Here is a 72,089-nt window from a genome sequence, read left to right on the forward strand (position 1 = left end):
AAAGGGAGTTTGAAAACCAAATCTCTCTTCTCTTCTCCTTTCTTCTCTTCTCTCCTCTCCTCCCCTCTCCTCCTCTCCTCTCCTCTCCTCTCCTCCTCTCCTCCTCTCCTCTCCTCTCCTCCTCTCCTCTCCTCCTCTCCTCTCCTCTCCCCCCCTCCTCTCCTCTCCCCTCTTCTCTCCTCTCCTCCTCTCCTCTCCTCCTCTCCTCTCCTCTCCTCTCCTCCTCTCCTCTCGTCTCCTCCTCTCCTCTCCTCCTCTCCTCTCCTCTCCTCCTCTCCTCTCCTCTCCTCCTCTCCTCTCCTTTCCTCTCCTCTCCTCTCCTCTCTCCTACTCTCCTCACCTCCTCTCCTCTCCTCTTCTCCTCTCTTCTCTTCTCAAATGACACCATCTGTGCCACGTTAACAATGTCCTCATCACACAGATTTTTGTTAGCAGCGCTGTTGTTTGTTTACAATCACTGCGCCTGCATGACAATGGGCTGGATTCCATCACATGTCAGGGTGCGGGTGGTCCTCCGGTATCTGGGCGGACTACAAAGAGGCCAGTCAAAGTGAATTATGTGCCTGATTCATTGGGAAGCGAATGAAGATAATGTATTTTTAGTAGCCTGAAGTGAGACCTGACACGCAGCAGTCTGAATGAACCGGAAAGAAACGGTGGGCAATTCGATTTGGAAGCAGAGAGCTCCTGCTTAATTGCATTTGTTTCAATCCTCCTGGAGACAGATTCGATGTCATAGTGTATTTCCTACTGTAGATGTTAAGGTTGATAGTGTATTTCTTACTGTAGTGGTTCTACTAAGGTGCTAGATGTTAAAGTCGAGCTGAACCCAAAAATGACTTTTCTTTTCTTTTAGTTCAAATACCTGGGTATGCAGAGCACCTATTTAATAATGTATGCAAAAAAAATCACAAAAATCTAATTTCTTTAGTTTTTCACACTTTTTCACATCAAAAGTTCATTTTTCAAGATTTCATTGATAACAGTAATGTACAGTTTGCTGACGTCACCTAGTACTATCAGATTTCTACCCCATTTCAACCAATCATATCACGACATGCAGCTGTCAAACAAATCTTCATTTCAGGATAATTTTCTCTTCCAAATTAAGTAGAAAATGGCGCCTAGTGCCTGTCATCTGGCAGAATTCCTATCCCATAAATGAACTACTAACTTGGCCAATTGTTAGAAACATGAACAAAAAACAATAACTATAATGTCTAAGAATGCAAAGAAATGTAACTGGCTCGTTAAAACACGCATTCCAGGAATATTATTTACATTTATAACGATAATGGCCGCCCACTTCTGGCCGAAACCACACCCACTTCCGGTTAAGGCCCCAGGGTCAGAGTCAGTATACCCTCTGAAAAAAGGTAGACTACACCACTGGTTATATGAATGTTTCACTGGTATTGCCCAGTGGTTTATCCTGGCCTACTGTATACTGGTGCATATTGTCAGCCTCACAACAATACCAACTGCACATACATTAGGTCCTAATGTATGTAATTTTATGGGCTCTCGATGTCCGAATGATGAGGACATCAAAAGCCCACTGAGATTTACAGAGATGAGAAGTCTTGCTAATTGTACGTGTGTCTCTAATTGGAAGCTTTCACGATGCTCTGCCACACAGGCCTCCTCAGAGGAAATGTTGTGGCTGTGCTGTGGCCGGGTCGATGAGACGACCGGGGCACTCCAAATCCACAGACGGACCTCCAGCATCTCAATTAGAACAATTAATGGGCTGATAATGGGCCATGCACGCTCTTTCCCAAACTCAATTGATTTTTTTGCTTGTTTTTCTTGTTTGCGCTGCGGCTGTCTCTCTATTATCACTCCCCGCTATAGCTGACGCCCCGTCATTATCTCAGTTATACTGATCCAGAATTGTCGTGTCTGACAAGCAATATTTGTGTCTGTTATTTAACAGTTTGCAGCTGTTATGCATCATTGCTGAAGTAAAAGGTGAAACAAATCAAGTACGACTGTTTGTTTAGAGCAGAACATTCCGTGATCTGCCCTTCGTCCTAACTGGACACTGTAAATCTCACCTAAAAGCCAAAGGTATGTGATGTTGGATGTCGGATTGGTTTTGTAATCGCAGATGTATTGCCAAAAGATATGCTTTAATAAACAGAAAGTACTCAACAGATATGTATCCAGTTAAAGAGGACATCTCAACATTTCTACCTTTTCAGCAGAAACAAGACACTTTTCTTTTTTCTTTAATATTTTTTCCCCAATTTTATATCCCATTTTTATCCCCCATTAGTGCTAATTTAATTTATTTATCCTGGTTGCTACTCCACCCTCTGCCGATCTGGGGAGAGCTGAAACTGGCTCCATGCTTCCTCCGAGACATGGGCAGTTAGCCAGCCGCTTCTTTTCACCTGACAGCAGAAGCTTCACCGGTAAGACATAGCACGTGGGAGGTTCACGCTATTCCAACCAGTTCCCCTCCCTCCGAACAGGTGCCCTTAACGACCAGAGGAGGAACCACATTAGCAACCAGGATATTGCATGTTTTGGTGAAGGGGTCTATATGAAGGAAACCCCCGGGAGGCACGGGGAGAACATGCAAACTCCACACAGAAAGGCCCTTTTGACGACCCCACCCGGGCGGTGGGCACTCAAGGACATGCGGACGGGCACGCATTCCTTCAGCGTTCACAGCGTCCCAGGTGGGAATCGAACCCAGGACCTTTGAGCTGTGAGGCGACAGCACTTACCACCACTGCACCACCGTACCCCCACAAGACACTTCTCTGCTGTAAACTGTCTAATAAAACAAATATGAATGAGAAGAAAAGATAGTTCAGCCTTTAAAGAAGAAGTAACAACATCACACACATTGACCTTAGGAGGATGGGTTTTGTAGGCTACTGCTGCCGGGCCGAGCTGCAAGTCAACTCACACAGAAGACGATGCTTTAGTTTGCGTTTAATTGCCACACTAGTTATGCCATGTCTGAGTATGTGGATCTGCATACCTGCAAGTGCACACATGTATTTTCCCATGTGTGAGTCATGAAACAGAGACACCTTCATCTTTGGCTTAATCTTGGCTGACAGCAGCAAAGATTATACAAACAAAATCATGCAGGAAATAAAGTGTTGAAATGACCAACTGACCTAGTATTGCATCATTATAGCAAAGCTCAAGCTGGTTTGACTCCAGCTGCAGCTGCAACCATATCTGATTCATTCATACAGATGTTGCTCATTTAGTTTGGCAGTACATGCTGTATTCGTATAGAAGACCGGATGTGGGCGTGGTTTATAATACGGGAAGCCACGTTAACTCAGGCAAATGCATTTTCTAACTTTCTATTCATTGGCAATGCAATTGTACCGTCAAAGCATCAAATTGATTTAATAATATCTTGGACTATTTTCAATAATGAAGACTACTTGGCAGCTAACGCCCAGTTCAGGTCATATCACAGTGCACGCCCATTCATTGTTGGGCTCGCCCTCTTTTCATTGATGTTGTCTCCTCATCCATTCACAGTTTACCACGCTGCATGAGGCAATAACCAATCAGCCCAAGCTATTCCTTTCCAGCTGATCTCAATCACCTAATCAGCGTAGTATATCAGGGTCCATGTTTGCTATGTGCTGTGTATGTGCCATGTGTCATTCTCAGTTGCTGATCATCATCGCTGAAGCAGTTCTTTTCGCCCCACCTCCTCCCCTGACCACCACAATCATCATGACTCCTGAATAATTCCCTATGGGGGGATTTCCTATCCTATTCTTCACTCTCATCTTCTCAGGAGAGCGTTATCATATCATGGAGTCATACGCCAAAATTAATTTGTTGTATCATTAAAGCTTGTTAAACTTTCTACTAGTCTTTCATGATTGAAGTATTGGCATCATTTCCACATCCTTATAGGCTACTTTTCATCTATCTCTCTCTTTTTCTAAACTCCGCTTTAAGTGGAGGACATCTGTGTTAGTATACGTTAAGTCGTTTGTTTGAAAAAAATTCACTAATACATTTTCTTTATTGCAAGTTGGCAGTGTGCGGGACTCTTTTCACTATTTTAGTTAACGCTAAGTCAAAATTCCATGAAACCTATGGCTGATACATTCAGCATGTTTCATTTTAAACGGATGAATATTGACTGAAATACAAGGTAAAATGTATTATTCATTTATTTGTTATTTATTGATTTACTTATTTATTTATTCCTTTATTTATCTATCAATATTTTGACAGAGTTTTTTAAATGGAGGAAATTAACAAAGGGCGACAGCTAAAAACTACAGCTGCTATGCTATGCGTCTTTCAGTGACAGAGTGAAGAGAGAGTGAGAGCAGTGCTCAGCAGAGGGAGGGGGGCTGTGTGTGTCCAGAGCTTCAGGAGAAAGCGAGGAGCTAAAACATATGGGATAATAATAATAATAATAATAATAATAATAATAATAATAACAACAATAACAATAAATAATAAAGCAACATTGGATAGAATAAAGATGTGCTTTCATCACATTATTTGTGCCTTCCTGAATAACAGATTTGGATTGGGGTACATAGCCTACAGTAGACAGATAGTTCCCCTCCAGTAGCGGAGCGTACACCGGGGCAGAGGGTGCGTTGTCCCGGGCCCACCCCATCCCAAAAATTTTTTTTTGCATGCCAGGCCAGGCCAGGCCTGAGTGTGAGAGCAATTCAATCAATAGACAATAACATTGGTGTGTTTAAAATGAGATATTCCACTAAATATGGCTAAAACAGATTCAAACATGCAAAAAAGGCAAATTTTTCTTCGCCGCCGGCCTTAATTAAAAAAAAAAAAAAAAAAAAAAGGGGATGGGGGGGGGGGGGGGCTCCTAAGAGCTTTGCCCCCCCTGGGCTGATAGGGTAGCTCCGCCCCTGTTCCCCTCCCTTGATAGAAATTGACCCTAATGTGTGGGTCAGGCCACTCTCAACCCAGGATCCTCCATGTGGTTTGTCCCTCGCTCACCACTGCGTAATAGGATCAAATCCCTGCGGCCCCACTGTGGTAAGCTGTCTTACGGGTCATCTGTCGACATAGTGGACAGCTTTAAATTCCTGGCCACACACATCACAAACACACTCACACACACACACCACACACTCACACACACACACATCACAAACACACTCACACACACACACCACACACTCACACACACACATCACAAACACACTCACATGGTCTCTCAACACCAAGTGCATCCTCAAGAAAGCACAGCAGCGACTGTACTTTCTGAGGCGCCTCAAGAAATTTGGCTTGAGCACCAAAGGCCTTGTGAATTTCTATCGCTGTACCATAGAAAGTGTTCTGACAGGGTGTATCACAGTGTGGTACGGCAACCTGACCGCCCAGGACTGCAGACTGCTGCAGAGGACTGTGAAGACAGCAGCTAAAATCATCGGCACAGAACTACCAAACCTCCATAACATCTTCACCACTCGCTGTAAAATGAAAGCAGAGAACATTATCAAAGACACCAGCCTCCCCGCTCATACCCTGTTCTCACTCCTCCCTTCCAAAAAACGCTACCGGAGCATCAAATCACACACCACCCGTCTCAGTAACAGCTTTTTCCCTCAGGCAGTCAGGCTGCTGAACAGTTGACTCACACACACTGCAACGCACTGTCACTTTGTTGTGCACCATTATTGTATTGTACTGTATCGTGGTTTGTGTTATGTCTACACGCACTGTGTACAGACATGTCTGTATTCACGTGTACCCTACATAGTTATGTAGGTCTACACCATTTTTCTGTCGGTCTTTGTGACCATGTCCTGTGTATGTAAGGCTGAGGGTGCTCAGAGCATAAAGAATTTCATTGTATTATACATTGTATTATACATTGTATTATACATAGTATTATACATAGTATTATACATTGTATTATACATATGACAATAAACTACTTGAACTTGAACTTGAACTTGAACTTAATGATGATGATGATGATGTCTACACACTATTCACCGTATGTAGCCACGCCCATTTGACCCGGTTGTGTGGCCGTATCAAAACTTCAGGCTAAAAATAAAATAAAATAAAATGGCTGGCTTCTCCAATATCATCTAACTCTGAATTAACTAATAATTTAGCCAATTGTATGTAACATACCAAATAAAAGCAAACGGCAATGTCTAAGAATGCAACGCCATGTAACTGGCTCGTTAAGTCTCGCATTCCAGGGAATTACGTTAACGTCTGCGGGTCTTATTGACGTTAGTGGCTCGAGCGCAACTCGGAGGAGAGAAAACCATCTGAAGCTTTCTTTGTTGGAGTCCAGGTATGTTTTACAAGAAAGTGCTCGTCATTGTCGACGATAACGTTATCTGACCTGGCTAACGGTGGATACTCGCTTGCTTGCTGTGTACCGAGCTCAAAGTAGTAGGCTACGTTCTTTAAGGTCTGAACATAAGGTGAATAGAGTACGGCAGGAATGAGTTGGAAGTAGCACATTTTCACCATACTGGTTCGTAAGGGGAAAAGGCTATGGGATTTTAGAATGGGGATTTCATTCTAGCCCCTAGATTTTTTAAGGTTCATAGAGTACTCTTCTACTCTGGCCTAAAATATTACACGGATTGAATAAAAATACTCCTGATGGTGGCGCTCTAACAGCCCTCTTCACGTTTTGGTCCATCACTTTTAAACTGTAAGCAATCTAAATTCTTCCGCCCCTGCTACTCACATAGGCACGCCCATAACAACTTAGTCCCCCTAGCTGCATGGGCAGGGACCTTGCAAGGCAGGCGGTGCATGGCGAGGACAGCAAGCACAATTACATTTTCGGTAGCAAATGTAGACATTCTAGTTTGATTTGTTTTTTGTGTTGAATTGATCGTACTGGCACATTGTTTGATTCTCTTCTACATTAAGGCATCAGGTTAGCTAGTGGCTATAACATAAGCTAGGCCCAATGGCGTAGCTACGGGTGTGCCTGGGTGTGCCAGTGCCACCCACACATGTAGGCAGTTTGTTTGTCTGCAAAACACATCAGCTGTCATGCACAGGCTGTCATGCGTAAGTGTCCGACTGTGCTATGCCTCTGTGCCCCAGAGCATCATGGGAAACTAGCTAAGCTGTCCAGTAAAGTAAACGAATGCAGCCGCAGCGCCAAATCAAGAAGACATGAAACAGAGCTCGCTTTGAAGCTTTTTCCACAAAGGCAAGAAACGTCGCATTGACGAGGAAGAAGATGACTCTTCGCCCTCCCCCTCAACAAGTGCGGCTTGTAGTGCACCCGTTCCCGCACCTGTATTGGTGGTGGACAGTGGAGAGACAGACGATGATGAAGATGATGCAGCCGAAACAATGACGTTAATAACAGCGGGGGACGCTGCCAAAAACACACCGGTGGTTTGTGCAGCAGCAGAGTCAGAGGACACTAATGCTACAGATCTCTCTGCAGTAGACGAACCTGCATGCCAACCAAACTTGCGTTCTATCCCGACTAACACTCTTTGGAAAAAGTAGGTGAGACTTTTTTGAGATACCAAAGTGGTTTTACATGTTGTCAAAAGATACAATTTAATTGACTGCTTATCTGCTAATAATGAGTGCGAAAAGGAGCAAACATTGATGATTATGGTCATATGGTCCTATCTTAAAGGAACACTCCGCCCATTTTCAACCAGCTTTGTATCATTAGAACATCAGTAGTATATCAAAAAAGTGTAAACGGTTTTGAAGTCTGTCATTTAATTTGACAGTTATTGAGTGTTAAAGTGTGTGACATCACTGGTCCACACTAACTCAAATTAATAACTCATTAACTCAAATCAACTCTCAATAACTGTCAAACTGTTCATCATTCATCTAGTTTGACAGTTATTGAAAGTTGATTTGAGTTAATGAGTTATTAATTTGAGTTAGTGTGGACCACACTTTAACACTCAATAACTGTCAAATTAAATGACAGACTTCAAAACAGTTTACATTTTTCTGATATACTACTGATGTTCTAATGATACAAAGCTGGTTGAAAATGGGCGGAGTGTTCCTTTAATATTCCTCTAAATCTGGCTTGAAAAGGCCCAAATTCAATGGTTCGCCCCCTGGCGCACCCTGTCTTTCTTTGGCACACCCGACACCAGTGGCTAGGCCTACTCATTTGTATGTCACACAGATACACGGCCTATCAAGTTATTTGATCTGAAATGATGAAGTATGATCAACATGGCAGCCTTCCCAACCTTTCCCTCCAGGAAGAAAAATTTAATTATCAAAAAGGAAACACTTACCCCCTAATAGAAGTGTTAACAGCGTTCAGAGCACAGTTCACATGAGGCATAAACGCTGGTCGTTGTAATGAGATCTCGGAGGTCTCGGTTGCGTTGATGGCTGCTAGATAATGTTTTCCCATCGGATGCTTCCCGCGTGAAAAAGTGTCTTTGGCAAGCGGTCAGCTCATAAAGCTCGTGCAAGAGACGGGGGGAGGCCGCTGGGGATAGGGAACTAGGATAATGTCGAGACGTGTGTGTGTGTGTGTGTGTGTGTGTGTGTGTGCACGCGCGTGTGTGTGTGTGTGTGTGTGTGTGTGTGTGTGTGTGTGTGTGAAGGGCGGCTCCATACCTTTCAGGGTACCAATGTCAAACGCCTCACTAGCACCTACTTAGGACATCTAAGCAAACCTTAAACACACGCAAACAATTTACATATGGCGGCTGTGGCTCAGGAGCCTTTCTGCGATTCTGATTGGACTAATGAGCGGAAGACCCGCCTTTCTGCGATTCTGATTGGACTAATGAGCGGAAAACCCGCCTTTCTACTTCCCATTCCGGTTGGTGCATGATTCTCCCCCACGAAGTACAGACGGTATGGCGGAAGCATTTGAAAATTGCCGAAGCCAACTCGTCTGTTCTAAGAGACTAATGAGGAGGAGGAGTTGACTCTAACTAGCGCCTCCTCCCGACATTCATCAGACAGTCACACACACACACACACACACACACACACACACACACACACACACACACACACGCGCACACACACACACACACACACACACACACACACACACACACACACACACAGACTGTTTCTCTCTCTATCTACTTATTTTTTTCTGTCACTTGTTGCTTCTCTCTCTCCCTCTCTTTCTCTCCCTCCCTCTCTCTCTCTTTCCCTCTTTCTCTCTCTCCCTCTCTTTCTCTCCCTCCCTCTCTCTCTTTCCCTCTCCCTCTCCCTCTACCTCTCTCTCTCTCTCTCCCCTCTCTTTCTCTCCCTCCCTCTCTCTCTCTCTCTCTTTCCCTCTTTCTGTCTGACACATTTATTATTTGTATTGTTTATTTTCTGCCACAGTTTCTCTCATTTCTCTTGAGTTGTTTGTCTTTCATTCAGCTGGAGAGAGGCTGGCTGTGTTTCTGCTTTAACTTCATGGTTGTATGTAGGCTATATTGTGTATGTGTCATTATATGTTGTGTGAATAAATAAAAAATACGATTACAGTTTTTCACAATTGTTTAAACACATTTCCTGATAGCCTACCTCACTTTCTCAAAACCCTAAACACAAATCTCAAAACTCACACACTCATTGCAAAATCCTACACTTCTCTTGCAAAAGCACACTTTGCCCTCAAAACAGTGTTAACTCTTCACTAAATGGTATTTTCTTTTCAAATGACAAACACATACATCATATGAGTAGACATTTCTAAGCACCCATTGAACACTGGTGTGCAGAATGGAAAACACTATAGTATGAATGGAAAACACTATATGAATGCTTTATCAGTAGAATTATGCCTTTGCATGTTCAGTGTTACACTTTCACCTGTTGGATGTAAAATATTACCATAATGTTTTTACGTATACTCAAATAGAAAACAACATACAATAATTTAACAACAAATAATATTTTATTTGTACCCAAAATGTGCAGTCTACTGTAAATCACAGCAAACAGGATGAAAATGGGATGAAATGAAAGAGATAACAGAAAATAGGCAATAAACAAAACAACTAGGCTGCATCCTGCGTTCAGTCCCTGGCTGGCGACAGGACCTCATCACCTCTCTCTTCGATGTTGCCACCATTCATTGTTCTCCAAAAAAAACCAGGAGCTCATCTGTGACCCTTCGATAGCAAATGTATTTATTTTATTTATTTATTCGTTTATTGAACAGGGACAAATGCATTGAACATGATTTCATATGACCTACAAAACAGATGTCATGCATACTGGTTTCTATAGCCAAGGCTATTTTGCAACCCCTGTCCCTGGTTAGGCCTTTACAACAAAAGTTCAAGAGAAAAGTTAAAACAGTACCAAAACGTTAAAAACGAACCATATAAAACAGAACAAAATAAAAAACAAAAAACAAAAACACAATAAAAATTGCTGATTGCTAATTGCACAGCCGCTTTTGGAGTTTAGAAATGTGATTGGCAGTGTGTTCTGTGTGAACAACGAGAGGGAATTCAGGAAGAGTGTGCAACATATAAAGAATTGTGTGTAGTGTTGTGATAAATGTGTGGTTTGGAATGGGAATCTGAGTCTAAAGCAGAAAATGTGCTTGGAGTTTAGCAGAATTGGTTTGGCAGTTGGTAGATGAGTTTCAGGTTGTGCACATTGTGTCTGATGTTCCAATTAATGTGTTTAAACAATTGTCAAAAACTGTAAGCAAAACATGCAGTTTTCAGTAAGGTCACCTTTGGGACAATGGGATCTGTTCTCTTTAAGATGAGGGTTTGTGTGGAGCAATGTCGCCCTCTGGTGGATTAAACAGGCCACGCTACAGCATGTGTGCAGGCTGGCTGGCTTTGTTGTTTCTACTCTGAACGTAAAGGAGCGTCCTGCACGAGATGGAGTAGCTCTGTTAGCGCGCGCCCGAGAGAGAGAGAGAGAGAGAGAGAGAGAGAGAGAGAGAGAGAGAGAGAGCGAGGGGGAGAGACAGACTCGCGCGCCCGAGAGAGAGAGAGAGAGAGAGCGAGGGGGAGAGAGAGACTCGCGCGCCCGAGAGAGAGAGAGAGAGAGAGACTCTCGCGCTCTCTAGTGCGCACGTCTCTCTCTCTCTCTCGCGCTCTCTAGTGCGCGCAAGTCTCTCTCTCTCTCTCTCTCTCTAGTGCGCGCGAGTCTCTCTCTCTCTCTCCTTCAGTCTCAACCTGCTTTACTGGCTTGTTGACAAGAACATTCCTGTGTTGCCAAAGTGAACGGATGAAAAAGAGAATCAATAAAAGACAAATATATTTGAGGGAAATCAAAACAAAGAAATAGAAGATAGAAAAGGATCAAACTAGTACATCAAGTGATCATAAGATTGTCAAGACAAAGTAAATACAGTGAGTCATGTGTCATATAAATCCATACAAACAATGCAGACTACATGAACATATACATGACATCATATGAAAGCAGAGACAGAAGACAGTTTGTAATAATTCTGTGATGTAAAGTTCTACATTGTTGCTGTTATGATGTCATCAGAGACACATTTAGCTGCTAAGTGCTTCACATGAGTACTTAGTGCTTAGTAGATACTGTACATGAAGGCCAATCAGAGGCTCAGTCACATCTTCAACCAATCACACACTAATGTCAATCAACAGTTACATGTTGCTTGATTTTCATCACTCAACTGATTTAACAACAGAGCAATAATACACTGCTTTATTTAAAGACAACAATAATGACATATTCAAGTCAACAAGTTCTGTTTCAAACTATACACATCAAACATTCTTCATTTATGTTGATCATTTTCAGACTAAAATGTCTGTACTTGTTGTATGTGATGTTAAAACTCTGTCCAGTTACTGTTCTCACACACACACACGCACGCACGCACGCACGCACGCACGCACGCACGCACGCACGCACGCACGCACGCACGCACACACACACACACACACACACACACACACACACACACACACACACACACACACACACACACACACACACACACACACACACAGAGATCATGTCTGTTCACAACCACATGAGCAATGAACTTGCATGCAAACACTATTGTGACTTTAGGTGTTTGTGTTTGGTCACAGTGTGTTTCTGTCTCACTCTATCTGACACAGAGACACTGATTCACCATCAGACCAGAACCTAAACCCAGGGTAAAGTGGTTCAGTGAATTTGGACTGGAAAGTGTGGAGGTGAATCAGGTTGTCAGAGGAAACTGTGTAGAAGGACAGAGAGCCAGCAGGCCAGTCCAGATACATTGCGACTCTGTTAGAGCGAGACGAGGAGGGGAGAGGTATGACTGTGCGTCTGGCATTGTGCCAGGCAGTGTAACTGTTATCAGAGCACTCCAGACTCCAGGACTTTTCATTCCATCCAAGCCTGCTGTCATCACCCCCTCCTGTCCTGCTGATTCCTCTGTAAGTCACTCCTATATAAACCCCTCCTTTCCTCTCGACCTCCCAATAACAGCGACCAGTCAGACCATCTCTACACAGCAGCTGATAGTGGTTGTTAAATCTCTCTGGGTGATCAGGATATGGCTGCTTCTCTCTCACCCTCGTCACCTTTCTGTTGTCTTCAGACAGGAGGAGGTTTCTGTGTGCTGTGTTTGGGTCCAGTGTGAGATCACAGGCATCTGATGAGACAACAAGACTCGTTACAGCAGCAGCTTCTCATCTAATAAACATGTTTGTTTGTTTGTTTGTTGATTTATTGACAGTTCATTTCTCAGCAGTTTGATGATGTCACATGATGTCAGCCATCTTCCTGACTCACAGGATGTGAATGAATGGACGTCACAGACTGTGCTGTAGATGCACTTTCCTTCTCACTAGTTGAATGTGTTGCTTTGTTTTTATGAATCAAACTAAATAAAATACACACTTACATTTACTCACAGCTTCACAGCTTTTCAACCACTGCAGTCCAGCATGTTCCACACTGGAGGAATAAACAGGGAAGAAGTCAGACCAACAGATTCTCTTTAATGATGGAAACATGGACATTTAAGAACCTTCAATATGAAGGATTTCCACTCATATCCTCCATTAAACATGAAACATATTCCTCATCTTCTCAGTGTGACAGAGACAATGTGTGTGACTCTCAGTCTTCTAGCAGATGTTGTCTCTTCATACCTGAGAGTCTCCAGTCTCCAGGTTGGATCCTTCAGTCCAGCAGAGAAGAGCTTCACTGAGGCTTCTGGATGATTGTAGCTCAGGTCCAGCTCTCTCAGATGGGAGGGGTTGGAGCTCAGAGCTGAGGCCAGAGAAGCACAGCCTTCCTCTGTGAGCATACAGTAAGACAACCTGCGCACACACACACACACACACACACACACACACACACACACACACACACACACACACACACACACACACACACACACACACACACACACACACACACACACACACACACACTTAAATGGGGTCTGCAGCCGACAGACTGTTTCTCTCTCTCCATCTACTTCTTTTTTCTGTCACTTGTTGCTTCTCTCGCTCCCTCTCTTTCTCTCTCTCCCTCTCTTTCTGTATCTCCCTCTCTTTCTCTCTTTCCCTCTTTCTCCCCCTCTCTTTCTCTCTCCCCCTCATTCTCTCTCTCCTTTTCTTTCTCTCCATCCCTCACTTTCTCTCCTTCTCCCTCTTTCTGTCTCTCCCTCTCTTCTGTCCCTCCCTCTGTTTCTCTCCTTCTCCCTCTTTCTGTCTCTCCCTCTTTCTGTCTTTCCCTATATTTCTCTCTCTCCCTCCCTCTCCCTATCTTTCTCTCCCTCCTTCTCTTTCTCTCTCTCCCTCTCTCCCCCCTCTCTTTCTCTCTCTCCCTCTTCCCCCTCTCTTTCTCTCTCTCCCTCTCTTTCTCTGCTCCCTCTCTTTCTCTCCCTCCCTCTCTCCACCTCTTTCTGTCTCTCCCTCTCTTCTGTCCCTCCCTCTCTTTCTCTCCGTCCCCCTCTTTCTCTCTCTCTCCCTCTCTCCCCCCCTCTCATTCTCTCTCTCCCTCTCTCTGTCCTTCTCTTTCTCTCTCCCTCTCTCCCCCTCTCTTTCTCTCCCTCCCTCTCTTTCTGTCCCTCCCTTTCTCTCTCTCCCTTTCTCTCTCGCTCCCTCTCTTTCTCTCCCTCCATCTCTATCCCTCTCTTTCTCTCTCTTTCTCTCTCTCCCTCTCTTTCTGTCCCTCCCTCTCTTTCTCTGTGGGGGAGGAGAGGCTGAGGGGGCCAGTCTGCACTGTGGAGGAGGAGGAGCTGAGAGGGGCAGTCTGCACTGTGGAGGAGGAGGGGCTGAGGGGGGCAGTCTGCACTGTGGAGGAGGAGGGGCTGAGGGGGGCAGTCTGCACTGTGGAGGAGGAGGGGCTGAAGGGGGCAGTCTGCACTGTGGAGGAGGAGGAGCTGAGGGGGGCAGTCTGCACTGTGGAGGAGGAGGAGCTGAGGGGGGCAGTCTGCACTGTAGAGGAGGAGGAGCTGAGGGGGGCAGTCTGCACTGTGGAGGAGGAGGAGCTGAGGGGGGCAGTCTGCACTGTGGAGGAGGAGGAGCTGAGGGGGGCAGTCTGTACTGTGGAGGAGGAGGGGCTGAGGGGGGCAGTCTGCACTGTGGAGGAGGAGGGGCTGAGGGGGCAGTCTGCACTGTGGAGGAGGAGGAGCTGAGGGGGGCAGTCTGCACTGTGGAGGAGGAGGGGCTGAGGGGGCAGTCTGCACTGTGGAGGAGGAGGGGCTGAGGGGGGCAGTCTGCACTGTGGAGGAGGAGGGGCTGAGGGGGGCAGTCTGCACTGTGGAGGAGGAGGGGCTGAGGGGGCAGTCTGCACTGTGGAGGAGGAGGAGCTAAGGGGGGCAGTCTGCACTGTGGAGGAGGAGGGGCTAAGGGGGCAGTCTGCACTGTGGAGGAAGCGCTGCTTTTTGTACCCATGAAGTGGATACTGAGCGCTATCTTGTATTACAGTATAACTGTATATATCAACCTGCCATGTTATCATCCTGTGTGTTTCTTATGTGTATGCATTATTGTGTTTGCCGTCTGGGCACTCATGTAACTGACTGACTCCCAGCATTTCACTGCACTATTACTGTTTATGTCCTTTGCATACTTGTGTGTATACAAATGTGTGTGTGTGTGTGTGTGTGTGTGTGTGTGTGTGTGTGTGTGTGTGTGTGTGTGTGTGTGTGTGTGTGTGTGTGTGTGTGGCGAGGCATTGAGTTTGTTTGATAAGTTGACTGTTCCTTAAAGCTGAGGCTCTCAAATGTTTTTCAGTCAAGGAGCCCTTACAAGATAGAAAATATACTGGGGACCCCCTCATTCTGATTATGATTTGCATACAATATTTTCATTGAACTATGAAGTTTTTACAAACAAAAAAATATTTTTATTTTCCTGAAAACTTTTCGCGGACCCCCTGGCAAAGTGCCACGGACCCCTGGGGGTCCCCGGACCCCCATTTGAGAAACACTGCTGTTGCAGGATACCTTTTGCTCTATAGCTTTGAGGCTTTCTGGGCTCGATGGAGAGAGAAGAGGGAGTTTGACTAGCTGGTAAGGCTCATATGAGAGACTTGTGCCTGCAGTACACTGCTTTGTCCACAGCAGAGGTGAGAAGGCTGTTAAGTGGGCTGGAGAGTAGCATTATCAAGTGGAGGAGGAGCTGGTGGGTCAGGATAGACCGGGGCTGCAGCACAACCTGGCTGAGCTGCACAGGGAATTGGGTGGGTTCCTGCAGGAGTGAGCAAAGGGGGTGCTTGTGAGGGCTAGGTTCTCCATGCTCAGGGAGATGGAGGCTCCTAGCTCCTTCTTTTTTGGGCTGGAGAGGAGACAGGGCGATGACAGTCACATGTTTTCACTGTGGTTAGCCGATGGGCTAGTCCTTTACAAGTCCTTTACTTTAGGTTTCAACAACAGAGGCAGTAAAGAGAGGAGATGATGCAATATTCTACCACAGGATAGAAACTAGATGTGATAAATGTTGGTATCTCAGCTGCTTTCAAAACTCACATCAGCAGGAAAATACAGAGGTCAGGTATTTTCACTGATATTAATGTGCATGTAAAGCCACATTTAAATGGTGGTCTGTTGAACAGTATCAGTAATACTGACCTGAGAGTTTCCAGTCTACAATGTGGACTCTCCAGTCCAGCAGAGAGAAGCTTCATTCCAGAGTCCTCTAAGTCATTGTTACTCAGGTCCAGCTCTCTCAGACTGGAGGACTGGGAGCTGAGAACTGAGGCCAGAGCTTCACAGCTTCTCTCTGACAGATTACAGCCACTCAGCCTTAATGGATATGAAGAGATAAGGAAATGTGATTTTATCATTTCAGTCACACAGCTCACACAAACAGATTAATAATGAATGCAAATATAGATACAGAGTTCAGTATGGCATCTAGGCTCTGATGATGTCACTCCCTGTAGCACTGGTTCAAATCCTAGTTGCTCTATTCTGAAGCAGCTGGAGATGTGACAGTGAACTATAGCTGCTCTGGTTTGTGTTTTCATTTCAGTTCTGGACTCAATGTGTGACAGAATGTGATAAATCCTTTACTTTAGGTTTCAACAACAGAGGCAGTAAAGAGAGGAGATGATTCTACCACAGGATAGAAACTAGATGTGATAAATGTTGGTATCTCAGCTGCTTTCAAAACTCACATCAGCAGGAAAATACAGAGGTCAGGTATTTTCACTAGGCCTGCATGATAGGAGGAAAATCTGCGATGTGCGATAACATTGTTCAATATAGCGATGACGATACGACTTGCGATAAATAAACACATATATTAGCTATACAGTTCCTATGTCTTTCTGCTTTAATAATGCTTTAATAATGCTAACATAGACGACAAACATAGCCTATGCCCACTGAATAAAGAAATGAAATACACACTGACTCTAGCTGAAATTACACACAGCGTGTTTGGGCTTTGGCAGAGGGGCGGAGCGCACTGTTGCAAGGGAAAGGTGTACGCTGGATTTACAACACAAGACAAAATGATCAGATGCTGAGTGGGAATGCATGACGCATGTAAATAAAACCACTTTTGTTTCAGGCAGTCTTTGCGATGTGTTTATTGCGCATGTTCATATTGCATGGACGATGAAAACACGATTAATTGTGCAGCCCTAATCTTCACTGATATTAATGTGCATGTAAAGCCACATTTAAATGGTGGTCTGTTGAACAGTATCAGTAATACTGACCTGAGAGTTTCCAGTCTACAGTGTGGACTCTCTAGTCCAGCAGAGAGAAGCTTCATTCCAGAGTCCTTTACGTCATTCTTACTCAGGTCCAGCTCTCTCAGACTGGAGGACTGGGAGCTGAGAACTGAGCTGATAACTGAGGCCAGAGCTTCACAGCTTATCTCTAACAGCATACAGCCACTCAGCCTTAATGGATATGAAAAGATAAGAAAATATTATTATTTGATCATTTCAGTCACACAACTTATGTAAACAGATTATTAATGAATGCAAATATAGAGAGGTGCAGCAATCTAAATAAGATATCAAAGCATGAGGTTTGAGACAGGAATAGAGAGAGGTGCATCAATCTAAATAAGATATCAAAGCATGAGGTTTGAGACAGGAATAGAGAGAGGTGCAGCAATCTAAATAAGATATCAAAGCATGAGGTTTGAGACAGTAATAGAGAGAGGTGCATCAATCTAAATTAGATATCAAAGCATGAGGTTTGAGACAGGAATAGAGAGAGGTGCAGCAATCTAAATAAGACATCAAAGCATGAGGTTTGAGACAGTAATAGAGAGAGGTGCAGCAATCTAAATAAGATATCAAAGCATGAGGTTTGAGACAGTAATAGAGAGAGGTGCAGCAATCTAAATAAGATATCAAAGCATGAGGTTTGAGACAGGAATAGAGAGAGGTGCAGCAATCTAAATAAGATATCAAAGCATGAGGTTTGAGACAGGAATAGAGAGAGGTGCAGCAATCTAAATAAGATATCAAAGCGTGAGGTTTGAGACAGGAATAGAGAGAGGTGCAGCAATTTAAATAAGACATCAAAGCATGAGGTTTGAGACAGGAATAGAGAGAGGTGCAGCAATCTAAATAAGATATCAAAGCATGAGGTTTGAGACAGTAATAGAGAGAGGTGCAGCAATCTAAATAAGATATCAAAGCATGAGGTTTGAGACAGGAATAGAGAGAGGTGCAGCAATCTAAATAAGATATCAAAGCATGAGGTTTGAGACAGGAATAGAGAGAGGTGCAGCAATCTAAATAAGATATCAAAGCGTGAGGTTTGAGACAGGAATAGAGAGAGGTGCAGCAATTTAAATAAGATATCAAAGCATGAGGTTTGAGACAGGAATAGAGAGAGGTGCAGCAATCTAAATAAGATATCAAAGCATGAGGTCTGAGACAGTAATATAGAGAGGTGCATCAATCTAAATAAGATATCAAAGCATGAGGTTTGAGACAGGAATAGAGAGAGGTGCAGCAATCTAAATAAGATATCAAAGCATGAGGTTTGAGACAGTAATAGAGAGAGGTGCAGCAATCTAAATAAGATATCAAAGCATGAGGTTTGAGACAGGAATATAGAGAGGTGCAGCAATCTAAATAAGATATCAAAGCATGAGGTTTGAGACAGGAATAGAGAGAGGTGCAGCAATCTAAATAAGATATCAAAGCATGAGGTTTGAGACAGGAATAGAGAAAGGTGCAGCAATCTAAATAAGATATCAAAGCATGAGGTTTGAGACAGGAATAGAGAGAGGTGCAGCAATTTAAATAAGATATCAAAGCATGAGGTTTGAGACAGGAATAGAGAGAGGTGCAGCAATCTAAATAAGATATCAAAGCATGAGGTTTGAGACAGGAATAGAGAGAGGTGCATCAATCTAAATAAGATATCAAAGCATGAGGTTTGAGACAGGAATAGAGAGAGGTGCAGCAATCTAAATAAGATATCAAAGCATGAGGTTTGAGACAGGAATAGAGAGAGGTGCATCAATCTAAATAAGATATCAAAGCATGAGGTCTGAGACAGTAATAGAGAGAGGTGCAGCAATCTAAATAAGATATCAAAGCATGAGGTTTGAGACAGTAATAGAGAGAGGTGCAGCAATCTAAATTAGATATCAAAGCATGAGGTTTGAGACAGGAATAGAGAGAGGTGCAGCAATCTAAATAAGATATCAAAGCATGAGGTTTGAGACAGTAATAGAGAGAGGTGCAGCAATCTAAATAAGATATCAAAGCATGAGGTTTGAGACAGGAATAGAGAGAGGTGCAGCAATCTAAATAAGACATCAATGCATGAGGTTTGAGACAGGAATAGAGAGAGGTGCAGCAATCTAAATAATATATCAAAGCATGAGGTTTGAGACAGGAATAGAGAGAGGTGCAGCAATCTAAATAAGATATCAAAGCATGAGGTTTGAGACAGGAATAGAGAGAGGTGCAGCAATCTAAATAAGATATCAGAGCATGAGGTTTGAGACAGGAATAGAGAGAGGTGCAGCAATCTAAATAAGATATCAAAGCATGAGGTTTGAGACAGGAATAGAGAGAGGTGCAGCAATCTAAATAAGATATCAAAGCATGAGGTTTGAGGCAGGAATAGAGAGAGGTGCAGCAATCTAAATAAGATATCAAAGCATGAGGTCTGAGACAGTAGAGAGAGGTGCATCAATCTAAATAAGATATCAAAGCATGAGGTTTGAGACAGTAGAGAGAGGTGCATCAATCTAAATAAGATATCAACGCATGAGGTTTGAGACAGGAATAGAGAGAGGTGCATCAATCTAAATAAGATATCAACGCATGGGGTTTGAGACAGGAATAGAGAGCGATGCAGCAATCTAGATTCAAGATTCAAGATTTTTATTGTCCTGTTTCTTTTTCTTGTTTCTTTTTGCTTTTTACTTTTGTTTTGTTATATTAGTTATTCATTTTTGAATGGCTTTATTTGTTGTTTTTGCACAATTGTTTTTATTGACATATTCGAAATAAACATGACTAAACTAAAACTAAACTAAAACTAAACTCCGTGGTACAAGTATCACGTGTGAAATTCTTGTGCTGTGGACTCCGTTTAAATAAGATATCAAAGCATGAGGTTTGAGGTTAATTGCTGTTTATAGATGAATCAGCATGTTTGTAAACAAACAGATTAGCTATATTTCCGGGTGCAACTGCCATTCATTTTAAACAGCAGTTCATGGTGAAACCACGCCCTCTTTGAACTCTACCTACTCCTTCATACTTTAAGATAGACACTCTATTCAAACTTTAAACAAGTCACCACATTCAGGACTCTATCACCTTAATTCAGATTTAATTTATCTTTTGTACTGTTTTAGAAATCACAGTTTAAGTTGATACTTTTCTCAACCTTTATAATGGGACCCTATGCAGTCTGCCTTGAGTGTACTTTTTACGGAATTCACACATTTTAAAACTGTGACAGTTCACACAACATACACAACTACATACATAACACTCACACTACATACATAAACATCAGACCCTTTAGGTACTTCTGCTCTCACTCACCATGTCAAACTATACAGTAGTATGTGAAGTGATGTTTATTTTATTTTTTATTTAACCTTTATTTAACCAGGTAAGTCATTGAGAACAAATTCTTATTTACAATGGTGACCTGGCAGAAGGCACAACCTTTTGAGGGAAAAAATTTATAGTTTTTGAGATATTAATGGTTGTTTGCCACAGCGTTTCAGCTTTATTTCATACTAGTTTCTGCTGCAGTGCCACCAGGAAGTACTTTGTTGTTGTTGTGATGTCACAGTGATTTTTCCTATATGACGTTTGATCAGAATAAAACTTATTCTGAAAACCTGATGTAAAACTTGCAGAGTCAGGAATACTGACCTGAGATACACTGTTTTGAGAGTACAGACCTTAGTTTGGAGAAATGTGTCAAATCAAATTAGAAAAACTGTCAATTAAAATCTTACCTGAGAGTCTCCAGTCGACAGTGTGGACTCTCCAGTCCAGCAGACAGCAGCTTCACAACGGAATCTTGCAGCTGGTTCTTACTCAGGTCGAGCTCTCTCAGATGGGAGGGGTTGGACTTCAGAGCTGAGGCCAGGACTTCATAGTGAGTCTCTGAGAGTCCACAGCCAGAAAGTCTGTGATCACAGATTTAATGTAAGATTAGTTGTATGAAAGCAGAGTTAAGCCCGCATCAAAATGTACACAGCATACTACTACTACTTCATAATAAAAGTGATAAACATGTAATATCACAAAGCAAAGCACAACAGAATGTACATGACGCAATTCTGTAAAATGTGTGTTTTTTTTTTTTATATATACAGATTTTAGCCTAAGCTTCACAGGCAGTTCATTTTAAATTCTGCTAAAACAACACAGGATTAACATGACACTCATGTATATTAACACAACAATAACACTGTCCACAGGAAAATATTGCTGTCTGTTGTGATAAAATGTAGGTTTCCAAAATGTTTTAACCACAGCCTCTTAACTCATTGAGTGCCAGCCACTTTTGGAGAACGGACGCTCCCAGTGCCAGAGTTTCAGAGCGTTTTCAGTGATTTCTCGAGGCCCACAGAATATTGTGTGATATTACTATGTAAACACCGAACACGCACAAAGAACGAGGAGACTCTATTGTATCATCAGCAAAAAAAAGTTTATTGATACCATTTTCCGTTCTTTAGTTATGAGCCGGAGAAGATAGGTTGTTTTCAGCAAAAACAGGCGTTTCAAATTAGAAGCTGAGATATTCAGCCTTTTGTGAAATTAAGCATTTCAAGCACATTCACTGACTCTGAAGCTAATATTTTCTGATGTAGTGACGTGGTGTAGTTGTGTGGTGCCCTGCGTGCCCCACCCCCCTCTCCCCCCCCTCAGCTGCAAACTCCTCCCCACACTAACACACAGCCTCACGCACCCAGCGTCTATTTTCGGAGTGCTCCGTTTTTGTGCGCCGGCTCCCAGCGCGACACGGAAAAGCCAAACTGGACTGCTGAGAATGGTTTGGCCCTTCGGCGTCGGGTGCTGCTTTTCTGGCGGCTAATCGTGTGGAGAAACTATGCAGACAGACAGACAGAGGCAGAGGGGCTCAGTTCTGGGCGCGGATTGACTGCTGTTCGCAGCCAACGTCAGCTCCAGCCAGAGCAATCTATATGGCTCTGGCTGCAGCATGCATCGGTTTCTCTTTCATCACGGGGCTTTTTCCTGCTGTTTTCCTGACCTTTCTCTAATCTGGAGAGCACTGTCGCCACCTAATGAGTCCGTAAAATAGGTTATACACCTTCAATAGCTACAATATTTGTACAGGAGATGCCTGAGGCTTTGATCCACGTCCCACCGTCAAAAAACGCATTTGACGCCGATCGACGTCATTGGCACTCAACGTTAGTATTTACTTTGACGCCGATCGACGTCATTGGCACTCAATGAGTTAAAGGACGTGGGGCCCTATCTTCCCAAAAGCGCTAATTTAGCGTTTGCGCTCGTTTAACGCCGTGTGCAATGCAAATTGGGGGCGGGCACAAGCGCATGACTGTTATAATTGTACTGGGCATAGGCGTGCCACATGCCAAAGCAGGCGTTTCAGCACTAAAATGTGGGGATAGATGGGATTATCCCTATCGTCAGCACCGCGCAATTACTTTGCGCTAAGAGCTTTGAAAAGGACCACTTACGCGCTAAATACCTCGCTGCGGTGGGAGCGCACTAATCTCCGTGCAGTGCAGCGCAGTGCAAAGTAAAATTCCTTTTGGATATGTCATTACGCACAGCCTTGCCACGCCAGGACATCAAATTATGCTGCTAAAATTGGGTATTAGCAGATAATTCAGTGAGGCAATCAACTATAACTCACTGAGAAACTTTTATCACATCGCAAAGAGGGAAATGAATTGAGAAAACTTGTTGGACAATGGACATAGGCTATTTACCTTCACAACCCGGAGGGTCGTTGGCACCACAGACGATCTGTCAATAAGCTCTCTCCATCTCTCTCTGTCCTCGCACGAGTGAGTACACTCTATGACACATGGAGAGAATTACAGTATTGCATGCCTCGCGCAAACAGCCATTGCGAGACGGGAATCTGTTTGGTTTTGATTGACGTAATGCCCAGCATTGCCTGGCCGCACCCGTGAATTTTGGGGCGCAGATGATTTTGGCACGGCTCTAATTTGCGCCTGCGACAGGTGCCGTGAACGTTTCGCATCCCCGGTGAGAATTGCATCCCCAACATATTTCGGGGCTGTTTTAACTTAGAAATCAGGGAGGTCACGTCTACCCAATTATATCACTTTTAAACAGTTACATTTCTGTATAAATCATTACAATTATGCTCCCGTGAGGTGGGGATGCTTTTTTTTATGCTGGGCGGGGGTGCAACACTCGGCAGAACACCAACAAATCCTATGAAAATAACAAAATCAACAATGCTTTACTCTCGTTACTTTCCATGTACCATTTTTAGCCATCAACGCAGAAGTAATTTGCTCTAATTAAACACATGGCTTCATTGGGCACAGGCTACATGGACGAGATTTATTGGCATAACAAAATTATCGCTGATTTTGTTATTTTCATAGAATCTTTTGATGATTAACAATGCATTGAAAACACTGGCCTTATCCTTTAATTCCTGCACTCCTTGGCTGGTTTGTATTAAGCGTTCAGCCCAGGGATCGACACTAACTTTTTTCATCATCGTCCCAGAACCGTCCCAAAATAAACCGTCCCGAATTTAAAGTCTTTGTTTTCTACATTATTATTTGTTAAAATCATTCAAAGTGACCTTTAACATAAATAAATAATTTACACCGACCCATGCCTAGATATGTCCGTCTTCAGCGGATGTACCTGCCTTATATCCGTTGGGAACTATTGGACTCTGATTGTCCTGCCTGATGGCCTGATTAGTCCAATCAGATCTCATTATTTTAACCCAAGTTTCCCTTTGTGTTTTGACCAACTTTCCTCCTGCAATAAGTAAAGATGGCTAGGTGGTGTTGTGTAATCTTTATGCCTTGAAGATCACAATGTAATAATGAAACGGAGATAGGTAGAATCCCTATTACAGGACAGGTGGGAGCATTTGCAAATTGTGGGAGCCAACGTGTCCGTTTTAAGAGACTACAGCAGGGGCACTCAATTAAAACTCATAGAGGTCCAGTTAGAAAAAATGTCCTCAAGCAAAGGTCCGGAACATTGTAACGTACAGTAGCTTGCGTTATGATTCAGTGCCATTGAACTTAGGCTACTTCAATGATTGCAGTAGCCTAATGGTACAATGTCTGTATGTAGTCAACGACTGACTGTTAAATCAAAATAAACATCAACAATGTTTATTTAGTTTTCATATTTAACTGGATTAATTATAAATAACTAGCCTACACTAATAATAAATACATGTTCTTTTCTCATTTCAAGTAAAATAATGGCTGCATTTAAAAATAACATACAACAGAGTGCTTTGGGAAAATGTGCATCTTAAAAGTGTTTTAATTTGAGAAACAAAATCTTCTTTTCTTCCCTTAACTCCACCTTTTCTCTTGAGAGAAGTGAGTTCCCTATCTATCTATCTGTCTCAGTGTCTGTCTCTATCTATCTATCTATCTATCTATCTATCTATCTATCTATCTGCGTGTCTGTCTGTCTGTCTGTCTGTCTGTCTGTCTGTCTATCGATCGTTCGCAATGCAAACGTCACATGCCGTTGGGCAGTGAATGTGTGAGTGTGCCCTCAGTCTGGATTTGAGTGTGTTTGCTCGTGTGGCGCTTTCACAGACAGGTTAGGATCGCATCGCACTTCACATGAGACATACTGCCTGGTTTTGAACTGCCCGTGAGAACAATGAATGAACATCAAAGAGTCTGCCTGCTCCGGATTAAAACAAAATCTTTGTTTTTGTTTTTTGAGCACGCCATGTGAAATGACTTGTATCTCTCGCATATCTCCGTGTCGGACAATCTCTCGCCTGCAGCACTGAACCGACTGGAACCGGCAGAATCGAATCGGATATTTGATTGGCTGAGTAGCATCACGTGTGATGATTTACAGCGCATGTATTGGTCTGTGAGCTTCCTGGCAGATTAAACCAGTACCGTAAAGGGTAGAAAAGCATGTGCCGGTTAAAAAAGAAAAGCTCGGTGAAATGTAACGATTCTCAATGATTTGTAGGTTATAGGGCTCGGTCCGGATAGGACGGCGTCTGGGTCCGGATGCGGACCGGAGTCCGGACTTTGGGGATCGCTGGACTACAGGCTCTATCTTGGTGCAGGCGATATCCCCTATTTGCGCTTGCACACCTGTTTGCGCGTGCCTTAAGGCAGGGAAGATAGCGGTCTGCCTTGCGCATTTTGTCCAGGTATTATGCCGAGTTTTGCACCCCCGCCCGGCAGCAGCTAAACGCATCCCCACCTCACGGGAGCATATTGTAATGATTTATACAGAAATGTAACTGTTTAAAAGTGATATAAATGTCTGGGTAGACGTGACCTCCCTGATTTCTAAGTTAAAACAGCCCCGAAATATGTTGGGGATGCAATTCTCAGCGGGGATACGGAAACGTTCGCGGCACGTGCCGCAGGAGCAAATTAGAGCCGTGCCAAAATGTGCCATCCAAATCTGTGCCACCAAAATGCCAGCGCAAACAGGATTTGGGCGGTTTTAAGTACCAGAATTATTCACAGGTGTGGCCAGGCAATGCCTGGGCATTACATCAAGAAAAAACAATGGGATTCCCATCTCGCAATCGCTGTTTGCGCGAGGCATGCAATATGCTGTAATTCTCTCCATGCGTCATAGAGTGTACTCACTCGTGCTGAGGACAGAGAGAGCTTATTGACAGATCGTCTGTGGTGCCAACGACCCTCCGGGTTATGAAGGTGAATAGCCTATGTCCATTGTCCAACAGGTTTTCTCAATTCATTGCCTTCTTTGCAATGTGATAAACGTTTCTCAGTGAGTTATAATTGATTGCCTCACTGAATTAACTGCTAATACCAAATTTTAGCAGCAGAATTTGATGTCCTGGCACGGCAAGGCTTCGCATAATGACATATCCAAAAGGAACTTTACTCTGCACTGCACTGCACGGAGATTATGGTGCGCTCAAGCGCAACGGGGTATTTAGCGCATAAGAGGTGATTTTAAAAGCTCTTAGCTAGGGGTGGGACAAAATATCGATACTCACGGTATCGCGATATTTCCACTTGCGATACGTTATCGATACACTGGCACCAAGTATCGATATGTTATTAAAATATGCAGGATTTTTAAATTGATTCCCCCACAGCCATTTTGATAAACAGAGTTCTAGGGTTGTCAAAAATATTGATACTTAAAGGAACACTCCGCCCATTTTCAACCAGCTTTGTATCATTAGAACATCAGTAGTATATCAGAAAACTGTAAACTGTTTTGAAGTCTGTCATTTAATTTGACAGTTATTGAGTGTTAAAGTGTGGACCAGTGACATCACTGGTCCACACTAACTCAAATTAATAACTCATTAACTCAAATCAACTCTCAATAACTGTCAAACTATTCATCATTCATCTAGTTTGACAGTTATTGAGAGTTGATTTGAGTTAATGAGTTATTAATTTGAGTTAGTATGGACCAGTGATGTCACTTATGACGTCATAAGCTCTATATAACCTTTGTACACGCGCGCAACCCGCCCTTCTCCTTTTGTCCGTTCTTTGCCCCACAGCGCTTGCTCGGTGTCTGTCTGTCTCCCTCCCACTCTGTGTGCTGTGTTCGTTCGTTCTCTCTCTCTCTCTCTCTCTCTGGACTAGTGTGTGAGAGAGAGAGAGAGAGAGAGAGAGAGAGAGGGAACGAATGAACACAGCACACAGAGTGGGAGGGAGACAGAAGCGCTGTGCACTCGAAGTGGCAGAGCAGAGATCTCTTCCTCTCAGTACGCTATGCGCGCCACGCGGAGCAACACACGCACACACACACACACACACGCACACGCACACACACACACACACACACACACATCTCTCTTTCCTTCTTTCTCTCTCTCTCCTTCTCTCCCTCTCTCTCCGAGAGAGAGTGAGAAATTTCCCTGCTGCAGACGGGACACACCCACACAGTCCGCGGGAGAAAATACACTCTAAAAACTAATTGATTCTCATGACTTTTGCATGACTGTCAAACCTAAATTTATATACTTTGCGACGTTCATCATCGTTCAAATTTGGCTGGTGGCTTATTAACATAGGGTCCTGTGATGTGATGAACTCAAAATGCTAAATAATAAAGAAATATTTCTGGTTTCCAGGGACTTTAAGTACTTACTCGATAGGCTACTAAACATTTTTAAACTGAACTCATTTTCTACAGTATCAAGTTTATCAATACCAGCAGCGCTCCCTCTGCCTCCTCCACACAGACACACACAGCACCGCAGCTGTTAGCTACATTAGCTAATCCCAGATCCCACTACTGCTGCTGTAACCACTTCACCAACACCGGGCTCAAAACGCCAGTGTGAGTGACCAAATGTTTCACTTGTTAACCAGTCGGAGTGACGCTCTTTCCAGTAACATATTGGCTTTGAAATCTGTTGATACATGGACCCGGCTTGTAGATTGCAGCTAAATTTAACGTTAAACGCATTGCCGGTGGAGGTACCCGGATGTAGCAGACAAAGAGTATTGAAGGCAAGATACGAAGCCTGTGTTGTTTTTTTACAACAGCGTTCCCGCCTTGATGTTGCAGTGGAACTGAGGGGAACAATCCAGTCGTCAGTTCTTATCGATTTAAGTTCTTTGGTGCGGTCGAAGTTGCGATTTATAACTAAATCCTGGACATGCAGAGTTGGTGTTTGGGCTGTCTTGGGCTACACTCTGAGCACTGGGGGCAGCAGCTCAGCTTGAGGGAGGCTTTGGAGGGAATTGTAGCCTACATGAAACATGAAAGCTGGAACCCCCTACTACTACTTAAGAAAACTTAAAAATATATTGTGAATATATGCCATTGTTCTCTTGTTTTAATAATATAATAAAAAAGACTCTTAATGTCTAACTTTTCCTCCGTGGTATCGAAAATTGTATGAGTGAGTGAGTGAATTCTGAGTGAGTTCATGTCAATTCTGCTAATAAATACATAATACCTGCTTCTTACTTTTTAGGGGTATTTTTTTCTCTTCAGTTACACAGATATCGTGATGTATCGTAGGTTAAATTTCTTCCAATATATCGATTATCGCAGAATCGCTGTATCATGATAATATCGTTATCGAGGGCCAAGTATCGTGACCGTATCGTATCGTGAGTTACTCCGCGATTCCCACCCCTACTCTTAGCGCAAAGTAATTACGCGCTGCTGACGATAGGATAATGCCATCTATCCCCACATTTTTGCGCTGAAACGCCTAGTTCGGCATGTGGCAGCCTATGTCCAGTACAATTATAACAGGCATGCGCTTGTCCACGCCCCCAATTTGCATTGCGCGTGGCGTTAAACGAGCGCAAACGCTAAATTAACGCTTTTGCGGAGATAGGGCCCTACATCTGGACTAACCGAGCCTCTCTGCAGTTTCTCACAGCTGGGAACAGTCTGCTTCGTCCCTCATTTGATGTGTTGTATGCGTTCGGGTCGAACACATCCAGAACCTCCTCTGACATCTGCAGCATGTACGCCAGAGCTGAGCAGTGGACCATAGAGAGTTTCTTCTTTGACTTGTTCTTTGACTTCAGGAACCTTTGCATCTCCTGTTGTTCTGAGTGTTGGTTCATCTCCATCAAACAGTGGAAGATGTTGATGCTTCTGTCAGGAGATATATTGGAATTATTTGTCTTCTTCAGGTTGCTGATGGCTTTCTGGATGCTGTCTGGACTGCGCTCTGTCTGACCCAGCAGACCTCCTAAGAGACTCTGGTTGGACTCCAGTGAGAGCCCATGAAGGAAGCGGACAAATAGGTCCAAGTGGCCATTTTTACTCTTCAGGGCTTTGACCAAGGCTTTCTTCAGGAAGACATCAAGGTTTGATGACAAGGATTGATCACATTTACGCCAGTCTTCTCCCAGGAATGTGCTCAGTACATTCTTATCCCTGTTTGTGTAACAGTGGAACATGTAGACTGCAGCGAGAAACTCCTGGATGCTCAGATGAACAAAGCAGTAGACCGTCTTCTGGAAGAGCACACACTCTCTTTTGAAGATCTCTGTGCACACACCTGAGAACACCAAAGCCTCTCTGACATCAAGACCACACTCTTCCAGGTCTTCTTGGTAGAACAGGAGGTTGCCCGTCTCCAGATTTTCAAACGCCAGCTTCCCCAGCTTCAGAAGAACTTCCCTGTCTGTCTCCATCAGCTGCTGTTGACTCATCTCATGGTTCACCTCATACTTCTGCTTCTTCCTCTCAGTCTGAACCAGCAGGAAGTGTGAGTACATCTCAGTCAGGGTCTTGGGCAGCTCTCCTCTCTGGTCTGTAGTCAACATGTGCTCCAGAACTGTACCAGTGATCCAACAGAAGACTGGGATGTGGCACATGATGTGGATGGTCCTGGATGCCTTGATGTGTGAGATGATTCTGCTGGACAGCTCCTCATCAGTGGATCTCCTCCTGAAGTACTCCTCCTTCTGGAGGTCAGTGAAGCCTCGTACCTCTGTTACCCTGTCAACACATGTAGGAGGGATCTGATTGGCTGCTGCAGGTCTGGAAGTTATCCAGAGGAGAGCCATGGGAAGCAGATTCCCCTGGATGAGGTTTGTCAACAGCACATCTACTGATGATACCTGTGTGACATCAGACACAACCTCATTGTTGTGGAAATCCAATGGAAGTCTGCTTTCATCCAGGCCATCAAAGATGAACACAACTTTACAGACAGAGAGCTTCTCTGCTGTGACCCTCTGTAAGGTTGGGTGGAAAACATGGAGCAGCATGAGAAGACTGTACCGCTCATCTCTGATCAAGTTCAGCTCCCGGAACGAAAGCAGAATCACAAGAATGACGTCTTGATTTTCCAAGCCCTCTGCCCAGTCCAGAGTGAACTTCTTCACTGAGAAGGTTTTTCCAATTCCAGCAACACCATTGGTCAGAACTACTCTGATGTGTGTCTCTTGATCAGGTAAGGGGTTAAAGATGTCGTGGCACTTGATCTGAGTGTCATGGAGAGCCTCCATCTTGGATGCTGTCTCCAGCTGCCACACCTCATGTTGGGTATTAACCTCTTCACTCTGTCCCACTGTGAGGTAGAGTGCAGTGTAGATCCTATTGAGGGAAGTTCCAATTCCTGATTCATCTGTTCCTTCTGTCACAAAGTCAAATCTCATTATCAGACTGATCTTATGAACGTCTAAAACCTCCTGCAAAACGCCGTCCGCTGGAAGAGAAGAAAGAGTAAACAAGTGTTTAACAGATATGCTGTTGTTTCCTGGTTTTAGAAATGGTGACAACAGTAGACAGAACCCCAGTCTTACATTGTGCAGTGCTGGTTTGACTGGGTGTCTGCAGTCCAGATCTTGTTCTGGACCTTTTTCCACACTGGGGACAGGCAGAGTCTCCTGATGAAACGGACTGGGCCCAGTATGAGGTGATGCACTGTCTGCAGAACCTGTGTCCACAGCTGGTAGAGACTGGACCGCTCAGGACCCAATGACACAATGCACAGCAGGACAGCTGCTGCTTCACAACACCTAGACTCCTCTTCCTCATTCTGTGAGGATAAAGGCAATTTATTATCCCTGATCAGATACAGATCTAACAAACAAACAAAATTGAACAAAAGTTTGAACAATTTTTTGTTCAAATTGTAAAACTATTAAAATATTTTGCCCAGACTATCTTTATAGATGCTCAGACAGCATGGTGCTGCCATCACATGTAAAGTTTATTTTCACATGTATCTGTTGTCATAGTTGTAGTTTAATCAGTGGAGTCAACATTGCATACCCATCATGGATAAATGTCACTGTGGCGATCATGGATGAATGCAACATTGTAACAGTTTTTCTGGTTTGTTTCATATGTAATTATCATTAATGAATGTTCAGCTCAATACAAACAACACACAGTCCTATTACATCAACACTGTAACAACACATTTGTTACAGAACACAGACAGTGTCTGGCAGTCATTAGTAAATAAATAAGTACCATTCTTGATGACCTCTGACTACAGATAGTGTTAGCAGGGCACAGAGATTGATCACAGCAGTTAGGGTAGATACGATGGCAGAGTTCCATTACATTACATCTACAGTATCAACCACTGTCTGTGTTTACATGTCAAACACAAACAGTGTCAAACACAAACACCATATGAATGAAAAGTGGCTTTTCAACAATGATGGGAGGTTTTGGTGTTTAAACCATTTCTTGTGGGCGTGTCTTATGCGTGTGGCCAGCAGTGAGCTGTTGTGGCTTTTAAGGCGGGGCTAGCAGGATGAGGGAATTTGAGCAACTCGGGGAGGAGGGCGGGACTAAGGGTCAACAACATCAGTCTGATATCAGATTTGTGAATTACGTCAGTATCGGCACGCCATTGGATCAGTCCCATCTCTAAGTCAAGGTCAAAGTCAAGGTTACTTTATGTGTACCCATAGGTAGATTTGGTTGCAGGGAGAGTCACTCAATTTTAAAAAGGCTCAGACAATAGACAGTAGACAGACATGAAAGTGCATAGTGCCATAGTTCCAAACTTCATCATATTATTTTTTAATATTTAAAAAAAGATGTAAGAAAACACTGGGGCAGATATTTGCTTCATGAACACAGTCCTCTCATAGTGTGATGCAACAGTGAAGGAAACTATCCTAAATGACACAACAGAACATTTTCCCTTCATCAAGTTTACTCACTTTACTCGCTTACTTTTATCAGGTAGGCTCCCAGTATAACAGTTCTCTTACCTTGTGTCTGAAGGTCCAGGTTCATTACTGAAGTATGGAGGTTTGTCTTTAGACCAGTCACTCTTCATAGAGAGACAGCTGGGTACTGGAGACTCTGCTCTCTGCCTGTGGTACTGACCTCTGTAAATCAAAAGAAAAGGCAACATGTTTTCAGAGGTGATCAAACACAACGACTCTGCTTTTTGGGATAATTGATGTGAAGTTTTACGCCAGTTTAGGTAGATACTTATCAATGAATCACAAAACGCAACTGTGTGCAGCAGTAACTGTGTTTAGTGAAAGACAAACACGGAGGGAATACAGACAGGCAAAATGGCCGACCAACAACTTAGACACATGGCACTGACGTTCACGTCACATGGTTGTCATAACAACCAACAACAACATTCCTGGCGCTACCCTCTTTTCTCCAAAATAAACTCCCCCTCCCCAACCCTTTAGCAAACCACACACAATGACCAGGGCAATGCAATACCGTCCCACCACCAAACATCAATCCAATAATGCACAATGTCCAACACATGTACGTCACCCCCACAAAACATCTGTCTAATAAAGTTCAAACCCCTCCAGTCTCTTCGACAACTGCCGGTGGTGCCCTGAGCGCCGAGGAGTAGCACCTGGGACAGGGGCAGGGACAAGCGAGCCGTGGGACTCTTCCCCCGGCCCAGCGGGAGGCACCGCCCCACTCGCCAGGTCCATATCAGCATAAGACGGGCTCGGCATCGGAGGCGGCTCACATATGGCTGGTGGTATGTCAGGACCATGTGGACGAGAGTCGTCCGGGTCCTCATCAGACGCAAGGCAATCGTCGAGCGGATCCGAGCCAGCAGCGGGACCCTCCACCTTGTAGCAGTCACTCAATCTGACCCTGTAGGAGGTGCGACGAAGTTGAGTACCCGTGAACTTCCGGATATTGCACCAGGCTCCCTCGACAGCAGTGACCAAGTATCTGTCACGAGCTCTTGACTTGTTCCGGTCCCCATAAAGGTACACAAGGTCACCAGGGTGGAGGTCGGGTGGCACAGCTGCGCGACCAGAGGGCACCTTTGACCTTACACTGTGTGGGTGATTAGCGACACGTTGTGAGTGCTGCCTCATTATGAGATCTTGGTCGTCAACGGGCAACTGCCTGTGGGAAAATTGGTCATGCTGATTCAGCATCTCACGGGCAGACAACCCACGTGACCTCACGCGGCTGTTCAAGCGGGCCGTGGCGACGGAGAGCAGCAGGGGGGTCACAGCTCTGCAATTCGGCTCGAGACGAAGAATCTCACTTTGCAGCTCCTGAACAGCCTTTTCAGCAACTGGGTTCTTATTGACATTTTTGGCATTCCCCACCTCGACAGCCAGCCTATGTCTCGCGAGGGCCTCATCCCCCGCCAGTGCAGCAAACCCGGGGGCTGGATCAGTCCTGATCACTGCAAACGGGCCATCGAGGGGGCACAGGCCCAGGCATAGACGGATCAAAGTGTCTCTGAGTGTCTCACGGCGCTCGTCCTCGATGAGAGAAGACAGTGTGAATGACGTAACACACTCACGAACAACCAGGATGCACTGGCGGTCCCGCCTGAACACATCAGCGGCAAAAGCGGCCCCAACCACTTCCGGCGGATCGCCCGTAGACTGGTCACTCACGAACACAGGGGCCTTCCTCAAAGCTGCACACTGATGGCAGCCATTGGTGACACGCTGAATGGCAGCATCCATGTCTAGCGCATAGAAGTAGCGCTGCACAACAGTCTTCAACTGGGTGGCAGTAGGATGGTCAAGTTTGATATGAAGGGAGGTGAGCAGGCCATCAAGGGAGAACCTAGGTACCACAATGCAGTCCGTTGAGGCTGCATTGTGGTACCTAGGTTCTCCTAGGTACCACAATGCTCGACGCACGACCAGGAGGCCGTCCCTGGCCACCGTGGTGACGTTCAGGTAACGCTTCACATCACGAATGTTAGTCAGTCTTTTGGACGGGCGAGTGCCTTGGCGGAGATGAGCACAGGTCCGCCTGAGATCAGAGCACTCTGACTGTAGAGCCAGCCACGCAGCCCTGCTAGTGAAGGGTAACTTCTGGGCCCCGGACATAACATCTGCGGCAGTAACCTGGCGTACAACTGAGTCAGCGGTGATGCGGATGAAGGTACAGACCTGGCAGGTCGGGTTGTCACACTCTGGTGCGTTGCGGCTAGCAAAGTCAGATGGCAGGATAGCCGCCCCCGCCACATGACGGATTAGCACCTGGAACCGGCTGGCTGTAGACAAGAAGGAGGTGACACGAGGGCTTGCCGAAAATTCTCCCCTGCACAGCTTCTCAAAGGCCTGGACGCAGGGCTTGCTGTCCGTCAAAACACAAGCCCTCTGAGACGATTGGATTATGTAGGGAGCAAAGTGTTTCACCGCCGCTGCTATAGACAACGCCTCGACCTCACAGGGCAGCCATGAGTTCTGGTTCTTGCGCAACTTCGCGCTGAAGTAGCTAGCCACCTTCACTGTGTCCTTGCAGGTGATGTACAGTGTTGCTCCCAAGCCAGGCTCTCTGACTGCACCATCGGTAACAATCCACAGCTGGTCCGCAGGCCGTGGCAAGGTGACAGCATGAGTTGATGACAAGGCCCTCTGAGCACAACTGAAGGCACCCAGTAGCTCGTCTGACCACTGGATCATGTCCTTCGACTCGCGCCCAGCAACCACATCGTCAAGCGGGGCAAGCATGGTAGCACAGTTCTTGAGTACACGAGCTAGCACCTTGTACGCACCGATGAATGAGCGCAGACCAGTCACAGTTTTCGGAGGGGGACATGCAGCCAGAACAGACACACGGTGAGGGCTGGCCTGGATGGTTCCTTGATGCCAGACCCAGCCCAATATAGAGGTCTGCACAGGAGCTATGGTGGTTTTTGTGGCAGAGAGGTTCAAGCTGCAGCGCTGCAGTGCAGAGAGAACCCTCCTCCAGACAGCTAGCAGCTCCTCCAGAGTGTCAGCTCCGCAGTATAGATCATCTGCTACCTTCGCCACGTGGCCCTGCTCAAGAAGATCTCCAAACACCCTGCATGTCATCTCCTCCAATGCAGTCTCGGACCCCGGCATGCCCATAGCACTCCGCACGTACACACGAACACCCTTGAAAGGCGTGACAACCCCACAGTATTTCCATGAGTCTCTGGACAGGGGTATCTGGTAAAAGGCTTTGGTGAGGTCCGTAGCGACGACATATTTCCACTGAGCTATCAAGCGCAGGGTGGAGTCGACGTCGGGCATCAGGGAGGGTTGAGGCTTACTATAACGGCCAACATCTGCAAACGCCGTGACAAGGCGGAAGCCACCTGTGGGCTTTTTTATAAGGAATGAAGGATTGACGTATTCCACTGAGATGCCTACATCCTCAGGCTTCCTGAAGACGCCCATCCCCTCCAAGATGTCAAACTGTGCCTGGAGCTCCTGTAACTGACCTCTGGAGTACTGTGGGACCCTGCCCTTGCGCTGTGGGGGTTGGACAGGCCCCATATTTACCTTGGCTTGAAATGGGCCCATAGCACCATTATAACCCTTAAACTGGGGGTCAAACACCTCATCAAACTCTCTGTGCAGGGCACGAAACTTGTCCTTGATGTCAGAGGGCATTATGTTGTCAGGGTCCAAGGTCACAAGGTCTGAGGGAAGGGCAGACTTAATTGTAGGGGCAGGCTTGGGCGGATCTGCCGACAGTGTGTCGTCAGTGTGTGTGGGGACATACGTGGCACGGACACGACACAAATGATGACTCTTCTGGACCAGTTGCGGCCCATCCGTAAGATTAGGAACACGGATCTTTCCTGCCACGCCCCGTAGCAAGGCCGGAGCAGGCCATTGGTGGGCGCCTGCCTGGTCACATAAGGCATCAACATGTGGCTCAACGGCCAGCTCACTGTCCATTTCACACAGTTCTGGTGGCAAATCCAGCTCAATGTATTCTCCCGGCCACACAATAGATTTAGTTGGTGCGCGAAGCACATGTGCACGTCGCACTGCATGTCTGTCCATAGGTGTGCAGTAGGTGCCGTAGCGGTAGACGTCTTCCCCCAAGCAGACCTGGTGTTTGGCTGGCCTGATGGAGACGTCATTCTTTTCCATAAACGGAATCCCAGCGAGAATGTCAGAATCGAGATCCTCCACGACAAGCCCCTCAAAGTAGAGCTTGTGACTATCTCTTTGAAAATATGTCCGTGTCTCTCCCAATACCTTCAACAGGGATGAGCCATCTGCCTGATGAGCCGACTGTGTGCTGCCTGTAACGGTGATACCCAGTCGGGTTGCGTATGAGGCCTTCATCATGTTCCCCGTTGCACCACTGTCAATGGTGAGCCGCACAGGAAGGTGATCGTGGAAGGCGTCGAGGTATGGGGACTGTTTAATGAGCACACGCTTAGACAACAACTTAGACACATGGCACTGACGTTCACGTCACATGGTTGTCATAACAACCAACAACAACATTCCTGGCGTTAATTGTATAATTAGTTTGTGTGCACACATTATGAATTAGGAGGAACGAAAAACTAAATATTTAGGGAATAAAATGTCTTCTGTGTGCATGAATCGAGCCAAACTGACGGCAGGTCTGACCTACATCCAGGAAGTGAAATATACTGTATATCTTGTCCTCCATAAAACGTGTTTTTTCTCCCTATGGTCACTCCTTGTCTCTGTAGTTTTCAGTGCAATCGTGTAGGTTATCAAATAACATTTCCTCATTACAGTATAACAGTCCTCTTACCTTGTGTCTGAAGGTCCAGGTTCATTACTGAAGAAGAGTGGAGGATTATCTTTAGACCAGTCACTCTTCATAGACAGACAGCTGGATACTGGAGACTCTGCTCTCTGCCTGTGGTACTGACCTCTGGAAACACAAATGTTTGATACATATCATTAGTTCTAGTGACTTTAAATTCATGTTTTGTTCTCATATTCTACTATTGTCTTCATTTGTTGATTTCTATTTTATTTGTTTCGATTATTTAGATTATTTCTTATGTTTAGATTATTATCATAGATTATGCATGTACATGTACTTTGCACGCCCACTAAGGGGGTTTGGCCAATTGCAAAAAGGCACCTACATTTCAAATGGATTCACGTAACATCACAAAACTCTGTAGAAAGGTTGGCGGAGGTATGCATTCTACAGAGTGCCCTCTAGTGTTGATGTTTTCCTTTGTTTTTATACTGTATGTATTTATAATTTCATATTGTACATACTTTTTATTCATGTTTCTTGGCCTGGTTATGTTCTAGTGGTAGAACAGGTCAGTCTGTCATCTGTTGCAGACATTTCTACACATTTTACCAGCTGGTTTTCATCATCTGTATGTGTTGATCCAAACTCACATTCACATGAGTGATGACTTGTTTGACTCAGGAGAGGCTTTCCGGTTGATTGGCCGTGTCATTTAAGTCCCCTCCCCTTTCCTAATTGACTGTTTCTCGTTATATTTATTGATCCCAAAGTTTATAACTATGATGACCTCAGTATGTAGGATTTCACCAGTAGCGGAGCGTACACCGGGGCAGAGGGTGCGGCCGCCCTGCGCCCTGGGCCCACAGGTTGCCAGGCCAGGCCAGGCCAGGCCAGGCCAGGCTAGGCTGGCAACCTGTTTTTCTTTTTCTTCTTCAGAACAAGCTTGTCTGTAAAGTGGCTTCACTGTAGGCTTTCTTGGACATAATATTACTTGGCTCAATGAGTGACAAATTGTGTTTTCGGATATGGGCTATCAGCTATTTTCCAGTTGTGACTTAAAATGACTATTTAATAAAGTCAGTGGTGTGAGTGTGAGAGGAATTCAATCAATAGACAATAACATTGGTGTGTTTAAAATGAGATATTCCACTAAATATGGCTAAAACCGATTCAAACATGCAAAAAAGGCAAATTTTTCTTCACAGCCTTCAAATTTTTTTTTTTTTTTTTTTTTTTTTTTTTTGATGGGGCCCCCCTAAGAGCTTCGCCCCCTCTGGGCTGATAGGGTCGCTCTGCCCCTGGATTTCACTCATAAATGTATCTTAACACTGTGTGAACAAAATGTGAGAGCTTAGATGAGACCAAGGAGGCATTGTTTTAAGTAACCAATAAGCTGTTTTAGGCTTTGATATTTGGTTTCATAGAGACAAACAGTTTCCAGCTTATCACACATTAAATGCTTGTTGTGTTTGCAATTGTCAGTTGTGTTATATTTAATTCCACCCACTGTAGCTTATATTTTATTTAGTTTTATATATCTTGAAATTATTTGTTGCTCAATTGATCCAAATCTACAGAGATAATTTAAACTTATCTCATTTTATTGTTATCTTATTGTTATTCTTAATGAATGAAATAATAGCCTTATTTTCTACTCAAATATCCCAGTATTCAATCATATTTTTACTACTAACTTGATTTCATGAATACAATCTCATTGAACCATATTCCATCAGGTAGGCTTATGGGATAACAGTTCTCTTACCTTGTGTCTGAAGGTCCAGGTTCATTACTGAAGAGTGGAGGATGATCTCTAGACCGGTCAGTCTTCATAGACAGACAGCTGGGTACTGGAGACTCTGCTCTCTGCCTGTGGTACTGACCTCTGTAAATCAAAAGAAAAGGCAACATGTTTTCAGAGGTGATCAAACACAATGACTCTGGTTTTTGGGATAATTGATGTGAAGTTTTAATTCTATAATTAGTTTGTGTGCACACATTATGAATTAGGAGGAACGAAAAACTAAATATTTAGGGAATAAAATGTCTTCTGTGTGCATGAATCGAGCCAAACTGACGGCAGGTCTGACCTACATCCAGGAAGTGAAATATACTGTATATCTTGTCCTCCATAAAACGTGTTTTTTCTCCCTATGGTCACTCCTTGTCTCTGTAGTTTTCAGTGCAATCGTGTAGGTTATCAAATAACATTTCCTCATTACAGTATAACAGTCCTCTTACCTTGTGTCTGGAGGTCCAGGTTCATTACTGAAGTATGGAGGTTTGTCTTTAGACCAATCACTCTTCATAGACAGACAGCTGGGTACTGGAGACTCTGCTCTCTGCCTGTGGTCCTGACCTCTGGAAACACAAATGTTTGATACATAAATTATCATTAGTTCTAGTGACTTTAAATTCATGTTTTGTTCTCATATTCTACTATTGTCTTCATTTGTTGATTTCTATTTTATTTGTTTAGATTATTTAGATTATTTCTTATGTTTAGATTATTATCATAGATTATGCATGTACATGTACTTTGCACGCCCACTGGCAAAAAGGGGGTGTGGCCAATCACAAAAAGGCACCTACATTTCAAATGGATTCACGTAACATCACAAAACTCTGTAGAAAGGTTGGTGGAGGTATGCATTCTACAGAGTGCCCTCTAGTGTTTATATGTTTTCCTTTGTTTTTATACTGTATGTATTTATAATTTCATATTGTACATACTTTTCATTCATGTTTCTTGGCCTGGTTATGTTCTAGTGGTAGAACAGGTCAGTCTGTCATCTGTTGCAGACATTTCTACACATTTTACCAGCTGGTTTTCATCATCTGTATGTGTTGATCCAAACTCACATTCACATGAGTGATGACTTGTTTGACTCAGGAGAGGCTTTCCGGTTGATTGACCGTGTCGTTTAAGTCCCCCCCCCTTTCCTAATTGACTGTTTCTCGTTATATCTATTGATCCCAAAGTTTATAACTATGATGACCTCAGTATGTAGGATTTCACTCATAAATGTATCTTAACACATTGAGTGCCAGCCCTTTTTTCAATGCTCTAGGTAGCTTGTGCCAGGCCGTTTTTTGAGGATTCTGGCTCATTTTAGAAGAGCCGAGGATTCTTTTCTGCTTGGAGTTTGTGAACACGAAGTTCACAAAAGTACTAATAGAATGTGTGCTTTCTCTGTCTAAAAGAGTTAGTTTGTAGAGTTAGTAGTTATGTAGATATTAGCCGTTGAGTACAGCATGGTTTCAGCTGTCTGAGAGTGAAAGTTGAGATAATCGCAGTTTTGTGAAATTCAATCAAACAGGCAGAACAGTCACTTTAACCATTTCTTTTTGGCATCAGTGAGAGATCAGACATCCAAACAATGTTCCGAACGCCCTCTCCTTCAACTCCTCCCTCCGTGGGCGTGTCTAGTGGCTTTCAGCCTGCGTTTGTCAGAAGCGAGTGCTCGCTGCAGCCTCGCTCCCTGGCAGGCAGCAAGTATGAGCAGCCTCCCTCCCTGGCAGCAAGTGTATGAGAATGAGGCTCGTTCGTTTCTGGGTTTTCGGAATGCGTGCGATTCTGGCCTTTCTGCGGGCGTTTCAAAGTGTGTTTTACCTATAATATATTATGCAAATTTGCAATCCCCCGTGTGCTGCTGCTGGCGCGGGCCGAGAGCGGCGAGTCTGGTGACTGATGACTGTAAAATCGGCAAGCCATTTCCTTGTGAATGGAGGAAGCACCCGCCTGAGGCGGCTGCTTTTGGTTGACTTTATCTCTGTCGGGAGGGCACTGTCCCCACTTAGCTGGTCGGTAAAATAGATTATACACATTCTCTTCCTCCAATTCTGCTATAGGAGGCGTAAAAGGGGTTGATCGATGTCCCACCGTCAAAAAAAAAAAATGTTTATGTAAGCCGAGATATCTCGTCTATGGCACTCAACGCTTGGATTATGTAAGCCGAGATATCTCGTCTATGGCACTCAACGCTTGGATTATGTAAGCCGAGATATCTCGTCTATGGCACTCAACGTGTTAACACTGTGTGGAAAAAATGTGAGAGCTAATAATGATGTGATGAGACCAAGGAGGCATTGTTTTGAGTAACCAATAAGCTGTTTTAGGCTTTGATATTTGGTTTCATAAAGACAAACAGTTTCCAGCTTATCACACATTAAATGCTTGTTGTGTTTGCAATTGTCAGTTGTGTTATATTTAATTCCACCCACTGTAGCTTATATTTTATTTAGTTTTATATATCTTGAAATTATTTGTTGCTCAATTGATCCAAATCTACAGAGATAATTTAAATGTATCTAATTTTATTGTTATCTTATTCTTATTCTTAGTGAATGAAATAATAGCCTTTTTTCTACTCAAATATCAATGAGCTTTTATTTTTCTCTTTCCAGTATTCCATCATATTTTTACTACTAACTTGATTTCATGAATACAATCTCATTGAACCATATTCCATCAGGTAGGCTTATGGGATAACAGTTCTCTTACCTTGTGTCTGAAGGTCCAGGTTCATTACTGAAGAGTGGAGGATGACCTTTAGACCGGTCAGTCTTCATAGACAGACAGCTGGGTACTGGAGACTCTGCTCTCTGCCTGTGGTACTGACCTCTGTAAATCAAAAGAAAAGGCAACATGTTTTCAGAGGTGATCAAACACAACGACTCTGGTTTTTGGGATAATTGATGTGAAGTTTTAATTCTATAATTAGTTTGTGTGCACACATTATGAATTAGGAGGAACGAAAAACTAAATATTTAGGGAATAAAATGTCTTCTGTGTGCATGAATCGAGCCAAACTGACGGCAGGTCTGACCTACATCCAGGAAGTGAAATATACTGTATATCTTGTCCTCCATAAAACGTGTTTTTTCTCCCTATGGTCACTCCTTGTCTCTGTAGTTTTCAGTGCAATCGTGTAGGTTATCAAATAACATTTCCTCATTACAGTATAACAGTCCTCTTACCTTGTGTCTGAAGGTCCAGGTTCATTACTGAAGAAGAGTGGAGGATTATCTTTAGACCAGTCACTCTTCATAGACAGACAGCTGGATACTGGAGACTCTGCTCTCTGCCTGTGGTACTGACCTCTGGAAACACAAATGTTTGATACATATCATTAGTTCTAGTGACTTTAAATTCATGTTTTGTTCTCATATTCTACTATTGTCTTCATTTGTTGATTTCTATTTTATTTGTTTCGATTATTTAGATTATTTCTTATGTTTAGATTATTATCATAGATTATGCATGTACATGTACTTTGCACGCCCACTAAGGGGGTTTGGCCAATTGCAAAAAGGCACCTACATTTCAAATGGATTCACGTAACATCACAAAACTCTGTAGAAAGGTTGGCGGAGGTATGCATTCTACAGAGTGCCCTCTAGTGTTGATGTTTTCCTTTGTTTTTATACTGTATGTATTTATAATTTCATATTGTACATACTTTTTATTCATGTTTCTTGGCCTGGTTATGTTCTAGTGGTAGAACAGGTCAGTCTGTCATCTGTTGCAGACATTTCTACACATTTTACCAGCTGGTTTTCATCATCTGTATGTGTTGATCCAAACTCACATTCACATGAGTGATGACTTGTTTGACTCAGGAGAGGCTTTCCGGTTGATTGGCCGTGTCATTTAAGTCCCCTCCCCTTTCCTAATTGACTGTTTCTCGTTATATTTATTGATCCCAAAGTTTATAACTATGATGACCTCAGTATGTAGGATTTCACCAGTAGCGGAGCGTACACCGGGGCAGAGGGTGCGGCCGCCCTGCGCCCTGGGCCCACAGGTTGCCAGGCCAGGCCAGGCCAGGCCAGGCCAGGCTAGGCTGGCAACCTGTTTTTCTTTTTCTTCTTCAGAACAAGCTTGTCTGTAAAGTGGCTTCACTGTAGGCTTTCTTGGACATAATATTACTTGGCTCAATGAGTGACAAATTGTGTTTTCGGATATGGGCTATCAGCTATTTTCCAGTTGTGACTTAAAATGACTATTTAATAAAGTCAGTGGTGTGAGTGTGAGAGGAATTCAATCAATAGACAATAACATTGGTGTGTTTAAAATGAGATATTCCACTAAATATGGCTAAAACCGATTCAAACATGCAAAAAAGGCAAATTTTTCTTCACAGCCTTCAATTTTTTTTTTTTTTTTTTTTTGATGGGGCCCCCCTAAGAGCTTCGCCCCCTCTGGGCTGATAGGGTCGCTCTGCCCCTGGATTTCACTCATAAATGTATCTTAACACTGTGTGAACAAAATGTGAGAGCTTAGATGAGACCAAGGAGGCATTGTTTTAAGTAACCAATAAGCTGTTTTAGGCTTTGATATTTGGTTTCATAGAGACAAACAGTTTCCAGCTTATCACACATTAAATGCTTGTTGTGTTTGCAATTGTCAGTTGTGTTATATTTAATTCCACCCACTGTAGCTTATATTTTATTTAGTTTTATATATCTTGAAATTATTTGTTGCTCAATTGATCCAAATCTACAGAGATAATTTAAACTTATCTCATTTTATTGTTATCTTATTGTTATTCTTAATGAATGAAATAATAGCCTTATTTTCTACTCAAATATCCCAGTATTCAATCATATTTTTACTACTAACTTGATTTCATGAATACAATCTCATTGAACCATATTCCATCAGGTAGGCTTATGGGATAACAGTTCTCTTACCTTGTGTCTGAAGGTCCAGGTTCATTACTGAAGAGTGGAGGATGATCTCTAGACCGGTCAGTCTTCATAGACAGACAGCTGGGTACTGGAGACTCTGCTCTCTGCCTGTGGTACTGACCTCTGTAAATCAAAAGAAAAGGCAACATGTTTTCAGAGGTGATCAAACACAATGACTCTGGTTTTTGGGATAATTGATGTGAAGTTTTAATTCTATAATTAGTTTGTGTGCACACATTATGAATTAGGAGGAACGAAAAACTAAATATTTAGGGAATAAAATGTCTTCTGTGTGCATGAATCGAGCCAAACTGACGGCAGGTCTGACCTACATCCAGGAAGTGAAATATACTGTATATCTTGTCCTCCATAAAACGTGTTTTTTCTCCCTATGGTCACTCCTTGTCTCTGTAGTTTTCAGTGCAATCGTGTAGGTTATCAAATAACATTTCCTCATTACAGTATAACAGTCATCTTACCTTGTGTCTGAAGGTCCAGGTTCATTACTGAAGAAGAGTGGAGGATTATCTTTAGACCAGTCACTCTTCATAGACAGACAGCTGGATACTGGAGACTCTGCTCTCTGCCTGTGGTCCTGACCTCTGGAAACACAAATGTTTGATACATAAATTATCATTAGTTCTAGTGACTTTAAATTCATGTTTTGTTCTCATATTCTACTATTGTCTTCATTTGTTGATTTCTATTTTATTTGTTTAGATTATTTCAATTATTTCTTATGTTTAGATTATTATCATAGATTATGCATGTACATGTACTTTGCACGCCCACTGGCAAAAAGGGGGTGTGGCCAATCGCAAAAAGGCACCTACATTTCAAATGGATTCACGTAACATCACAAAACTCTGTAGAAAGGTTGGCGGAGATATGCATTCTACAGAGTGCCCTCTAGTGTTTATATGTTTTCCTTTGTTTTTATACTGTATGTATTTATACTTTCATATTGTACATACTTTTCATTCATGCTTCTTGGCCTGGTTATGTTCTAGTGGTAGAACATGTCAGTCTGTCATCTGTTGCAGACATTTCTACACATTTTACCAGGCTGGTTTTCAGCATCTGTATGTGTTGATCCAAACTCACATTCACATGAGTGATGACTTGTTTGACTCAGGAGAGGCTTTCCGGTTGATTGGCCGTGTCGTTTAAGTCCCCCCCCCTTTCCTAATTGACTGTTTCTCGTTATATCTATTGATCCCAAAGTTTATAACTATGATGACCTCAGTATGTAGGATTTCACTCATAAATGTATCTTAACACTGTGTGGAAAAAATGTGAGAGCTAATAATGATGTGATGAGACCAAGGAGGTATTGTTTTAAGTACCCAATAAGCTGTTTTAGGCTTTGATATTTGGTTTCATAAAGACAAACAGTTTCCAGCTTATCACACATTAAATGCTTGTTGTGTTTGCAATTGTCAGTTGTGTTATATTTAATTCCACCCACTGTAGCTTATATTTTATTTAGTTTTATATATCTTGAAATTATTTGTTGCTCAATTGATCCAAATCTACAGAGATAATTTAAATGTATCTCATTTTATTGTTATCTTATTCTTATTCTTAGTGAATGAAATAATAGCCTTTTTTTCTACTCAAATATCAATGAGCTTGTATTTTTCTCTTTCCAGTATTCCATCATATTTTTACTACTAACTTGAATTCATGAATACAATCTCATTGAACCATATTCCATCAGGTAGGCTTATGGGATAACAGTCCTCTTACCTTGTGTCTGAAGGTCCAGGTTCATTACTGAAGCATGGAGGATGATCTTTAGACCAGTCAGTCTTCATAGACAGACAGCTGGGTACTGGAGACTCTGCTCTGCCATCTTCTTCCTCCTCCTCCTTCCACATGTTCTGGACTTTGTGATCCTGTATCTGTGAAAGGTGCTATACAAATAAGCTTTAGTTATTTTCTCACTTGTACACTTCAGTCAGTCTCAGAGGTAAACCAGTTATACTGGGGGGGGGGGGGGGTAAACGGTTATATTTAGGCAATTAAAACAACTTGGTTCAGGTTAGGGAAATGGTTTGGTCATGTGTGTGTTTTTTTATGCGACTCACGGTTTAGAAACGCTGGGAATCGAACTCCGGCAAACGTCTGGCCACCAACCCCCACCGCACCGCTCTTACTGTCCACCGTGCTATTTCAATGCGACACACACACACACACACACACACACACACACACACACACACACACACACACACACACACACACACACACACACACACACACACACACACACACACACACAATTTTAGTCTAGCTTCATTCATTATTGTTTTTTTATCAACACTTGTCTTCAATGAGAATTGCATTTTCAAGCAGATCCTCAGCTGGCTGTAGTGTGTCGGGTGGATACTGTCAGTCAGGTGGTGAAATCTGTAGAACAGGTGCATCAGCGCCCCTCAGTGGTCACCCACGGTATCCACAGATTTCAGTGAAACTGCTGGTTTATGAGAACTCCGCCCGCCCTCAGTCAGAGACGACAGGCGGATGACACAACACACGCGGACCAGTCAGACTCTGTAGGCAAGTCGACGCATGTACAGTAGTAGGCCCTCTGTAGGCCTAATATAATATGAAGCAGATTAGTTTCCCACCCCGCTCTGAAGTCCTGATCTGCCTGCAGAAAGTCAACAAGCCGTTTCTCTCTTTATGAGGAGTCATGTGACTGAAAGACGCTCATCTCGCAGAGTCTCAGACACACAAATGGAATGAAACTGGGTTAATTTAACGGTTTAATAAACTGCGTCATGTCGGGCACCGCCCACATCAACTTCTCTCGTTGTTTTACTGACGGCATTATCTCACTGTTACATCTTTTCTATGAGCGTTACTTTGAGAGAGAGGAAAAGAGGCAGGTGAACGCAGTAAAACACCTGCGATCAGTAACAACTGACTCAGAGACTTTGACAATAAACAGGGACGTAGGCCTACAGTAAACTGTGGAAAAAGGTGACAGATATCAGGGCAGAGACACACAGACAAACACTCAAATCATGAGCTTAACACAAGTGACTGTTAGCTCACCTAAAGGCACCTAAAGGTGACTATAGTTTCATCCCTGAATAAAATAACGATAGGAATAATAATGTAATAACACTCACCCTGCTTCTCCCTCCTGCTGCTCTGCTCTCTCAATGTAAAATGGAGTCGGTCTGACTCGCTCTCTGAACTGACACAATTTACTTTCACTTTCAACAGTTTGCTCCTCCTCAGCCTGTACACTTTGATATATGGTGCAAAATAAATACAACTCTCCCAAGAAACAATTGACAACAATAGCCTAGGCTAAACTGAGTTTTTTCAATTGTGCCTTCAAAGAAGTTCCTATATTTTATTTTTTACATGTGTGTTGGAATAAGACCGGAATAAGGCGGTGCTATGGAGGGTGGATCGTGCCTAAATCAAATACAAATACACAGATTGAAATACTATGCACACATTGAAATACATATTGGAAATACAATACACACATTGAAATACAATACACATATTGGAAATACGATACACATATTGGAAATACAATACATATATTGAAAATACAATACACATCTGAAGAATACAATACATGTGTAACAATAAATACAATACCAAAATGCTTAATACAATACACATATTGAAAATACAATACACATCTTGAAAATACAACAACTGTATTGTATTTTCGATATGTGTATTGTATTTCGATATGTGTATTGCCTTTTCGATATGTGTATTGTATTTCAATGTGTGTATTGTATTGAATTTTGGCATGAATAATCCTGACTGGCATTGAAAAACATGGCATTTTTTCGCTATGGCAACCGCAAATATCAGGCGAAGCGTATTTAGTTGAGTGTATTGTATTTAGTTGTGTGTATTGTATTTAGTTGTGTGTATTGTATTTAGTTGTGTGTATTGTATTTAGTTGTGTGTATTGTATTTAGTTCTGTTTATTGTATTTCAGTGTGCATTTTTATGACCAGTAGTAGGCCTACTTCTTGATTCTGATTGGCTTGACGTATCACTCCGGACCGGAAGCTCCGCTCAGCTGGTGGCTATGCAGCCATGGAGCAAATTCCTCCTCCCAGTACCCCTCCTCCACCAGCCACTCATCCTGGGCCCTCAATATGCCCCAGTATGTGTTAGCCTCATCTGGATCAACTTCCATGGGAGTTTGTGGTGCTGTGCAAGGTAATGTCAAAACGACAGGACAATTATCTAGCTAGCTAGATATTTTCCAGTGGTTTTGACGTTAACGTTACCTTGCACAGCACCACAAACTCTTGATTCCATGGAAGTTGATCCATGTGAGGGTAACGTTACAGACATTGGGGGCACAGGATGAGCTGCTGGAGGAGGGGTACTGGGGGGAGGAATTAGATCCATGGCATTAGCTGCCTCCCGCAGCAGATCGGCCCACGTCTTCATCGACATTTTGCCAGCAAGGTAGCCAAGGTAGCCAACTTAAGCTCATCGTGACATATTCTTTTCAAATTGGTGGAGTACTCACCGAGATAGCCTTGTTTACAGCTCGAGCAATGTGCTCAAACAACTATCAGTGTAACTACACAGGGCAATCCTGCACCGCATCATCAATACATGAATAATACTCATGTATAGAGGCGTTTCCATGTTGCCAGACACTATACAGTTTGAGCCTTCCCGCAGACGGCAAAACAAGCAGTTTTATTAGCGAATGTGTATTGATGATGCGATTGGTTGATTGATGAATATTGATGATATTGATGAAACGCCCCTCCTCTCCTCTCTTCTCCTCTCCCCTCTTCTCCCCTCTTCTCCTCCCCCCTCTCTCCCTCCTCTCACCTCCCCCCTCTTCTCCTCCCCCCTCTCTCCCTCCTCTCCCCTCCCCCCTCCCCTCTTCTCCCCTCCTCTCCTCTCCTCTCCCCTCCCCTCCTCTCCCCTCCCCTCTTCTCCCCTCTTCTCCCCTCCTCTCCCCTCCTCCCCTCTTCTAATAATCCATACTGCCTTTATGATTGCTGTTGCAGGAACGTAAATCCACGTTGGGATGAGACCTCTCCACTTTCACGGTATCCATCCATGACATGTTGCCTGTTGCTATGAAAACAGCCAGTGTGTGTTTGACTGTAGTGGAGGCTAACGTTAGCCTAGTACAGTATCTGTCCGAGTCGTATGTAAACAAAATGGAAAATGTGCGTCAGAAACCTTTCTCCCCTTCCAGTCAGACCAGCTCCCAGACACCCCCCCCCCCCCCCGCCAGACACCCCCCCTGCCTCAGTCTGAGTGCAACAGAAAAACATACATGGCTCATACGTTGTTGTTACCCGCCCCCCGTCCACATTTAGTTCATTTTTTACCCGCGGCCCAACTCAGCAATTTATAGAATTGCACCCCGCCTTTTTTTGCAGGTACCCGGCGGGGCCCAGCGGAACCCCGACCCGGTGCAGGACTCTGATTCCCCCGGCCCACTGAATAAGGCCTGGTTTTGAAAAGCGTGAACGCAAAATTAACGCCCTTTGGGAAGATCGCTTTAGGCTGGTATTTAAGGCCGAAACGCCCATTCTGGCCTATTCTGGCACTGTGCCACGCCTCTTCAGCGTAAAGCGGATTTCAGGGTGTAAAAACATGACGCTATCTTCCCGAGTCACGGGTAGGCAGGCGTAAAGCGTGTTTTTTTTGTGTTTAATGCCAGTTTAGGGCCTAAGGCCAGGGGGAGAATAGAGCCCCACCTCTCTGTTTGACACACAGGTGAAGTTTGTCCATATAACACACAGGGAGGTTGCCAGCTCAACTCCATAGCAGAGATGGGGACTTGGACTTGAGTCGCACTTAAGTCACACACGCAGTGACTACTTGACTTGAGACTCGTCTTTAAAGACTTACAACTTGACTTGCACTTGATGGTTTGGGATGTGTGAACAATCTTTATTTTTCTTTATTTTATATATGTGTATATAGATATGTACTGTATATATATATATATAAAATAAAGATTGTTCACATGTCCCAAACCATCAAGTGCAAGTGCAAGTTTTAAGTCTTTGATATATTATATATATATATATATATACATAATAGTGCATTAACATTAAGGAAATGTCTACTAATGTCACCTCTAATCATTGCTGCTATTGTATTCTAATAGATAAGGAGTGAGGATAATTCAGTACATATTTTGAATTTCTTCGTTTTACCTACAGTATGCACTGTTCTAAGCAGACCGGATGGAAAGAGCTCAAGCAGAGAAACACATGAAAGCAGAATTGTATGGGCAGAAAATGCACGCTACAGTGGTGGTCTAGGAAGGAAAGTTGCAGTGCGTGTGTGTGTGTGTGTGTGTGTGTGTGTGTGTGTAGGTGTGTGTGTGTGTGTGTGTGTGTGTGTGTGTGTGTGTGTGTGTGTGTGTGCGTGCGTGCGTGCGCGCGCGCGCACACGCGTGCGTGCGTGTGTGGTAATATGATGTGCTTTGTGCCAGTTTAAGTTCCTCTCTCTCTTATAGTCTCTGAGTCAGGATGAAGGCAACATCTCTCTGTCTTATTCTCTGTAAGTTACATTATTATTATTATTACTATTATTATTATTATTATTATTACTTCATTTCTCTCTCCTTTCTGTATTCTTTAACCATTTCATCCTGCACCTGTTGCTTTCTGCATAAAGTGGTTAAATGCAAACACTTTATTGGTTGTTAAATGCAAACACCTGTATTAGGGCTGCCTGCTATTTGTTTCCTCTTCGCCTTGATTTCTCTGATGGACTAAACTTAACAGGGATCGTTGTGTTCTCACGTCATCATCATGCATAGGTAGCATTTACTGTGGGGACACTGGGAGACGCTTTTTGAAATAGTCCCCATCACTTTTTTTTTTACAGCATAAGTTAACATCCAAACTCACCGAATGCGAGCACACTCAAGGCAAACGTTCAACTTGGCTGCAGGGCCAAAACAAGTCACAAGAGTAAGAAAGAAGCAGGCCAGCACTCCAGAATGTCCTTTCAAAGTTTAATAGTCACCTGGGACAGAGAGCACAACGGACATTTCAGCGTCAAGCCTTCATCAGTGTTGTGCTGCGTAAGGCTGAAATGACATAAATACCCAGCGAGCATTTTTAGGTTGAAAAGACGTTTAAAAAACATGTAGGGTCAACGTTGAAAAAACGCGCAAGAACGGTTCAAGAGTGAACGTTTTTTCACCGACTATTTGCAGACGTTGATTAAACGTTCACATTTAGACCATATTTCACCAGGATCTTAAATTAAAAATTCGGCAGTTCTCCCACATTCAAGCCTCAGCGCTCTATGGACTGAGCTATACATTTACTTATAATATGGAGGGAGCCGGGCACATATATACTCTATCTCGCACACAACTTGTAGACTACACAATTATACGATACCACAGGCTCAACGATCGGGAGGACAAGTTATTTTATGTGATGTGTACGAGACTATTATATTATGTAACACACTAAAATTATGTTGTGTGTGTGTGCATCTATAGTCTGTAGGCTGTACGGCTTAGGTTAACTTCATGGGGGTACACAGAGCCTCGTATACAGTCTGTTACAATAACATAGCGTACCCAGAGCACCTCGTTCTGCACTTGGTGCAGACCGGTGCAGACTTGCTTTGGTCTAGTCAGTCACAGCTAAGTACTAATATAAGTACTTGCGCATGCGCGTTGCTGCTCTCAGTTACACAATAAAATGGACAAATGCCAATTCACACACTATCAATATTGTCTCTATTCCAAGCTACAACAAATGTTTTAACAATATGATTAACCAAATTGTGTTCTTTTACACGTTGACGTTGTAACCGCATTTTAGCCGGTTGAAAAGAGGGTGAAATTAGGTCTTAGACGTTCAAACCCAATATCACCCAGATTTAAACTAAAAATCAACGTTGAAAAAACGTTTTGTGTTTTGTGTTTTGTGCTTAATGATGACTATGTAAACGGTCGATTTTGTGCAGTATTTTTGCATTGTCGACTCTGTAGTAGTCTATAGGCCAGTGACTCTCAACCCTTTTCATATCAAGGCCCCCTAATTTAGTAGGTTGTTTAATGAGTTTATCATGTCGCTGATCTTTTAGAGCCAAAACTGTGAATGTTTTTATTGCTACTTTTATTACATCGCATGCTCGATGTCCTGCAGCTCGCCGAGCTGGCCCTGCAGCTCGCATTCACTGCGCGGCCCTGCCCGCAGCTCAGCTGCTGTGTGGCCTTGCCTGCTCTATTGGCGCACACACAATGTCTCCCTCTCTCTCAGTCTCTCTCCCCCCCTCTCTCTCTCCCTCAGTCTTTCCCCCCTCTCTCTCCCTCTCCCTCCCCTCTCTCTCCCTCTCCGTCAGTCTCTGTCGTGACATTATTGTGTGTGTGTGTGTGTGTGTGTGTGTGTGTGAGTGAATTTATGACATCACTGATGATGTCATCAGTGGGATTTGTGACATCACTGATGATGTCATCAGTCGGACAGATGACATCATCATGAAATAGGCTATATGATTTTATCCAGAATTCCATGAATATCTGTATTGTAGGTAGAAATAGTCCTTCATTCTATAATTCCTTTAAATTAAATAATGCTGAATTTAATGAATGAATGAATGAATGAATTTATTTTTTTCGAACATAAAATGCAATAAAAAAAACAGATAAGTAAACAAACAAAAACAAGGAAACATTGTTTGAAAAGGAGTAGGTAGAAGTAGAACTTGAGGGAACTTGTCCTACAACCCAGGTTTTACGAGTGAGAACGAGGATTCTCACACTATGTCAAGCTGCACTCACTATAGAACCAACCATTACGTCCAACAACATGATGGTGTTGGCTAAGACGCGGCCACCCGCTCCGCCCCCGCGGCTGTAGCCACGTCCGCGCCATAGCCAACCAACGCACTCTCAAGCGTTCCAGCGATCCTGCTGTCCTGAACGAAAGCAGTGAGAGCTGGATGTGTGAGAATCCTTGTTCTCACTGCTAAAACCTGGGTTGTAGGACAACCCTCAAGTTTTACTTCGTTTCGAACTTCAGATTCTCACACTATGCTGATAGACAACCAACCTTGCTGCAAGGAAGCACGACGTGTGACCCTGAGACCTAAGGCTGGCAACGAGGCACATGGCTCTTGCACATGGCAACCAGACGGCATGACAAGTGACTAAGGCACTATCGCACTGACTACATCAAGGCTATAGAACCTGACAAAGGTGTGGTGGGTAGACCATGACGCAGATGTCCTCCACTGACACACTGCGCAATAATGCCCATGAAGGTGCGACACCTCGCGTAGAGTGGGCCTTAATACCCTCCGGGGGAACCTTCCCTGTGGCAGAGTAGGCCAAGGCAATGGCCTCCTTGGACAGTGGCCCACCCAGGGCCCGCGGCCCAAAGCACAGGTGCGTAAAGTGTGCGTCCTGCCTACGTAGGCCAGGACCGCCCACACCGGGCATAGTGCTTTCAAACGCCGCTCCTCCTCCGAGCTGAACGGGGGAGGGCAAAAAGCTGCCAGGTCTATCACCATGGACCTGAAGCTGGCATCGATGTTCTTTGGCTCGTACACGGGGTTAGGCCGAAGCGTAACCCTCCGCCCGTCATCAGCGACCGACAAGCCAGCCAAGTCGCCAACCCTTTTACCTGAAGACAAGGCTAACTAACAGGAGCCCAGTCTTCAATGACAGGGACTTTAAGTCCACAGTGTCTAAGGGCTCGAACAGGGGACCCGAGAAACCCTCCAACATCGTGACCAAGTCCCACTTAGGAAAGACGTTCCGCACCCACGGCCGTAACCTACGAGCGCCCCTCATGAAACGGGAGACAGCAGGAGACCCATCGCGGCTTCCCCTCGATCTCCATGTGGCAGGCGGAAATCCCGGCCACATACACCTTGAGGGACTGAGGGGACTGACCCGCCTCATACAGGCTCTGCAGGAAACAGAGAATGGGCTGAACGCCACAAGACACCGGGTCCACGCCTTGCCTCTTGCACCCGCGCGAGAAGGCTCGCCACCTGTAGGTGTACTGAGAGCGCGTCGAGACCACCCTAGCACTCTGTATAGTAAGCACTACACTCATGGGTAGGCCCTGAGCTAACAGGCGCTCCCGTTCAGGGACCAAGCCGCCAACTTCCACCTGCAAGGGGAGGGGTGGAGTATCTCGCCTGTGACAGGAGATCCCCCCGATGCGGCAGCATCCAGGGTGGCCCCTGCGACAGCGAGACCAGGTCCGCAAACCAGATCTGCTTCGGCCACACTGGGGCCACCAGGGTAAGTCGCAGGCCCTGCTCCCTCACCCTGTCCAGCACACTCTGGATCAGGGGAACGTGTAAAGGTCCTCTCTGGGCCAAGTGTGCGCTAACACGCCGTGGCCCAGGGGGGGGTGGGGTCCATCCTCTTGGACAGAGAACCACAGGGGGCCAATGCGTTGTGCCTCGCAATGCGAAGAGATCGACGCGGGCACGGCCGAATCTGGCCCAAATCTGCCCCACTACCTGGGGGTGCAGCCGCCATTCTGTCTGCTGGGGGTTGCCCCGCGACAATAAATCCGCTCTGAAGTTTAACCGACCCGGCAAGTAAGCCGCCAACACGGAGAGCAAAGGCAAACCTGAGGTACTTCCTGTGCCTCTCCACTACGGGGACGTGAAAGAAGGCATCTTTCAGGTCCACTGAGGTGAAATGGTCCCCCGACCGCAAGGCATTGAAGAGGCGGGGATGGGTAAGCAAGAAAGGCAACTATCTCAGCATCTTGTTCAGAAGCTGGAGGTCCAATATTGGCCGCATGGAGCCATCCCTCTTGGGCACGGCAAAATACCTGTGGTAGAACCTCATCATGTGGGGAGCAGTTGACTAATGGGGGAGCAGTTAGGCTAATGGGGGAGCAGTTGCCATAAGCGTCAAAGACGACTTCCATGGGTTTGCATTGAGTTTAGTCGGAAAGCCCAAGTCGTTTCATGGGTCGCTCAAGGGTACCATGTTAGTAACAAGCGACGCACAAGGGACGGGACAAAGCGTCAATATGCTACATGCTCGGAGTGAGAACGTGTTGGATATGCAGGTTCAAGATAAGCAGATAAGTGAGAATTGTAAATAAAGGCATTGTTGTCTTTATGTTTTTCTCCTCTGAGTCTATAAACCTTCTGTCTGTCTCTTTGCGGTTTAGTGCTGAGTTCACTGGATTCAGGCGATGCTCGAGGTGAGGTTCATATTCATTACAGTCAGAGAGGGAACATGGTCAATACAAGGCAGGCAAACTGCCAACACCATTTGGTGATATGACAAGCATAAATGTGATTAAAAACAATATTTTTGCAAAAGCAATAGGAATTTGTTTTTAGCCAACTACTATCTCAAATCTTGAATCTATAGGTGGTAAACTATTCCACAAATAAACTACATGGTTATTCTTTATACAGAAGGCTTTACAGCTGTTAGTTAATAAAGTGTAAATATCTACCAAGCAGCTATAGAAACAGAGAGCTAACACTTGCTGAACAAGCACACACCCTGTACAGACCATTATTTTTTAAGTCAATGGGAAAATGACTTGGGAATTTGTCTTGGGCATTAAAGTGCACATAGCCGCAACCCGGTGTTACAAACAATGTCAAAAACAGAGACAGACAGGGACATTACCATTGCACAACTCCACAGTAGAGATAACCTGTTCGGCATGATCGCACAAGCTCTATTGCACAACTGTATAGCTCACAAAACATTCCTGAATTAGGAAAATAAAATAGTAACCAAATAAAATAGTGAAACCCACAAAATCGTTCGTGCTCAGTCTAGGATAGAGAACCACCCCCCCCCCCCCCCCCCCCCGTAGGGAATTCTTTAGGAGTCAAGACGTTGGTGGAGGACCGGGGAGGTGGGTGGGCGAAACACAGCTCCAGAGAAGACGATCGGCCCAGGTACAGCCACCACTGAGCGGTCAGGCAGAGGTTGATGATGTGCTGACCATGGCTATATATACTGCCACATCATAGGCTCAGCAGCGATGTCATAACAGACGTCACGTCATATTGACAGGGGCTGATTGGCTATTGAGGATGGGGTGATGAGTCACGAGACACACGTCATAACAGACGTCACACACTTAAGTTGAGAGCTGATTGCTATTGTGATATGAGGTAACGTGACTGGTCTCCATCTTGAAACTCTGTTGAGACCAACATTTAGGGCTCTATCTTCGGACAGGCGCTATCCCCTAATAGCGCTTTGCGCACTGTTTGCGCGTGCCTTAAGGCACGGAAGATAGCGTTCCGCCTTGCGCCGTCCGCCAGGTGTTCTGCCGAGTTTTGCTCCACCGCCGATCAGCAAAAAAAAGCATCCCCACCTCACGGGAGCTACTTGTAATGATTTATACAGAAATGTAACTGTTTCAAAGTGATATAATTGTCTGGTAGACGTGACCTCCCTGCAGCCTGTTGCACCAGCTGAACGTAAGTTCTGTCTTAAGTTAGGGTGTAAAGTCCACACTATAACTGCTACGTTCAAACTAGTTAGTTTGACACTAAAGTTGTGTCTTTGTTTGGTTGCACCACGGAGACGTAAGGTACATCTTAACTAGTAGACCCTAAAGTCCATACTAACCAAAATAGTGTCTCAGACAATGACGTGTACAGTATCTGTGACCAATCAGTGAAAAGCACGGTGGAAACGGTGTTTATTTGCGGTTGTTTAAGTAAGTGGAGTGAAAACAGGACATGTTGCCCACCGCAAATTAGTGCTTTCATATTTCATCAACACTAATCAAATGAGAACGTTATTGAGTAACGTTCGTTTAGGTTCATATTACTGTTAACGTTTATCTGTGAGCTCTTCATCAGTATTGTAGGCTATACCACCATCCTGCCTCACTAAATTGTTGCGGTTATTTTAATTTGTATGCAGTGCTGCAGCTTGTGGGAAACAAAAGCGTGAGTCATAAATATCAAAGGGTGTAATTTATCACGGAGAGCGCGTTGCGGACGCAAAACAACGATGCGCCACGGTGCCAAGTTGCAATCCGTGCCAACTGCTATTTTACGGAGGACTTTACACCTAGTAAGACGTAGGTGTAAATTTTAAGTTCTAACTTATGCCTACGTTGTAACTATTTCACTTGGTGCAACCCAAATATTTTTAGTAGTGCGTAAACTCGGACTTAGTGAGACTTTACGTTCAAACTAGCTTACGTTTCAACTTACGCACAGCTGGTGCAACCCACTGCTGATTTCTAAGTTAAAACAGCCCCGAAATATGTTGGGGATGCAATTCTCGGCGGGCATGCGGAAACGTTCACGGCACCTGTCGCAAGCGCAAATTAGAGCCGTGCCAATTCTGCCAAAAATCATCTGCGCCCCAAAATGCCTGCACATACGGGATTTGGGCGGTCTTAACTACCAGAATTATTCACAGGTGTGGCCAGGCAAGGCTGGGCATTACCTCAATCAAAACCAATCAGATTCCCGTCTTGCAATGGTTTGTTTGCGCGAGGCATGCAATATGCTGTAATTCTCTCCATGCGTAATAGAGTGGACTCACTCGTGCGAGGACAGAGGGAGCTTATTGACAGATCGTATGTGGTGCCAATGACCCTTCGGGTTATGAAGGTAAATAGCCTATGTCCTGTCCAACACGTTTTCTCAATTAATTTCCCTCTTTGCGATGTGATAAAAGTTTCTCAGTGAGTTATAGTTCATTGTCTCACTGAATTATCTGCTAATACCCAATTTAAGCAGCATAATTTGATGTCTTGGCGTGGCAAGGCTGTGCTTAATGACATATCCAAAAGGAATTCCACTTTCCACTCCGCAAATACCTCTCTGCGCTGGGAGCGCAGCCGTAATCTCCGTGCAGCGCACCGAGCGCAGAGAGGTATTTGTGCGTAAGAGGTCCTTTTCAAAGCTCTTAGCGCAAAGTAATTGCGCGCTGCTGACGATAGGGTAACGCCATCTATCACCACATTTTAGCGCTGAAACGCCTGCTTTGGCATGGGGCAGCCAATGCCCAGTACAATTACCACAGGCATGCGCTTGTGTCCGCCCCCAATTTGCATTGCGCACGGCATTAAACGAGCGCAAATGCTAAATTAGCGCTTTTGGGAAGATAGAGGGCTTAAGCTTAATTTATACTTATTAGAAAGTGTCACTCAGCACATGGTCGCAGACGAAAAAGAAAGTGTCGCTCATGGTGTTGCATTTATACTTCAGTGAATGTTCGCCTCGTTCAACGGTCACGTGACACCCGAACGCTATAGTGCTGCAGACAGCCACGGACGGCAAGAGAGGGAATGGAATGCAGTGAAACCATCTCGGAGGCAAGATGTAACGTACTTGAGTGCAGCCGCATATAAATGACACACAACGCACCTCCTCTCGCTCTGGGAAATGCACAATGTTCTTTGTGATTTTCACGAAGTCATACATCAAGGACAGGCTGATAAAAATAGCGGAGACACGTTCATTCATTTCAATCGAGTGAAAACCAAAACAAGGAAATCAAGCGCGTGCCGTCTATATAGCCAATCAGACTTGCGCGATACTATGACGTAGTCAGCGACACTAGACATTTCACCAGGTAGCAGACACTGCTCGCCGACACTTGAAAGTGTCGACTCAAGTCCTCATTTCTGTCGGCGACCGTTTCAAAAGTGTTGGCAGACAAAGCATAAATTGGGCTTTAGAGTCAAATGGATGATAAAGCAGACTATATGCTTTCGGGCGTGATTGACAGGTTGATTGTCCATTGATTGGGCAGCTCACCAAACACATGCCAATAGAAGGCGGAGCTGCAACTCTGTTGGTGATAGATTTAATAACTTATTCCACCCCTGTAGAGATCTATTTGATAACCCCTACCACCCTGTCCTGTAGTAAACTACAGCCACAGCCTCCTCAAAACTCTTCAAACTCACATATTATCGTTTCCTATTATTATAGTTTATATTAGTATTTCTTATTATTATATATTATATCTTATTGGTTTCAATGGACCAAATGGCTTCATTCCTCATTATTAAATTGTCCCCTCCACAGTTAGTGACAGGGTGTCTCACACCCCAGTTGACAGTTTCACACCCCAGTTAACAGGCAGAGTTAAGAAAAGCACCATGGCAAACACATTTAGGGAAGTAGTTGACAGCCTACCAGACAGTAATAATCAACTTGCGGCCCGGGGACCCAGGGTGGCCCGCGGCCATACCATATGAAGTGTCGCATTGGTTTTATTGTGAATGAGAATCTGATTCACAATGATAACTAATGTGAAATAGAGTTTGGCTGAGCGCCAGTTAACTTGTCAAACACTGCTGTCCAACAGCCATAATTGGTTTCATTTCATTGGTTTTCATTATCATTATTCATTATTATTTTTGTTATTATTATCTTTATTATTGTTGTTGTTGTTATTCAGTATTCATTCTATTTGCTATTCATTCTAATTGCGTTATTGATTCAAGATGAAATTTGCCTGATTGCTGACAGACCCAAAGACTCTTTGACCTCGTCAGCCCACAAGGCCTCAGTCAACTGAAGTGCATGCTGAGAGGAGTATTTTGAAAGTTGTCGTTTAACACCTCCAGATAGAAAGAGTAACACCATTCTGTATGCAGACTCCCTGGTGGTCTAGTGGTTAGGATTCAGCGCTCTCACCGCCGAGGACCGGGTTCGGCTCATGGCCAATGCACCATGCTGTAAGGTCATGAACTTGTGTCTTTACACTGTTAGATGATTTCCAGTATATCTCCAATCTTAATGTTTAATAAATTGCAACATATTGCCATAATTGTTTCTGTATTAACAAATGTCTTTCTTTTCAAACAGCAACAAACAAATGCAAATGTTTAGCATAGTGAATCATCTTAAATGATTAAAGCAGTATTTCTGAGTAATGTTGATAAAAGGCTAAATTTGCTGGCTAGCTTGTAGAAACTGTAAGGTCACATGTTTTTGAATTCAGGAGGCCTAAATGGGGTAACATTTAAGTTATGTGGGGGTTTGTTCAGAAACTTTAGTCAAAAGCCTGTTTATTCCCTAATACCACCCTCTCTGAAGCATGAAGGACCAGTCGCAAAATGTTGCAAATGTGCTGAAATATTGCTGAATAAGGGAATTTAAGGGGTATTTGTTTATCTGTTTATTTGTCTGTCTGTCTGCCTGTGTGTGTGTGTGTATGTGTGTGTGTGTGTGTGTGTGTGTGTGTATGCGTACGTGTCTGTCTATGTGTGTCTGTGTGTGTGTGTGTGTGTGTGTGTCTGTCTGTCCGTCTGTGAATGCAGGGGAAGTGTTACATACAGTTTGAACTGTTTCTTTTTTGATAGAAGTATTTCCTGTCATAGAGTGTCTCCCCAAAAACGGAAATGTCCTTTTAAGGCAGCTAAATAAAATCCCCCATAAAGCAATATTCCAAGCAGACACAAAAAGCAGAAGTATCAACTGTTCAAGGAAAGCATATAAGACAGCTCAAAGAGGAAATCGCCAGAGAATCTTCCTTGGACGCAGACAGCCGGTGACATCTCGACAGACTCATCCTGCCGACGCCTCTACTGAACATTCCCTCCAGATCTGTAATCGTATTGTATTTACTTGACCCGCTCTATATTTTTATATGCAATTTAATTCTATATAAAATAACATATATATATCAGATTGTTGTCAATAACTGGTTCTTATCTGTCTGAATCCAAATTGGGCCACGCCTGAACAGGTTGTATGGGCCCAGGCCCATACAACAATAATATCTCTAAAAACCTTCTGAATGTGGGACTTTTAGCACTTGTGTTAAGCTGTGAAAGGAGGATTGGAAAACTATTTTCCATCAAATTGGTGACCTCCGACGTGATGTGATTCAGGCAGAGACCAGCTTGACTTTCTGACCACCAGCATTCAGGAGACAGTGATTTAACAAACCCCGGGGAAACCATCAGAATAAGGTAACGCAGATAACCTTTTTAATAGAATAATCTGCAATTGGATATGACAAAATATTGTTAAATCTACTGAATTCATCAAATGCTGTAATTTTAAACCAAATTTAAGGAACAATACAGAAGCGGTCAGACACGTTTTAATTTCGTAAGGCTTCAGCCAAGGAGGTGTGAGGAAAATAGTTCCGATACCATAGTCCAAAATAGGTTGGAGTCCTATCGTTTAGTGTTATAGGTTAGAGTCCTATCGTTTAGTGTTATAGGTTAGAGTCCTATCGTTTAGTGTTATAGGTTGGAGTCCTATCGTTTAGTGTTATAGGTTAGAGTCCTATCGTTTAGTGTTATAGGTTAGAGTCCTATCGTTTAGTGTTATAGGTTGGAGTCCTATCGTTTAGTGTTATAGGTTGGAGTCCTATCGTTTAGTGTTATAGGTCTCTGAAGAGTTGTTTGCTGTGGAAAATTGTGTGGGGGGAGTTATTATTGGAGCGGTCTAGTTCCTGTTTGATAGGACACATACGGAGTTGGGATTATAACCCCCAGCGGCTTGGCGCGATAAAAGCTATTTTTTATCGTAGAAGCTTCCAGGCCGGACTTTTTATGTGTATGTGACCAGTCAAGCAGTGAGCTGATCACCCGTGGCAGATTGTGTGTTTTATTAGAGGGAGGACCGTGTATTTTGAGAGTGCTGTTTTCTAAAGGGAACTGCGGTGAGCTAAGTGTGAACACCGCCGTTCAACACTAGGCCGTTCATCACGTCACTGTCCTCTTGCACTTGGGTTTAGGTTTGTATATTGTTTTTAAGTTTTTATTCTACTTTTGCTGTCATGCTATGCTATGTTACTATTATGCCCTAGTGCCAGATAGGCCTAAATGTTTTGACTGATATATTTTGTACAGCACTCTGTGCACTTGTGTTGGGAGGGGTGCTTTAGAAATAAACTTTTACTTATTTACTTACTAACACCCAGTCCTGTGGCGTAACAAGATTTAGCAGAGCATTTCATATGCACCAGAAAAGCGGTAAATAAATTGTTAAATTAGCCACACACCTTGAGTTGTAAAGTAAGTGCTATCACATGGTGATCGAGATATTTCCATCGTAAAGTGATTTAAATTAGTTTCTCTAACCAAGACCGGGGTGTATAAAGAGTGTATAACTGTAAACACATATTATTTGTTTATTTGTTTATTTGTCAAAAGGGGGACGCCCCGATAATTAAAAAAAGGAAAAAAAAAAGGAAAGTCACCATTTCTGAAGCGGACCTGAGCAATAGTTTAATCAAATTAGACGAGATAGTAAAGAGAGTATTGAATATTTACTGAAGTGGGAGGGGTTTGCAGAGATTTACAATACATGGGAACCAGAGGAAAACCTGAAATACCCACAACTGATTTCAGAATTTATGGAGATTTCAGAATCCATGGAAATTTCGGAAATTACGGTGGAAATAGAGTAGTTTATATTGAGAAAAGGCGAGCAAGGGAAAGGGGGGAGTGTACTGGGTAAATAGGAAATTGACTCTGCCAGCACTTCATCATATATTAATAGATAGATTGGAGCTAAATATTACTCTTACATACCCCGGATAAAATAAAATAAGGTAAAAGTAAGTTGTTCTAGGTGGAGGACTTCATTATATCTTCACAGAGGCATTAGAATAGGAAATTGAATGTAAACAGTTTGTGGAAGGAAATAGAGCAGAGGCTCAACAGAAGGAAGCGGCTGCGGCGAGCGGTCGCAAGCGTGGTTCTTGTGGCATCTTTGATATAATTGTAGAAAGTTGAGAGACAGGATGAATATGAGTATGAGAGATCGCCTCGACGCTAGAATGGAAATGTGGCTGAAACTCTCAACTCTGCTGTTGCTGACAGTAACAACCATGTCTATGTCAGATCCAAATCTGCTCAATTTGGATAAACCATCAGGGAGAGTGGAAGTTCCTCTTGGTTCCTCTCTGACTCTGGGTTGCAGTTTTAAAGCCGAGGCTAAAGTTAGGGTGAACTGGTGTTTTAACCTAACTGGATCCCCAAAATACTGCCATCGCAGACTTTCCACTGAGGTCTATACCCAATCTGTGAAGCAGGATCAAGGGGGAGCGCGTGTAATTACTTTCAATTACACATTATCAAATGTTGCATACAATGACAGTGGAAAGTACTTTTGCCATGTCATAATAGAGATTCCCATGTTAAAAGAAGCAGTTAGCAATGGAACACAAGTACCCAGCTAGCAATCTGCCGCTGCCGCTACTGGCCCGTGGTCGCATTTTGAGCGGCCGGGCGGCGGTGGCATTCCTTCAGCGGCCATCCTGCGGCCCACTGGAGGATGCCGCTACCTTCACTCTGGCGGAATGCCGCTGGAGGGCTAGCAGCGGCAGGCCGTCGGCAAGCCGCCAAGAATTTTCCCTCTCTAAGTACCACATCAGCGCTGGAGGGGCGCTGGTGTCTGGCCGTCGGCAGATAGGCCAAGATACTCCATCCATTAAACTGCATTCATAAGCATTATGAAACTATAGCTCTAATTTGAAACGATGGGCTAAGTTCTGTTCTCTTTTGTTTGAAAGAGACTATTTAATGGATTTCTGTTTTTATTAGGCTACACAAAGGCAAAAATACCTTCACAGCATTCGAAAATGAACTTAGCAAGATTTTCCAAAGCTCTATAGGCCTATGGATGAAAAACACAAATGCCCAAAAATTATACATTGTATTTGAGAAGTTTATTGTAGCCTATTTAATTTCTGTAGTAATTGTTTTGTCCGTGCAGCATTTACTTTTTATTTATGTTGTTCTCTCAAATTTTTGGGTTAGTCTTTGAATTAAAAAACATAGTGGACAAACATTTCTAATCACCTGTGTTGGAATGTTCTTTGAATACCAGAAATCAAAATCAATAGCTTATAAATTCACTTTGTTGAATTGTTCACGCCTGAGTCGTAAACCAGAGCAAATTAAAATACAACCGGATGGATGTTGGACTTTGAATGGTTTTGAATGACCAAGCAAAGTGGTCTATAGCTTATGTGCTTGATAGTGCATCCATGGCCTAGCCACTTGACTTGATGTCTAGTGCAGTGGTTCTCAAACTTTAAACTGACACAAATTAGACAACGGAGCCTCATTTGATAATATTTTGTCCCAACTGATATGATTTTTAGCTTTTGTGACTACCCTCCCATGTGTGGTCGTCACAATGTTTTATAATATAAAGTGTATGAAACCCATGACCAAAATACTCATGCATTCTGTCATTGTGTTACTTATCTTTGGAATTCTTCTGAAAATGAATTACTTTTTTTGCTGGGTATACCCCTGGAAGCCCCTCAAGGACCCCTGGGGGTACCTGGACCCCACTTTGAGAACCTCTGTAGATTTTTTTTAATCAAAAAGCTCATTTCTGGCAGTTTGTAAGTAAATAAATAAATAAATAAAATTACTGTAATTAAAAAAAAAAATCCATTGTTCTCAGGTGGGACAAGGCCCAAAATGATCACTGTAAGCAGAGTATTGATCACTATAAGCAAATTATTCATAACAGCATGGAATAATTCAGGACCAAGGTTTTTGATCAATATAAGCAGTTGATCACTATAAGTATGTATATATATATATATATATACACACACAGATCCTTTCCCAAAAATTTGAATATCATGGAAAGTTTTCTTCCATAATTCCTTTCAAAAAGTGAAACTTTCATAGATTATAGATTCATTACACACAAAGTGAAATATTTCTAGCCTTTATTTGTTTCATTTTTCATAATTTTGGCCTACAGCTCCAGAAGACCCCCAATACAGTATTTCAAGAAAGTATTATAGTGTGAAGAAAATCAGCAGTTACTTCTCAGTTATGACTGACTCCAGCCTCAGTCCACTCCCTCTGAATCTCTGCCAAATTTTTTGAATCGTCTTTGCTTGACAATCCGCTGAAGTCCACGGTTATCCATGTTATTTCCATGATATTCAATTTTTTTAAAGGATCTGAATGTGTGTGTGTGTGTGTGTGTGTGTGTGTGTGTGTGTGTGTGTGTGTGTGTGTGTGTGTGTGTGTGTGTGTGTGTGTGTGTGTGTACACAAAGGGGAAAAAATCATTTTAGGAGTAGAATGTGAATCTGTATGAATTTTGCAATACAGATGTGGAGACAAAAGATCACTTTTTTCCCCTGCAAAATTACTCATAATTGGCCTAATTTTAATTTATGGATAATCTAGCATTGATGCATTTCTACTTGAACATGTCAAATTTGGAATGTTTATAGAAGATAGCAACATATTTTTGGCAAAATATTGTATAGGCCTACACAAAATTTAAGGCACAACAGGGCTGTGTCTACCCAGTTGTAGCCTAATTTAACCTCTGGAACAATTGTTTTGTCCCTGGAATATAAATAAATAAATAAATAAATAAATAAATAAATAAATAAATAAATAAATAAATAAATAAATAAATAAATAAATAAATAAATAAATAAATAAAGTGCAAATAATAATAGGTAGATGTCCAAGAAGAATAAACGTGGGTCATTTATTCACTGGGTATGCAGTGTTATATTTTTCAGCCAGATGCAGGATGATGGCTCTCTCTCTCTCTCTCTCTCTCTCTCTCTCTCTCTCTCTCTCTCTCTCTCTCTCTCTCTCTCTCTCTCTCTCTCTCTCTCTCTCTCTCTCTCTCTCTCTCTCTCTCTACTTTATTACACTGGTCAGGTCTGCACTGCAGTCTATATATCCCCCCCCATGTCTCATCTGTATCCATTTGTCTGATGTTGTTTTTGTGTGTGTAATGTTAACAGTTTGAAATAAAGATTATTGGGAGGGAGGGGGGGGGGTTGAGAGTGACGATGGGAAGTGAAGAATTTTGGCACTTTTGCGTTGCCGTAGTGTGACGTTGTGTCTGCGTCCAGGCCATTGAGGCTACGTGTGTCCTGGCGCCATTTTATGAATGGGATTTCAGGAAGCAAACATGCGCCGAGTACTGATAGCAACAATCTTTGAAAAAGTCGTTTTAAACCATGACTTGTCTTCACCTATCTACAAAACACAGGACTGATTATAAAAGCGATATACGGACAATAACAGACCAGTTGGTGGCGATCATCCGCTGCCTTCTTGCAACTTCATCACAAGAAAAACAAGACGTGCACGACAACAAAGAACACTGAAAACTTCGGGGCTCTTTGAAAAGCAGATCGGTAAGAATATTTAACGCTATATTTGTAAATCCTATTGTGCTCTGCTGCGATCTTACCATTAGCCATTTCGCTGGTTAGGCAGATAACAACAAGTTAGATGGCTAATAGTTAAATGACGTTGTGTAGACAGCTTTTTGTGTTACACATAGGCCTACAAGTAGCAGAGGCTAGCGTTAGCCACTACCCAGTGAAGAAATGCATGGGCCATCTACATCTTGTTAAAAACCTTCCACGTTTCTTGGAGTAAAACGTAAAAAGGCATCGGTTGCAAACATCTATTTTGTGCTCATTCTGGATATATCAATACACCATTTAACGGTGTTATTCGGCTGTTTAACGTTAACGTACATAATTCCGTTTGCTTTCGCGGCTATAAACAGACAATTGATTAAACTAACGTTACAGAGTACAGCCCATTGTTAGTGTGTTGCTGCTCACGTTAATTTACTGCGTGCATATTCTTCTGTTTGCGTGCACGGCCATGTAAGATGAGATCAAAACTAACGTTACAGACCGTTACAGTCTGTGACTGTTAGTCTGTAAATCGTTTGTATTATTTATTTCCTTTTACCCCCACACTGATGCAAGCTCTATTTTGGACCAAACAGGCTTGAGATGAGCCATATGAAGCTGCTAGAGTCCAGCAGCTGCATAAATACAAAAATGTGAAATTATTATCGCTTATCGGACAAGAGAAGCAGATATTTGTCTGTTATAGGTATCAGCTCAAAAATCCCTCCTAGCAGCATCATAAAAGGCATTCAAATAGCTATTTTATTTTTCTAATGTAGCTCCCTTTGTTTGTTTCAGGTTGGGCCAATGGACAGCTTTGTCAGAGACACATTGGCGGAGTGGCAACTTCAAGACCTCGTAGATAGTTTTAAAGGTAAGGTTTCTATTTTATTTTTTATAAATATTCTTATGGAAAATTATTATTTCTTTAGCCGTAGCTTGGCCTCGCCTGCCCTATTGGCACGCCCGTGTGTGTGTGTGTTGCTCTCACTAAATATTATTGCATCAGTGATGTCACAATGCCTCCATGTGTATGTGTGTGTGTGCCCCCCGCCCCCCTTTTTGTTTTAATACATATAAAATTGTACTTCAACAAACTGTAATGACTAGTCTTCATGTCCTCAATCTTTCTTGTTCACCTCTCGTCCATCTCTCTCCGCTGCATAGCTGGGTTTCGGAGGAGCCGGCCTTGTCCACCACGTGCAACGCCGTCAAAGAGAAAAAGACCTGTGACTCCCTCTGCCTGCAAGTGTTCTCGAGTCCAGGAGTCCAAGTCCAGGACTCGTGACTCGACTCGAGGCACTCGTGACTCGGACTTGGCTATCCGCCTCTTCAATGAGACCCGAAAGCCTCCACAAGCCCATGCCCCCCATGGACTTATCCCACAGACACTTGAAGACACTTGACATCTTTCATATGGACATTATTATCCCACGGCCATGGACACAACCATTACACATCACTTAAGGACTTACTGGGCATTTTATGGACTTATTACACGCCACGGACATTTACATGGACTCCACTATGTCACTTTCAAGGTCTGTTACTTTGCACTTTAATGCAAATTAATTTGAAAATTGCCTTTCTGTCTGCCTGATTTGTATTGCTGCGCTGCATACTGCACAAAGACAAATTCCTCATTTGTAACATGTTCATTATGGCTATTAAGTAAGCTTGAATCTTGAGACTATTGTTTATTTATATACTAGACTCCCCCTGCTAGTATTGACTTACAATCATTACAGTCCTTGATAATTACCCACCTATAATAACACACAATTTTATATAAAATTTACTTTTTGGAACACGGTGGAAAAGGAATATCTATGATGTGCTGCTGTGCGTGACTTTATGCCTGTTTTCTATTTGTATCTTTATGACTGTTTTATTTGACTATTGCACTATTTAAGGCAGATTTTGCTTTGCTTTGTTTTTTTTTATACATTATTTTTGGCTTGATGTGTTTTTTTTAATATATAGCCTACATAATATGCAACATATAGCTACAGAGTTGTCAAGTTTTTTGCTATTTGCAATGCACAGTTGTCAAATCATCATCCTTTGATTGATTTCTTATGTCCATAAATAAAATAAGAAAAAGTTCACGGATCTGTTCTCCTTTAAATTATTATTGTTGTATGAATACTCACATGTTATCATTTAAATCATTGTAATTATGTGCATTATTGAAGTGGTTCTCAACCTTTTTTAACCAAGTAGGCTACCTCAGAAATTACCACCATATTTAAGTATGAGAGGAAGGGAGCCCTGCCAGTGGAGAAGCACTGCATGCAAGCATTAGCATAACAATGTATATGGGGGCTGGGAGGTGCAATACCAGCGGCATGCCATCAGCGTGCCGTGCAAGGGCCGCTGGCTGTGTACGCTGGTGCCGCCAGCGGACCGCCAGCGAGCCACCCCGGCGGACCGCTGTTTCACCGACTAGCACGACCGCAGCGGAGCCGCTGCGGCTGCCGACGGTGGCCCGCCGAATTGGTCTCCGGCTTGCCGCCGGCGGCCCGCCCATGATCTGCTAGCTGGGTAGTAGTTATTGAACCTGTCCCTACGACAGGCGGAGGTCTGTTTCAGGCCTGGAGGGTTTTGGTGGCATTGGGGTTGTTAAGTCCCATCCTGATTGCACTATTAGTGGCCATCTGTGTCACACTGAGAAGATGGTTTAGGAGTAGAGTTATGGAACATTCTATCTATGCAAACATGCGTCCCGTGAGAACGGCCAATATCTATACAAACACAAATCCAGTGGGAGGTGTCTAAATCTATGCAAACACACATCCCGTAAGGGGGAATAGCACATTTGAGAGTGAATGAAAATTTAGTCCACCGAGTAAAAGTGGTGCACCATTTCAAGAGGGTCCGGGTGGAAATGTTGGTGGGGAAAAAATATAGCCTGTTATTAGTAAAAAAGGTTAGAATGTTGGTATTTGATCAGCTGGAATAGCGCTAAAGAATTAAGGAACGGGGCTCGTTATATCTCGGGGTTTACAGTTTTTGGAGGATGTTGATTATATAGCGGGGTCAAGTTGGCGAGAGTAAAAGCGTGTATTTCCTCTGGGAGTTTCAGAATAAGTGGAAGTAAGTGAAGCGGGGGAGCTTGCTTGCGGGAATATATAAATAAATGCGTTTATAATGTGTGGTGACTGGAGTGATAGGAAACTAATTATAAAGCGACTAGATGATGAATATGGTGAGGTGGGCGCCTGGAATGGCGCGGTGTTTGTTGTTCTTGAAATAGCCTAGGCAGGAGAGGAGTGATGTGCTGTGTTGTTTGAAATGAATGTGCGTGCCTATGTCTGTGCTATGAGGAGAATGGAGGCTATGTGTATGTGTGGGTTTGTGCATGTGGGTGGGGTGATTGGTGTGTGTGGAGCGTGGTGATGTCGTCTGGGAACGTCTGTTGTGACTTCCTGATGGTACAGCTGATTGTGTGTGCGAGGCACGCTGAACTAGGATTCAAGTGCTCACAGTGAACATGTGGCGCCTACAAAGTGACGTGTAGCTTGCTGGGGGCAACTTCAATGCCCAGGGGGCTATGCGGCACGGGAAAGGCGGCCGGGTTGGCAGAGGTGGAGACGGACTGTCGTTTGGAGTACGGATCAAATGTATACGATGTGTTGCAGAGCGGATTGATGCGGGTGTTGAGTGTATGAAGGAGATTGATTGGGGACGCATTGATCGTGATAGGTTGTTTGAAGGGTGCTTGCTTGCGTGGTGTGCTATTGATTATTGATAGTTGTTTGATTAATTTAGACCGCAAAAGGGGGGGCTGCCTCTGGTATCCGGAGTCCTCACCTGGGGACTTTTGCTGCTACAACTGGAGAGTTGAGTGCCTCTAGTACCCGGGGTCCCCACCTGATGACCTTTGCTGCTAAAACCGGAGGCACGGTCACCCCAACTTTTATTTTGTTGGTTGAATGCTGGCCAATTGAGTGTTGCATCATTTGGTGAATTGTGGATCGCACTGCGGATAGATAGAAAGCGAGATAGCGAGAGTGTTTTGTTGGTCCCCTGTGGGAGGTTCCGGTGTCACAGTGTCAGTACATCTCAGTAAAAACACACACTGACGTAATGTTACATATAATAAGAGAAGAAAATAAATAGACTGTAGATTATTATTTTGAAAATAAATCATAATAGAATGTGTGTGAAGGGTGAAATTTCCTGTGTGAAATAATCTGAACCTACAGTGTTTTCTTAAACAGAAAAGTGCACATTTATTACCACCATTGGGTGGATAAGAAATATCATTATTAAGTGAGCAGAGCAACATTTTTTCTTTTTTGTATGATTTACACATAGCAAAATTTACACTTGGGTATGGTGAGACGTTTCAAAAGTATCTATAGATAAGACAATAGCCTCTGAGGACGAGACCACACTGGAGTTTGCGTTTAGAGTATTGTTATTTTCAGTCTGGGGACTAATCCACCCCAAAAGCTAGCTCTTAAAGCAGTTTTTATTTGGGGACTCATCCAACCCACTCTCAAGACAAGTCCACGAATATCTGTAAACTTGGAAGGCAGACTCCAGGAGCCATCTTGTTTATGAGGTTATTGCAACAAATTATAAAGTAAACAATTTAATATTTACTCACAGAGTATTTCAAACATTGTCTGCCGGGACCTACGTACTTATTGTACTAATAACTAGTAATGAAATTATTTTGTCCAAAATACAGACACATTGTGAAATATAATGTATACAGTTACAGGTGGAATACGTCACCCAGGAAACCTTCACACGAGCACAAATCTGTATTTTGAGTACTGTGCTCCACAGTTAAAGAGGTCTACTTGACCTAGTTTAGTAAACTACTAGAGATAGTAGTTTTGTAGAGAAAAGAAAATTCTTTCTATGTTCAAGATTAAATAAAATTAAGTGTTTTAAAGTGTCATTTTAAGAATAAACAGTTATATGATACTGTGATTATGGTTTAATGAATATAATTAATAAATGTTATGAATGTTTTGCAGTTTAGAAAGTTTCAGTTCCATATTCCAAGCAAACCAATATTAAAGTAAATAATAAATAGAATAAAATAGTTCCCAAAAAGAAATAAACCACTGCGATACCCGACTTTGACTTTCACCCCAGGACTAACATGATCCAAGGACCTTGACATCTGTGCAGTGCTAGACTGAAAAGGGGGAAAGACCGTAGGGTGCCCAGGGATAGAGTCAGGTCCAGGAGTGAAAACTGGTGCTCCAATAGGGAAAGCATCATCACCAACACGGGGAGAGACTGGGAGGGAGCAAAAAGGCAGATACGGAGAAAGCACCTGGGGTAACCTTTTGGGGAGGTAACCACCAACCAGACCCTGACTGAGGACTCACTAACACCTACCCCACCTGCCCCGGGGACGATGGCCCCCACCATGACTGATGCCATAACACTCTGCTCTTTTGGTGACCGTTGTTTCATTCCCTGCATTAGAGCATTGCTGGTGAAATGCATCACCACGGCGGTCCCGGGCCGGGACGAGGTGATACCGGCCCACCACATGCCATTGTTGGACCCGCCAGAACGTCCTGAGTTGCCGCGATGGGACGGGATGTTTGTATGATTTAGATTCACCTCATAAATGAGGTGAAAAGGGGGATTGATAGATTTAATAACTTATTCCACCCCTGTAGAGATCTATTTGATAACCCCTACCACCCTGTCCTGTAGTAAACTACAGCCACAGCCTCCTCAAAACTCTTCAAACTCACATATTATCGTTTCCTATTATTATAGTTTATATTAGTATTTCTTATTATTATATATTATATCTTATTGGTTTCAATGGACCAAATGGCTTCATTCCTCATTATTAAATTGTCCCCTCCACAGTTAGTGACAGGGTGTCTCACACCCCAGTTGACAGTTTCACACCCCAGTTAACAGGCAGAGTTAAGAAAAGCACCATGGCAAACACATTTAGGGAAGTAGTTGACAGCCTACCAGACAGTAATAATCAACTTGCGGCCCGGGGACCCAGGGTGGCCCGCGGCCATACCATATGAAGTGTCGCATTGGTTTTATTGTGAATGAGAATCTGATTCACAATGATAACTAATGTGAAATAGAGTTTGGCTGAGCGCCAGTTAACTTGTCAAACACTGCTGTCCAACAGCCATAATTGGTTTCATTTCATTGGTTTTCATTATCATTATTCATTATTATTTTTGTTATTATTATCTTTATTATTGTTGTTGTTGTTATTCAGTATTCATTCTATTTGCTATTCATTCTAATTGCGTTATTGATTCAAGATGAAATTTGCCTGATTGCTGACAGACCCAAAGACTCTTTGACCTCGTCAGCCCACAAGGCCTCAGTCAACTGAAGTGCATGCTGAGAGGAGTATTTTGAAAGTTGTCGTTTAACACCTCCAGATAGAAAGAGTAACACCATTCTGTATGCAGACTCCCTGGTGGTCTAGTGGTTAGGATTCAGCGCTCTCACCGCCGAGGACCGGGTTCGGCTCATGGCCAATGCACCATGCTGTAAGGTCATGAACTTGTGTCTTTACACTGTTAGATGATTTCCAGTATATCTCCAATCTTAATGTTTAATAAATTGCAACATATTGCCATAATTGTTTCTGTATTAACAAATGTCTTTCTTTTCAAACAGCAACAAACAAATGCAAATGTTTAGCATAGTGAATCATCTTAAATGATTAAAGCAGTATTTCTGAGTAATGTTGATAAAAGGCTAAATTTGCTGGCTAGCTTGTAGAAACTGTAAGGTCACATGTTTTTGAATTCAGGAGGCCTAAATGGGGTAACATTTAAGTTATGTGGGGGTTTGTTCAGAAACTTTAG

General features: G+C 43.4%; 1 protein-coding gene and 1 long non-coding RNA gene across 2 annotated transcripts; one reads left to right on the forward strand and one right to left on the reverse strand.

Annotated features, from left to right (window-relative positions):
• Positions 1-10,921: 10,921 nt before the first annotated feature.
• On the reverse strand, positions 10,922-45,035 carry LOC310799941 (NACHT, LRR and PYD domains-containing protein 3-like; the record flags this gene model as incomplete). The annotated part of the gene is made up of 11 exons (XM_083662550.1): positions 10,922-12,565; positions 12,818-12,870; positions 13,068-13,238; positions 16,001-16,174; positions 17,098-17,283; positions 20,841-21,014; positions 28,414-30,223; positions 30,342-30,556; positions 31,752-31,871; positions 38,704-38,823; positions 44,905-45,035. The coding sequence occupies 11 exons, from the start codon at positions 45,033-45,035 to the stop codon at positions 12,027-12,029; spliced, it is 3,693 nt and encodes a 1,230-aa protein (XP_083518676.1). The 3' UTR covers positions 10,922-12,026.
• A 20,109-nt stretch (positions 45,036-65,144) lies between these two features.
• On the forward strand, positions 65,145-67,337 carry LOC310799958. Its single transcript, XR_014553841.1, has 3 exons — positions 65,145-65,247; positions 66,058-66,133; positions 66,427-67,337. It is a non-coding gene; the product is annotated as an uncharacterized lncRNA (long non-coding RNA).
• Positions 67,338-72,089: the final 4,752 nt, after the last annotated feature.

This window comes from Poromitra crassiceps (assembly GCF_964638095.1).
Source record: "Poromitra crassiceps genome assembly, chromosome: 29".
In the NCBI taxonomy this organism is placed as follows: Eukaryota; Metazoa; Chordata; class Actinopteri; order Beryciformes; family Melamphaidae; genus Poromitra; species Poromitra crassiceps.